General features: G+C 30.4%; 5 protein-coding genes and 1 non-coding gene across 6 annotated transcripts; 3 read left to right on the top strand and 3 right to left on the bottom strand.

Moving 5' to 3' along the window:
- Window positions 1-11,837: 11,837 nt before the first annotated feature.
- Window positions 11,838-13,816, bottom strand: LOC124919558 (pentatricopeptide repeat-containing protein At5g48910). Its single transcript, XM_047459821.1, has one exon. It carries the CDS (start codon window positions 13,768-13,770, stop codon window positions 11,884-11,886), a length of 1,887 nt encoding a protein of 628 aa, XP_047315777.1. The 5' UTR covers window positions 13,771-13,816; the 3' UTR covers window positions 11,838-11,883.
- A 7,485-nt stretch (window positions 13,817-21,301) lies between these two features.
- On the bottom strand, window positions 21,302-27,125 carry LOC124920481 (DNA polymerase kappa). Its single transcript, XM_047461349.1, has 14 exons — window positions 26,998-27,125; window positions 26,570-26,742; window positions 26,265-26,438; window positions 26,039-26,162; window positions 25,874-25,974; window positions 25,687-25,773; window positions 25,515-25,610; window positions 25,279-25,399; window positions 24,699-24,827; window positions 23,643-23,734; window positions 23,321-23,432; window positions 22,534-22,820; window positions 22,171-22,460; window positions 21,302-21,537 (listed from the first exon to the last, which is right to left on the bottom strand). Exons 1-14 carry the CDS (start codon window positions 27,074-27,076, stop codon window positions 21,414-21,416), a joined length of 1,989 nt encoding a protein of 662 aa, XP_047317305.1. The 5' UTR covers window positions 27,077-27,125; the 3' UTR covers window positions 21,302-21,413.
- Window positions 27,126-28,021: 896 nt separating this feature from the next.
- On the top strand, window positions 28,022-29,964 carry LOC124940287 (protein FAR1-RELATED SEQUENCE 5-like). Its single transcript, XM_047480798.1, has 2 exons — window positions 28,022-29,808; window positions 29,958-29,964. The coding sequence occupies exons 1-2, from the start codon at window positions 28,022-28,024 to the stop codon at window positions 29,962-29,964; spliced, it is 1,794 nt and encodes a 597-aa protein (XP_047336754.1).
- An 18,292-nt stretch (window positions 29,965-48,256) lies between these two features.
- On the top strand, window positions 48,257-48,652 carry LOC124940277 (secreted RxLR effector protein 161-like). The gene has a single exon (XM_047480786.1). The coding sequence runs from the start codon at window positions 48,257-48,259 to the stop codon at window positions 48,650-48,652; it is 396 nt and encodes a 131-aa protein (XP_047336742.1).
- A 2,172-nt stretch (window positions 48,653-50,824) lies between these two features.
- On the top strand, window positions 50,825-50,896 carry TRNAP-AGG. The gene has a single exon. It is a non-coding gene; the product is annotated as a tRNA-Pro (tRNA).
- Window positions 50,897-58,873: 7,977 nt separating this feature from the next.
- Window positions 58,874-69,180, bottom strand: LOC124940269 (serine carboxypeptidase-like 40). The gene is made up of 11 exons (XM_047480773.1): window positions 68,931-69,180; window positions 68,670-68,740; window positions 66,221-66,342; window positions 61,968-62,311; window positions 61,084-61,191; window positions 60,733-61,007; window positions 59,721-59,954; window positions 59,535-59,641; window positions 59,343-59,438; window positions 59,141-59,246; window positions 58,874-59,063 (listed from the first exon to the last, which is right to left on the bottom strand). The coding sequence occupies exons 1-11, from the start codon at window positions 69,178-69,180 to the stop codon at window positions 58,917-58,919; spliced, it is 1,860 nt and encodes a 619-aa protein (XP_047336729.1). The 3' UTR covers window positions 58,874-58,916.
- Between the last annotated feature and the right edge of the window lie 2,909 nt (window positions 69,181-72,089).

Raw genomic sequence — 72,089 nt, 5'->3', positions numbered from 1 at the left:
TATCTTTTATATATTATTCCATTATTGTAACTTTTTTTATTTAATTTAATATAATTATATATTAGATTTTAAAAATATTTTTACATTATTCATTAATTTAATTTTTTTTAGATGATAGAGTAGAAGATGAAACAATTATATACAAGAGAAAAGACACAAACATATATTTTGTTTAAATATTATTTTCACCAATTTGAGATAATGTGATAAGTCACGTTTAAAAAAATGTAAAAATAAAATTTATATATATATATATATATATATATATATATAATAATAATAATAATAATAATAATAATGCTTAAAGTCATCAAGGCACCACAATAATCAATGTCATCAAATATTTTCTCTCTACTCTCTCATACACTATTTCTTAATTGAATTTCGTTTCTCTTTACTACTAGGAAGTGACCAAAACCGAAAGATTTAGCCAAATCTTTCGGTTTTACCCTTCTAATACAAAATTTTTGATATTTGACTTTTTTAATTTAATATTTTAGCTTCATTTAAGCATGATTATATTATATCTTTAAAAAGATAAACACAATCATATACTTAGAAATTAAACACAAACCCCTACACATACAAATATAAAACATAATTACTCATTCTAAGTATAATCAAACATAAACATTTATACATCTTTATATAATCAAACACAAACCTATACTTGTAACTTCAATCACAATCTCCGTACTTAAAATATTGACTCACAATTGATATGTTTGGACAATTAAACAAGATTCATGTACATAGAAACCAAAACACCAATTGAAAAATGGAAAAGATATTAGGGAAGAGAGACCAAAACCAAAAGATTTATATTAAATCTTTCGATATTAAAAGGTAAAACGAAAAGATATACATAAATCTTTAGGCTTTGGCCTTCAATAACCAAAAAAAGAAAACTATTGGAAAGTGACCAAAATCGAAAGATTTAGTCAAATCTTTCAGTTTTACCCTTCAAAACCGAAAGATTTAATACAAATCTTTCAGTATTTTTGACCTTTTCAATTAATTATTTTAACTTCATTTAAGCATGATTATATTATATTCTTAGAAACATAAACACAATCCTATACTTAGAAATTAAACATAATCCCCTACACATACAAATATAAAACATAATCACTCATTCTAAGTATAATTAAACACAAACTTTTATACATCTTTATATAATTAAACACAAACCTATACTTGTAACTTCAATCACAATCCCCATACTTGGAATATTGACTCACAATTAATATGTTTGGACAATTAAACAAGATTAATGTACATCAAAACCGAAATACCAATTGAAAAAGGGAAAGAAATTAAGGAAGAGAGATCAAAACTGAAAGATTTGTATTAAATCTTTCAGTATTAAAAGGTAAAACTAAAAGATGTACATAAATCTTTTGGCTTTGGCCTTCAATAACCAAAAAAAGTAAACTGTCGGGAAGTGACCAAAACCGAAAGATTTAGCCAAATTTTTTGTTTTACCCTTCAATACCAAAAGATTTAATACAAATCTTTCGGTATTTGACCTTTTCAATTTATTATTTTCGCTTCATTTAAGCATGATTATATCATATCCTTAAAAACATATACACAATCCTATACTTAGAAATTAAACACAAACCCTATGCATACAAATATAAAACATAATCACTCATTTTAAGTATAATCAAACACAAATATTTATATATCTTTATATCAAACACAAACCTATATTTGTAAATTCAATCAAAATTCTCATACTTTGAATATTGACTCACAATTGATATGCTTGGACAATTAAACAAGATTCATTTACATAAAAAACAAAACACCAATTGAAAAAGGGAAAGAAATTAGGTAAAAGAGAACAAAATCGAAAGATTTGTATTTAATATTTTGATATTATAAGGTAAAACTGAAAGATATACATAAATCTTTTGGTTTTGGCCTTCAATAACCAAACTGCTGGGAAGAGGGCAAAACTGAAAGATATAGTAGTTTATATCTTTTGGTATACCTCTTAAAGAAAACCCAACATTTAGCCGTTTTTGAAACAAAAAATTGGAAGGGATCAAAGCTGAAAGATATAGTAGTTTATATCTTTTGGTATATCCCTTAAAGAAAACTCAACACTTAGTCGTTTTTTGAAATTTCTTTTTGAAATGGATCAAACCCGAAATATATAATCTATATCTTTCAGTATATCCCTTAAAAAAACTCAACACTTAGCTGTTTTTTGAAAAAAATTTGGAAGGGATCAAAGCTAAAAGATATAGTCTACATCTTTTGGTATATCCCTTAAATAAAACCCAACACTTGGCCGTTTTTGGAAATTTTTTTTAAAGGAACCAAAGCCGAAAGATATAGATATAGTCTATATCTTTCGGTATTGACACTTTAAAAAAAGACTGTTTTTTAGATGGATTCAAAGTTCGGTATTGTCACCAAATACCGAAAGAAATATAGAGACTATCGGTATTTTTTCTTATTGGCGACAGTTTTCTTTCTTTCGGCACCTATATCGACAAATATATAAATCTGTTAAAAAATCTCTCTCAACCTCAAATCAATACAGAGAACACAACCATTCAAGCATCATAATGACTTTGAACACCAAAGCTGGAATTTTTTACAAACTAAAATGGTAGATTTTGAAATAAGAACTTGAGTAATTTTTTTTTTTTTTGTATGTTAGGTGTTCTCACAATGCTCTTAGGACAAGTCTGTTTAGAACCTACGAAAGACAGTATAATCTCATAAAACAAAATATGCACAACCACATTCAAAGAAAATTTAAAATTCATCTTTTTCATTTTTGATTCGTTTCACCTATTTACATTAATCTCGATTCATCATAAGAAGAATTTAGAACTAATATTCATAGCATGATTGGACCAGTAAGCAACTAAAACACATAAATGGCATTCACATCATTATCGGATTTTTTAAGAATCGTGAATTTACATGATAAATGGAAGATGTAGATTATTTTCATTATATGAATGGAAATGAGAATGGGTGAGTCCCAAGAATAAAATCGAGTTAGTGAATTTGTCCACATCGGAAAAATAGAAAAATGTAGCATTTTTCCATTAATCCAAGTGGGGTTTAATTTATTTGCATAATGCATTTTATTGCATAAAAATAAATAATATATTTGGATTAAATATTAATTGAATGAGTCAGTTAAATGGGGATTAATATCAATGTGCAAATGAGAAATTTTTAATCAAATGCAATGATAAATGCATACGTTTGAAACCTTTCACATGCAATTGATGAAAATGCAATTGATTGCATTAATTGATTTTATTCCTACGTTAAAAAAAATTAGTCATTATGTTGATTGACTAATTTATCTTTATATATCTCAATTGATCACACGTTGTGAAGAAGAGATATAACAATTGAAGAATTACATAGTTTATATCTTTCAATCACCCTAAATGAATTTTAATTGGTTTTATTTTCAACATCACAAGAAGCTAGCTACTTCTTAGTTTTTCAGAAAAACCTTCCATTGATCATTTTAATTGTGGCTTCACACAATTTTGCTTTGATCCCGGTGATAGTTCATGTACGTTGGTCAAGTTCGTTGTGTAGTGATTCTGGTGCTGAATCACTACTAGATTCGTTGTACCCTGTGAGACAGCCATCTACGATAAGCTCCAGCACAAACGGGAGACGGTGGAACTGTTTTAAGGGAAATGTGCTAAGCACATGCCTCGAATCACATCTCAATCGATGATTTCGTTCTTTGTATATCTTATTTATTTTTATTTATTTGTAACACCATTTTATATATATATTATGTTATTTCAAGACAAGAATACTAACAGATTAGACCCGTAAGCAACTAAAACACATAAATGGCATTCACATCATTATCGGATTTTTTAAGAATCGTGAATTTACATGATAAATGGAAGCGATGTGAATACTCACACGGCTAGCCAAGGAGTCCAATAGTATGCTTCCTCGATCTTAACCGAAACAGGGAGACCTAACTCTGATGTCGACAATCTAAAACTTCAAAGAAATATGAAAATGGCCGATATTTTCTCTTCTCCTCCTCCGCTCTCTTTTTTCGTCTCTCCAACTCGCAATGACTTCTCTCATCTCTTGAAACCAGCCCGGTCTCAGAGCCAAACAAACCAACATTCTCATTTTTGAATTTTCAGAAAATCTTTCGAAAGTTGATTAGACTTATCTCTTTTACATGGTCTCTATTTTGTGTAAGTGCTCGGGGGAAAATAATTATTGTCTTAGTGTTTTCTGATGCGTTTAGACCCCGTTTGGCCTGTTACTTTTTAATCTGCAGAATCAACATACATAATTAATTTAAAATATATAACTTATTTTAACCCATTTAATTAATTTGTACCATTTATTTTATTAAAATGAATCTAAATTTTAATTATAAATAGGGTGTAAAATTATTGTGTCTACATAAATATTTTTCTCTCTCTTTAATTTATTTATATATATATATATATATATATATATATATATATATTTCTCATTTTTTTTCTTAAAAATCTATTTATATAATATTTTCAAAATCTTACATACAAAATATATATATATATATATATTTTTTTTTTATAAATTTAATTTAACAATCTGGTCTAAAAGTTAAATTGTTCATATTTTATACTTGAAAAAATGGTTTGAATTCTTAATAATGCAAATTTGAGAATGAAGTATTATAAAAACTAAAATGTGAATGATAATGATATATGTGGGTGCGAATTTGAGGGATGGAGAATGATGATTTGATTTGAATGGATGTTAATAATGCATCATTAAAGGTATTATGATATATGTGGATGTAAATTTGAGAAATAAAAGATATATATATATATATATATATATATATATATATATATATATATATATATATATATATATATATATATATATATATATATATAAAAGAGTGTTAAGACCTAACTCAATCTCACAATATATACCCAATTTGAAAGCGCCCGTAGAGTTGGATATGGGTTTGGGTAAAAGAAATTAATTTATTTAAAAAATAAAATTTAATATCTTAGTGAAATATTAATTTAAATGAAATAATATTTTTAATTATTATATTTTATTTATGTATATATTAATAAATTTAATAATATTTGTTCGTTCAAATAACTCCAACCAACCAAGTATTTAATCAATTTAATAATGTCTTTAAAACTATTTATCTATATAATATTGATTTAAAAAAAAACATCTGACAAATCGAATGTGTTAGGTAATCACAAAAAAATATTTTTGTAACCAAAAAAATTTTTTATCGGTGTCCGCATTAAAGTTTGAGGTTCGAGAATTTCAACATCGGTTTGCGTGTTAACGTGTTAAGAATATTTTATTAAAATAAAATATTATTGATAATTCCTTACATGTTTTGAAATTAAATGAAAATAATTTTTTTTTTAAATTTGAATAATCCGAGGATTTGCGTTTAATCAAATGTCAGTATGATTTTTTAGAAATTCGTAATTAAATTAATTTAAAGAAGATTATTTATTTAAAAACAGATCATCAATTGATTTTTGAAAGTCAATAAAAAAATGGCATACGTGTACAAATGTATTAGCCAGAGTTTTTTTTAGTTTATAGTTTGGTGATACTCGAGAAATGACTTTGGTGTTTCATCTTTCGTACTCGTTTTGAAAACAATCTCTACTTTATAAATTTGAATTTTGAAAATCAGTTGTGTAACGTTTTTATTTTAACTGATTATTCTTCTAATCCTACGCATGCAAGGGTTTTAGCGTTTATTTAAAATATTATACAATAATATTGAAATGTTGGTACTTGATAACAACTAGGGAGAAAAATATCTGAAGAATATCAGTCATTTAAGAGCATTAAGGTTTAAACATAAATCTCAAACTAGGCATCAAAATATATTTGTTTGTGAAATATCCCAAAAATATTTTTAAATCATTCTCTAATTTTTGAGATTTTTAAAAAATGATTTGATGTTCTAAATTTACAAAAATAATTTTGGATTTTGGAAATGGGAACCAACCAAGCCTTTGGACCGGTGTCCTAGGTCTTGGGTTTGTTTTATTGGTCGAGGGATAAGAGCCCTCAATCCTAGGTTAGGAGCATCTCGGACGAGGCTTAGACTCCTTAGTCGGACCTCTTGGTCTTGGCTGAAAAACCTCGGTTTGGGTGCTAATAACTCTCGGTCCTAGGCTAGAATTCTCGATCGGGTGTCAGAATTCTCGGTCCTAGGTGTAGGAATTCTCGAACGGGTGTGAGACTCCACGGTCCTAGGTCTGACATCTCGGTTAGATGTAAAAATTCTCGGTCGGACCGCTCGGTCCTAGATGAAGAACATCGGTTGGACCTCTCGGTCATGGCTGAAAAGCCTCGGTCGAACCTCTCTTTCCTATGACAAATTTCTCAGTCAAACCTCTCGATCCTCAAGAACATCAAAATTGTAGTTTTTACAATTTTCATGGAGGCTTAGATTCTTCGATTCAAGGGCCTGGGTAGGTTCACAAAGCTCCCAAGATTATTTAGAACGCCACCCCCAAGATATCAATCGACAATGGTGATGATCAATTTATTTAAAATAGTTTGTAGCCAAAACTAGGTTTTGGTTTTAAAGTTTAAGGAGTTAGCCAATAACTTATATATACTTCATATACTTGATTGATAAAAAAACAAAAACAAGAAAATTGGTTGTTTGAACCAAATTAAGTTCTCAAAATTTTTTAATTATTTTAAAATTTTAGTTTTTTAATCAAACTGGTCGGGATTGATCAAACATGATCCAAATAGTTGTTCAACATCATAAGAAACATGTTGAGATTCTTTCTAGACAGTTATTCTTGAGAATTAACACAAGAACATCAAACCCGATTTTTAGATTTTTAAAATTCAAATTTGAGTTTTTTTGTTTAAGATTGATTGATTTATTCTAACATAAATAGAAAACTTGGAAATGATCCTAGAATCTATTTCCAATCCTAAAATCCAACAACTAGACAACATACAAAACTAAAATATAAATATTTCAATCTTAAACTAAAAGTATAAATTAAAGAATGATTGAAAGCATACCAAAGATTGGAGAACACTCCTTAGAACTTAGGGAAACTTTTGGGATGTTTGGATCTAAGCTTTAGAGCATTATACGAAGATTTTGAAAATCATAAGTTTTGAGCTTCGATGGCGGATTTTTAATTTCTTCTGATTTGAGGCTTGAGATGTTATCTCTTGGGTTTGGATTTGACCAGGGAGGCTACTTATAGCCTTCCTAAGTCGGTGGAAGTTTTAAGTGGATCGAATCATCCAAAAGTCATTAATTGCGTTTTGGTTGTTCTTCATCCCACTTGTCGGAGTAGTGATTATGCCTATGGGGATAGGAGAAATGATCATCGTGGTAAGGTGACCATTTTTGCCTTTTGAATCAAAGATATTGATTAATGAGAAAGTTCCATCTTTAAAAAATCAAAGATGGATATGTTCTTATCCTCCGGCGATCACGTTGAAGAAGACGATTAGGGTGTGAAACAATGTCGTTTCGGGAGAGAATGTAGACGCGATGTATCTCTTTGTGTTCTATCGCGTTCTGGCTAACAGAATTTTGCGTAAATCAGTTTGCTGCTTCATGGCGCACAGTCATTTGCTTGCAGCGGACTACGCAGGCATGTCTTGGGTGCTAGATGAAAATCTAACGCTCATCGCTCATCTGTTGTACTTGGTTTTGGCTATAGCTTTCCTTCAGGTTTCGGCTACACTCTTATTTTAAAACCTTAAGGGTTTGTTTGAAATTAATTTTTTTACCCTTTTGGGTTTAGTTTAGATCTTTGTAAATATACAAAATATTAAAATAAATATGATAAATATTTTTTCAATTTTTTTTTTTGTATATTTTAGGATTAAATAAACAATTTTTTGGGGATGAGATAGGTACCTCTCATTTCATCCTAAATTATTTATTTTAATCCTTTAATTTTTTTAAAATTATTTTAAGATAAAATGAATATAACATTTATCTCAAATAATTTTATTTTTTAGTTTGGTCATTTTCTTTATTTAATTAGATTTTAATAATTATAATAATTAATTAAATTAATTGTTTTAATTAGGTGTTAGTCTTGAGAATTATTTTAATTTTTTATTTGAAAATAAATAAAAAATTATTATTTTAATTTTATAAATTAGGTAGGTAGAATTTTAATGTTTAGCGTTTTATTTTGTAATGATTATACTAAATAATAAATAATTACATAAAATATAAGAAATAAATATTTAAATAAATTTTATTTTTAAAAATATTTCTATCTGGTTCAATTATAAGGTTTATACATAAATTATTTATATGTTTTCATCAACTCCCGTGTTTTCAAACAAATTGTTTTAGTCTTAAATATGGTGTCTTATTTTATCTTATTTTTAGTTTGACTAAAGATAGAGAATGATGGACTTTTGTTTGGAAATGTTTAAAGTTGGGATATAAATATTATTAGATTTGTTATTGTGTGTTAAAAATATTATTTTATTTAAATTAATACCTAATAAAATATTTATAACAAAAATAATTTTTAAGTAAATTAAAAAGAAAAATCATTCAAAACCCAACTTCATATAGTAGGTAGCTGGGTTTCCAAAGAAGTCCTTATGTTTAGATAAGTGTATCTAATTTTGTCACTTGAGATCAAAAGTTTAATTTTTTTTTTATTTGAAAATTTAGTACTACTGACTATAATTATTATCTTCATTTTAATTTAAACTGTTTTAAATAAAAATAAAATGTTTACTATAAAATTATTAAACATAAAAAAATAATTTTATTATTATTAAATAATAATAATAATAAAGTTATTTTTAAAAGTTAAAAAAATTCGATCAAAGAATATGTTTTACTATAAAAAAAAATAATATTTAATTCAATTATATTTTTAATATATAAACACAATTCATTATATTTTTAGTTTTATGAAAAAAATCTTTATAACATATTAATTTTTAAATATGTTCGATTTAATTAATTAGATTGTCATTTCAAAATCCATGACAACCACTGTCATTTTCGAATTCTTTGAAATAGTGACATAAATCCATTCTCTCCTAACTATTTCTTTACTTGTTTGGTATTCATTATTTTAATTAAATATAATTATTCGATAAAATCAATAACCCACAAACAACTTTATTAAGACATGTATTAATTAATGTATTATAAAAAAAAATTAACATTTAACATTTAAAATATTAAATATCTTGATCATTTTGACTCGCAAACTATTTTTCTTATTTTTTAAATAATATTATAATTCTACATCATTCAAGTCCTTAATTGTCGGCTAATGGATTTTGTTGGATTTCATTGAATTCCCATATTCTAACCGCGTGAAGAATTAAATAATGTCAATTTAAACACGTGTCATAAGAAGCTTCTTAATTTGGGCGTGAAGAATAATATTTGTATTTTATATTTAATTCAGTTTATTCACTCAAATATTTAAATTACTCATATCTTACCATCTTTATTATAAAATTTAAAATACTAAGTATAAAATGATTCAAGTTATTTATACAAATTTACAATTTCACAAAAATTCAAATAATTAAAAATTAGGATTCATATCTAATACTTAATTATTATAATATATAATAAATTTAGAAGAAAATGTGTAGACTCACATGTAGAACACTGAAACTCATATTGGTAATGAGTTGGAGTTTTTATGCTTATTGTTAATCTAAATATGTGTAAATGTGAATAATTCTATTAAAGTAAATAGTTCACACATCTTTGAAAAATATAAATAATAATACAGAGTTATTATTTTAAAAAATATATATATATATACTAAATTTATTTGGCCCAATTATTTTTTAAGGTTTAAACTTAATTTTTTTTTATTAAATAAGTTCGAACTTTAAATAAGACTTTAGATATCATAATTTTAGTCATTTTAGATATTTTACAAATGAATAAACTCGCATTCTTACTTTAACATAGTAGCTCCATTTTTTTAAAAATTAATTTACATAATAAAAAATAATTTTGATTTCTAGTTTGGTTTTTGAATTATAAACATTTACTCAAAAAAAATGTATTATAATTCGAATTGATTTAAAATTTAATTAAAAATTGAACATAAAACTCGAATTTAGTTTATTCGAATTCGGTGAGATAGTCTTATTCCTCGAGGTTGTGGGTTCAAACACGTCACACAATATGGACCCAACCTTTAAAAAAAACATTATTCATACATAAATATCTCAAATTATATCAATTCCACTAAAAAGGTATCAATATGAGTTGCTATTAACTTTGTAAGATTAAATTAAAAATCAACTTCAATTTCAAACAGGCCTAAATAAAGCAGTCAAAAGATTGACTTTTATGTTTTATAATCCATATCCAAATACTATAATTTCAAGAGAAGTAATTGTGAACTTTCTTACCTTCTTCTTCTTCTTCCAATGTTCAAAATAAAGCTATAAAAAGACACACCCATATTGTAATAATGAACAAACAACCATTTGACAAAAACAAATCACAAACAGATCAAAAGAGAGAGAGAGAGAGAGATGGAAGGTTTGATTCCTTATCTTATTCATGCCTTGAAGAAGCCTAAACCGAAGCACATTTATGACTTCTCCGAAGGATCCAATCGCAGCTACCACTTGCTGATGGCGCCGCCGGCCGATTCCTCCCATGGCTCCTCCCACCGCCGCACTCGATCAGATTTCTTAAATTCCGCCACCGCCGATCACTTCGCCGTCGAGTTTCGCCGCTCAGGAAGCCTTAACAGAGGATCAATCGCTGATGTTGGTTTCAGGCAAGACCAGATCCAAACACCGACCCGCCCTAGTAATAATAATAATAAATTGAGGCGGTGAAAAAAAATATAAATATGTTGTAATAAGGGTGAATTGTTTTATTTAATTTAATTTTATTTATTATGTTGATTGCATGATCTAATTGGGTAGATCTTATTAACTAATTCATTTTTTCGTTTGCTTGTTATAAGCAATTCTTTATGTAATTAATAAAGATTGCATTTTTTTATTTTATGTAAATGAATTATCATATTAAAATAAACACATATATATTCAAAATGTTAAATATTTGGCAGTAGAATCTCCATAATTTAATAATAATAATAAAAAAAGTTCTGATTTTTATGATGAAGGTGTAATGGAACTTGGAATTTATTCTTTTGGATGTGTAACTAAATTGTAATATATTTTTGTAAACATTGTGATAGAGTTTAGTTTTTTTTATATTTGTATTGTTGACTAAAATAAAAATTTACTAATTTATAAATTACTTTTAGTATGAATAAGGCCGTGTTCTTATTTAGGTTTTCAAATAATCCAATAAAATCAATTATCACATCCCTTTCTCATCTATTAAATCAATCAATTCATTAATCAAAATACTCTTTATTTTAAATTATTATTATTTATTTTATTTATATATATAAATACCCTTTTAAGTCTTTTTATTAAAAAAATATCATTATTTTCTCAAAATTATCATCCATCCATAATTATTATTTTTTTCCTCTAGATTATTTAAATAACCTGAAACGAACCAACCTAAAAAAAGATGAACATATTTTTTAAATTAATTTAATTTAGGGTAGTTTAAGTGATTAAAGCATTTGCATAAAAAAACACTAAAATCTTTGATTGAGTTTTCAAAATTCACAACAAATTTGGGCAAAAAAAAAGGAAAAAAATGTTAACACAATCATACTAACCAAATAAAAATAAAATAAAATACTTTTACTTCTAAGTAAATTTTCAATAGAAAAAAAAAAATTGATAGTATTCAAATATTTGGACAAAAAATAATAAAGGCAACAAACATAGAATTTAAATTGGAGACACTTTGAAACAAAAAACAAATATACAAATTTACCAATAATCCATACAAGAACACACTCCATTCTCAAAATGATGAAACCTCTTCCTATCTCTCACAATTATTTTCCGATTATAAATCCTCGAAAAAAGCTTGATCGATGCATGACAATCGTCGCAAATTCTCAAGTTCTTAACCACTCGAATTATCGTTTGCGGGGACATCGCGATTAATCCATACGCAATCGCCATCTTCTCACTGTGATAATTCAAACCACTACCCTTCTCTTCCTCGTCCACATTCAACAACACTTGCGTCGTATCAGGGGTGTAACCGAGTAAACTCAATTCCCTCGACATCTCACCCAACATTAACCGAATCTCTTTGTCCATCGCGTTCGCTTCATCTTCCACGAAAAATTCGTGAATTTCGCCATCAATCTCGATCCAACTACACCCGGGATCTTTCCTCACTTCCATTTTCTTCATCATCAACCTAACTTTGGAAACTTCATCCCAATTTCCTAAAGAAGCATACATATTAGACAACGCAACGTAAGATCCACTATCGTTCGGGACCATTTCCATTAATCGCTCAGCGATTCGTTTACCCATCTCGATATTCTTGTGCATTTTACAACCGGCGAGAAGGGTTTTAAAAATCACGTCGTCGGGTTGAATAGACATATTCGAGATGATTCCTTCCGCTTCTTCCAAAAGTCCCGCGCGACTTAAGAGATCAACGAAACAACCATAGTGTTCGATCCTAGGTTTTAGTCCGGTTTGATTAATCATACGATCAAAAACCAATCTTCCGGTTTGGACTAACCCCGCGTGGCTGCATGCAGTTAATAAGCCAATGTAGGTCACGTCATTCGGCTCCACTCCTTCACTTTCCATCCTTCGAAAGTGATCGAGTGCATCTTCGGCTCGACCATGAATGGCAAGAGCATTGATTATGGCATTCCAAGTTATCACGTTTCTTCTTGGAAGGCTCTCGAAGATTTCAATAGCCCTTTCCACATTTCCACATTTCGAATACATGTCAACTAGCGCAGAACCGAGGATTTCGTCGATTTGGATGTTGTTCCTATCGGCGTACAAGTGCATCCACTTTCCTAATTCAATCGCGCCGAGCCTCGAAACTGCAGGAAGAACGCTGACCAAAGTAACGTAATTCACCTTTATTTTTTCAGTCTGCATATCCCTGAATAAATCAACGGCTTCCTTAAACAACCCATTTTGTGAATAACCAGAGATCATGGAGTTCCAAGATACAACACTTCTCTGAGGCATTTCGTCGAACAGCTTACGTGCGGAGTCTAGATTGCCAAGTCTGATGAACCCATCAAGCATTACATTCCATAAAACAACATTTCCTTTAATCAATTCCACACTTGAATCAAACAGAAGTGAAGCGTGGTTCATTTCTCCACAGACAACGTACATCCTCATAAGATTACTAAGAACAAACTCATCATGTTCTAAATCCAACTTCTTTACCATTCCATGAATCTGGTTTCCTTCTCTGACGCCACGTAATTGAGCACACGCCTTGAGAACAGACGGGTATGTAAAGCGATTGGGTTGAACGAAATCACTCTGAAGCATTTCCACGAACAGATACAAGGCGTGCAGAGATTCATCTTCGTTTCCGCCTTCGGAAAAAGCTCTGATGATTGTGTTCCAAGAGAAGCAATTGGGTGTGTCCATTTGTTGGAAAATGAGGTTGGCGTAGGCAATATCGCGATCGGCAAGGGCACAGAAGCGGAGAATTTCGGCGGCTGCTAATTGGTCGTGAATGAGTCCGGTTTTGATCATTCTGGCATGGAAAGGCTTTATGTCTCTTGAGGTTTTGCATTGCTTGAGCTCCGGGAAGAACGTGGAAGGGTGTGGTGAAGTGGGAGTGACGATGATTTTCGGTACTGTTGCAGGATTCATAGGCAACGCGAGTGGAGAGAAAGAGCTCCGTAGCGCTGAATTATGGATAAGAAATATTTCCTTTGATTAAATAATTTTACACTACATTACAAATGAAATTGTGGTTCAATTATGATCTTAAAAATTTTCAAAGATAATTAAATAAAAGAAGAATACATAATTTTTTAGACAATTAAATATGATTTAATAGGATTAGTTAAATATGAGTTATTAAACCATTTATGTTTAACTGATTTAATAAGCTTTTTTATATATATATATATATATATATATATAATTTTAATTTTACTCAATTCAAATAAAAATACGAGATTGGATTAAATTACATTATTTCTATTATTAGCACGGCGATTTAATGAACTCAACTAAGAGATTTTTATAACATTCTTAATTTTTTTACAAGTTCTTATCATAATGTTAAAGAATTAAGGTTTTTTTTAATTAAAAATTGTGTTTCATATAGTAGAATAACATATCATTTCAAGTATATAACATTTCACTTTAATTAACATACTTTTAACTATGTGAGAACAGAAAACCACATGGTTAAAAGTCATGCGCTCTACCGGCTGAGCTAAGACGGGTTGAAATTTAATACTAAAAAAAAATAACTTGAATTTGAATTGCCGTACAATATCAAATCATTACGAACTTACAAGATCTTCACGAACCTACATCAAATCTTCATGAATTTACAAGATCCAATTTGACAATAAGGAACCTCAATATTATTATTAAAAAGTAATTTGACAATAAAGAAACTATAGGATAACTCCTTTCTCCTCAAAACAATTTTAAAACTAAAAATCTAATTTTTGATCAAAAACTGTTTTGAACGATTTGATCATCATCCATGTTGATTTATACCTTGAGATGATGATCAACATGTTTCTCGAAACTTTGTTAAGCTACCCAAGTTATTGGATCAAAGAATCCAAGTTAAAATCAAAATTATAAAACATACAACTTTTGTGTTCTTGAGGACCGAGAGGTCCGACCGATGATTTTTACATCCGACCGAGAATTCAAACATAAGACCAAGACCTCCCACTCTAGGACCAAGGAATCTCAACCTCGACCAAGAATTCCTAGACCTAGGACCGATAAACTTAGCCCATAATTAACCTAGGACCGGTGGCTTATACACCCGACCGACAATCTCAACCAAGGACCAAGAGTCCTTAGCACCTTGACTGAGGCTTCTTAGCCGAACCGATGGGTCCGACCGAGGGTCCTAGACCCCAAATGATGAAAACGAACCCAAGGCTTAGGACACCAGTCCTAAGACCTATTTGGTTCTACTTTTCAAAACCCAAAATTATTTTTGTAATTTTGAAACTCTAAACCATTTTCTAAAAATCATAAATGATTAGAAAATGATTTCAAAATATTTTTGAGATATTTTCACAAAAGTATTTTGACTAAGACCTGTTTAGTGTTTATTTCTAAGCCCTAACACCCTTAAAATGACTAATGTTATTCAGATATACTCCTTCCTATTTATCATCAGCAATATGTACTAGCATTTAAATATTGTTGTTTTAATATTTTAAATAACGTTAAACCTAGAATCATGACTAAGACTGGAAGAATAATCAATAAAAATAAAATATTATACAACCGATTTTCAAAAGTCAACTTTATAAGTAGAGACGGTTTTTAAAACAGGTACAAAGGATGAAGCGCAAAAACCCTTTTCCGAGTATCACCAAACTATGAATTGAAAGAAACTTTGACCAATACATTTGTACATTTATGCCATTTTTATTGATTTTCAAATATCAATTGGCGACTCTGTTTCAAAATAAATAATCGTTTAAATTAATTATGTTTAATTAATTAAACAACAGATTTCTAAAAATCAAATTGTAATTTGATTATAGTAAATCCCCGGATTACTTAAAATGGAGCCCCAAATTAATTATTTAATTAATTTTAAAAACTGTCAGTGATTATTTAAAAATAATGTTTTATTTTAAAAGAAAATTCCTGACACGCAAACCAATGTTGAAATTCTCGAACCTTGAGCTTTTCACTGAAAACAAAATAAAGGGTTTTTCTAGGAGTTACAACTTTCTGGCGACTTTGTTGGGGATTATATAATTAACTCAAAAACATAAACTTGGCTTTTGATATGTTTGTATCACGTTTTTAACTTAATAGGATTGCCTTGAAAGGTACAACACCTAAGAGACGTGTATGTTTTACACTATTAAATGCATTTACATGTAAAGGGTACATCACCCTCTTCTTACTTGCAAAGAAGTACACGACTTAATTCGATACTTCTACACCTATGTAAAAAGATTTTCAATGAGCAATGACAACTTGTTATAAAATGAGTGATGTTGCGAGAGGAAAAACTAAAATGCACAGGATCGACCCCACCCTTTGGCGATGAGCCGTCCAATGGGACGTAGACATTGTGGAGGTGGACCGAGAACTCTCGGTCCTCGGTACTATAGGACTCGATCTTCGAGGACCGAGTGTTCTTTATTTGGTAACTGCAGGTTTGTAAGTTTTGATACAAATCATGAAAACATGATCTGTAAGTTGTAAACAACTCATATATCCCAAACGAAATATCCCATATCTGGCAGAGCTTTCTATTCTCTTCATTCTTTCTATTCCTCTCCATAATTGAATGAGTGCATTTCTATCTGAAGTTATATCTCCCCAAATATCTTCAGCAGTTTTACTTCTTCCATTGTGAGTTCTTGAATTTCTTTCTTTTTAGATATTGCATATTACTACTCCAAAGTAGTATTTCAGCATACTTACATAGAAGGATCTTCCTTTTTCTTTATTCTTCATCCACTCTTAGATTTCTTCCCATGTTCATGTAAAGTTCATGATGTTCATGTTTGCAGCATACCTCCTCCAGATTTGTATTACAAAAGATCATTCCCTAAATAAATGTTTTATAATTCCCTCAACTCCCGAGCATATGACATAGTTGATATCAGAAATGTTTATGTATTTTCGAACTATGTCTTTTGTTGTCAACATTTTCCTATATACCATTCAGATAATAAATTGTTGATGAAAAATAATCTTTGGAGACCATATCACATTATTCTAATCTACATCATGTCCTCTTATTCTAACCATTTCCCATGTCTTTCCTGTAATAAACTTCTCGTTACTTTATGTTTTCTAGCATTTCATCATTTCTTTCATTAAGTTGCTTCTGCCTCATTAGGTTTATGATTTTATCACCTCATGGAATACGCCTCAGAAGTGAATCACATTTACCTTCATTGACATCTCTAAATGAGTACTTGATGTATTCTCTTATAACTCTATTTCTTTTCATTTCTTCTTTGAATATAATGGAAATATTATCCAGACAAGGATCATGCAGAATAGTACCCCTCTTCCATTTTCAATTGTGGTTTGCACCATTTGAAAGACATATTTTCTTATTTTTAGGATCTTCTACAATGACCATGTCATTCTTTCATTGATACTTTGTGTCTAGATACTCTGCTCTTCTTTCATAAATTTTGTATGCACCCATTTGACCCATAGGGAGTCCGCTTTCTGCTCCAACTCCCATAAGCTCTTAATGGTGAGAGTTTTGTTCCATTCAACACAACTTTTTATTCCTAGTTCTCCTTCTTCTGTGGGAGTACAAACATCCTCCCATTTGACTTTTTTGCCTCATCTGCCTTGTGTTCCCCAGATTTAATCTCTCATGATTCTATCGAGTTCAGATGTAATTCTAGATTTTCTAATAAAATTTGGGTTTTTTTCTATTAAGGTTGAATTTATGAAATCTCTTTCAACAAAAAACTTAGAAATCGTGTAGGGAATGATATCAAGTAAAGAAAACACGAAATTGAGCCCTAAATAAGATCAACCTTAGAAAAATCTAATTTCAAATCTTAAATTGAATTATAGTAGGTCTGGAAGCTTACTAGTGATTGGTGAACACTCCAATGATGTATAGGAATTTTTTCCAAGCCCTGAATCGAAGCCCAGATCGCCGGAACAGTTTCTTCAAAAAAACCAATCTCCAGAATTCTTCGCAGATCTTCAATCAGACTGTAATGTTCGGATTTTATTTGATGGAATGGAAGAAGAACACCTAAAGACTATTTATATTAAGCTAGGTTGGTTAATTATATCGAATTTAACTTCAATTTTTCTTTTGAAGTCTTTCTTCAACGTTTTTATTTTGTCTTTAGCAGCCTAGGTCTATAGTAGGATTTGACTATTGATCATAGGGGAATTGAAGGAGGGGTAGAGACGTGCACGTTGGTGAAAGAATGGAGGGATAAGGTTGAGAAATGGAGAAGATAAGATTTATGAAAGGTTGCCAGCATCGATCGCGGGCCTCCAGCGTTTGAGAAGAAGAACAAAATGACGTCGTTTTGTTTTAAATGAACACTCTGTCGCGTTCCATTGACGTCCCGTCAGTCGTTGGAGCGTTTAGGCTAACGGGGTTAGCGTCCCGTTAGTTGATCCGATTGTGTACCTGGAAGTGCACGCGTGCTTCTACTACAGTAGAGTGCGTGGCTTCTTCATGGGTGCTGGATGAAAATCCAGAGCTGATCCGATGACTAGAATTCCTGATGTAAAATTTAAATATAACTTTTACCACACAGGATTATTAGTTTATATTTTTAATATAAAAAAATGGGGCAAAAGATTAAGTATGTAGCCCGCAAACACACTTAATTATTTAACCAGGTGCATAACTTGCCGCCTGACGGGCTCGAACCTAGAAATTTAGGGTTACTATCCACCTCTTATTGTCGCTAAGCTAGAAGAGGGGATTATATTTTTAATATAAAAGTTATTTGAAATCGATTTTCTAACCCTTTCTTGCGTTTTTCTTCACCAAATTAATACACAAAAATATTTTTGACAACATAATAAAAATTATGTTAATTTATTTTATTTTTGGGTATTTTGGGGTATTTTTTATTTAATTGTTTTAAGTAATAAATTATACATAATTTATGTTTAAAATCATAATTAATTTATTTCAACTCTTTTTGGGTTTAATTTGGTAAAATAAATACAATATTTTAATCCAAAATTATTTTTATTTTTTATTTAACATTTCTAATTAGGGTTTAATTATCACAATAATTAACCCTAATTTAGTCATTTTGAGTTATTTTGAATTTAAAAAATTTTATGCTTACTATGCCCTTCTCGAACCGAGTTCGGATAAAACAAACTTCGTCTTTGGAAAGTGTGGGTTAGAGTTTGAACATCTAAAATTTTTATACCAACTTATAATAAGGTGGAAGGATAGAACCTAGATGACCACAAATACTGGGGACGAATCGTAATCATGATTCATAGGTTGGATTGCCACATGATCATTCATCGATTGAATCTTGTTGGAGATAGACTATCACAATAGTCTTATGTCGGAGAGTAGTCTTATCGACTGAGATAAGACTTCATTTATGATAACTACTAACAAATAGGATCCTCTTGGGAATAGATAGGAATTTCCTAGGGAATAATGATGATAATCATACTATGTTTATCAAGAGATGGAATTTGCCACTAGAGATTGGTCATAATAATGAATTCCATGGATTTATATCATGAGATAAGGCTTACTATGGAGAATGGTGACAACAATCACTCTAAGGGGATAGGTTATGACAATGACCTATGTTGATGCCTATTAGACCGAGGCTTCTTAGCTTGGACCGATGGGACCGACCGAGGGTCTCGGACCCGACCGATGAAAACGAACCCAAGGCCTAGGACACTAGTCTTAAGGCCTGTTTGGTTCTACTTTTAAAAACCCAAAATTATTTTTGTAATTTTAGAACCTAAACCATTTTCTAAAAATTCCAAGTGAATAGAAAATGATTTCAAAATCATTTTGGGATATTTCTAAAAAAAAATAGCTTGACTAAGGCTTGTTTGGTATTTATTTCTAAACCATAACACCCTAAAATGACTGAGTTTTTCAGATATACTTCTCCCTAGTTATCAGCAACAACATGTACCATCATTTAAATATTGTTATTTCAATATTTTAAATAACGTTAAAACATAAACCATGACTAGGATCGAAAAAATAATCGGTAAAAATAAAACGTTATACAATCGATTTTCAAAAGCCAACTTTATAAGTAGAAACCATTTTTAAAACGGGTACAGAAGATGAAGCACGAAAGCTCTTTTCCGAGTATCACCAAACTACGAACTAAAATAAACTCTAGTTAATACGTTTGTACACATATGTCACTTTTATTGATTTTCAAATATCAATTGGCGACTCTATTTCAAAACAAATAATTTTTTTATTAATTATGTTTAATTAATTTAAACAACAACAGAATTCTAAAAATCAAATTGTAATTTGATTATCATAAATTCCCAAATTATTTAAAATAGAATCTCAAATTAATTAATTTTTAATTAATATTAAAAGTTGTCAGAAATTATTTCAAAATTTTTTAAAAATAATGTTTTATTTTAAAAAAAAATTATTGACACGCAAACCGAGATTAAAATTCTCAAATCTCAAATTTTTCACAAAAACCAAAATAAAGGATTTTTCCGAAAGTTACACCCATAAATTGTTATAGTTGATTAAAATAAAGTATCTAATAATTAAAAAATTGTCATTTAATAAAATTTATTATTCTATATATAATTTTAGTTTGAAAAAATAGATAAATAAAATTTTTAAAAAAATAAAATTTGTGGTTGGAATTACCTAAATTACTCAATTATTATATTTAAAAACACTTTTTATTAATTTTCTTAATCTGGATATTTATAAATAATCAAGATCCTTATAGATAAAAATAAAACGTTTTGTTTTGTTATAGTTTTATATCGATTTTTAATTTGTTTAATATATTTTTAACTCAATCAATATATTTTATTACTTTTAACACTCAAGTTTTTTTTGTAACGCTAAATTTCACAAATCCTTAGGAATGCGAAAACACACTCAATCAATTTAACTAGATATGCCTCCTAAGTTATTTTTTTGTAACGCTGAATTTCACAATTCCTTAAGAATGCAGAAACACTCAATCAATTTAACTAGACATGCCTCCTACGAACTCAAGCAGGTTACTCTTTTTGTCAATAAGCTAGAATAGGGAATACCCAAGTTTGATCATGTGAAGTTTGATCATGTGGCTAGGTGGAAGTAATAGGAACAAGGAACCACTAGGTTGGCGCTACTTTAATGTTCCCCAAAACTAATTTTAACCCAAACCCAACACCAAACTTGTCCAAATCCAAAATTAACCCAAACCAAAATATTCAATCCTAATTTTTATTTTTGAGTTAGGTAAATTCAAACTTTGCTCTGACCCGCCCAGAACAACAATTGACCAGATACAATATGTGGATTTGTCCTTGAAAAAAAGATACAATTAAGTTCAAATATACATTGTTACTATACCAATCTGTTGTAGAAAGAAAAGCAACTTATTGAAAAAATAACAAATAGACATGAATCTGGATCTGCATATGCTTTTAATTTGATTTCATTATCAACTGTGGCAGCAACAATAAGGGTGCCAATTAGTTATTGAGGGTTTAAAATTATTATTAACTCAACACAGTTAGAGATACATATAAAGTGATTTAAAATTTTATATACAGTTTCTATGCCTGTATTATAACAACCAAATGAGTACTTGCTACAAGTTTTTATTACTTCTTGGAAAGAACATATCAATTGGTAAATGTTTGCCTCCTGCAGGAGATGATTTCTGCTTCTTATTTCTGCTTTGGCTTGTAATTCGCTCCTCTTTCTGGGTAAACCTGATATGGTTTAGTTTGGTTAAACTCAACAGGTAGATGCTGTTCAATACAAAGCTAAGAGCAATACAAATTTAACAGTGGTGATCAAATGATTTGAGTTCAGAATTATGTTTAGGGCTGTTTCATCAAGGGTTATTTGAATAGCATTCAGTTATTTACAAATAACCTTGTTTAGTATAAGAATATTTGAGTTATTTGGATTTGATCAAAATATCCATATTTTTTTGAAAACCAAGTTTATTCACACAAAAAGTTATCAAGACCCCATAATCATGGACCTTAACTTCAATCAAGGGGTTCATAGTGAAAACCAACCTCAGATATTTAGTCTTTTCGACAAACTCTTTCCACTTGAGTTATTTTAGGTGGGTTCAAAATGTCCTTATTATTTAATATTTTAAATATTGTAAAAAATAAAATAAAATAATTTGATATTTTGGTTGATAATGCGATTATAAATTGGATAGTGGGTTATTTAGACATAATGTCAATTAACCCACATTAAACAAGGCACTAATTAACCAACCACATCTCATCTCATGCGCACTAATTAACCAACCACATCTCATCTCATTGCATGATTGGCCTAACCCGTTGTCGGTTTTAGAAATACAAGGCATAAAAATACAGTACCTTTCTTTAAGAGGATGGATTTCCACATGGTTGGTTGACTCCTCTTCTTGCAATTTCTCGGCAAGATGAAAATCTGAATGTTCTTGCCTTTCCTCCACAAAACTAGGTGGTAGTTCAACTCCACATAGTGAGCATTTATAGTCATCAACCCACACAAATATACTATTAATTGAAGTATTGTCACCCTTTTCCATCTTTCTTGACCGAGAGAAGAAATCGTCACCCATCACTTTAGTAAAATCAACCTTGCTTTCTTGCTTAACAATGTCCCTTATTTGAGAATCATTAACCTGCCAGAAATAACCATATATATGAGAAGCCGAACAAACCAGAAGATAAATTAAGATCAGAGATGATATATACCAGGAATCTTTCTGTAGGCTTAGTAAATATTTCATCTTTAGATTCATTGGTAGGAAGAAATTCATCACTTTCAAGATCTTTGTCACATATCTCATGGTTGTCAATGGGAACACAAGTTTCCTCATGATCGATGAAACGTTGATCACTAATATCGGATCCCATGGACATGTTTCTATCTATTTCATTTTGACAAGTCTCTGCCGATAGAATAAAACTGGAAAGTGTTTTCTGAGTAGGATCAGATGGAATGATGTCCTTGCCAAGATTCAACTGAGATACTCGTAAGCCTGCCAAATAAACAAAAATCCAGATAAAAGACTTTAGGAGGGAAAATTGGTTTCTTCATTTCATCTATGCGTTTATTTAGTTACATTAGAAGACAAAAAAATGTAAATAGACAACTTACAAATTCAGCCTAAAATAATTTGAGAAATGATAGGGAGATGAAATTTGGAAAAAGGAATGAGAGAAGAAATGACGTGCAATTGACTGAAAAAATAACAATTTCTCTCTCCTCAACCTTTATTTTTTTTCCAGCCAATGATCACGTCATTCCCTTTCCTAATTTCCCTTCCCCTATCCCTCCTCAAATAATTTATACCTTTAAAACCTTAATTTATTCTTATAAATCTGTTTTGAACTATTCTAGTCTTCAAACATAATATCATACAAATATGTTTTTGGATCCATAACTTTTTGTATCACAGTGTTTCCAACAGGGGAAGTTCAAAATCTCATAATTAATTCATGTCCATAATCAATGAGGAATCAAATGTGATACACTTACCAATCAATCTCAAAGATACAGGCAGTTCAGCCTTTAGTAGCTTCGAGGCATGCTTCAAGATTTCCTCATTTGAGCATATATATTTCTGTAATGTCACGGCTCGAGTACGAACCTGAAGAACACCGTCACAAATATGTTAGCATAAAACAAATGCAAACACTGCAAAGGAACCAACAATTATTGGTGAAATAAAGCATTTGGAAAATACAAATACATCTCAGGTATACTAAAGGACAAGTTCAGAACCGCATAACCCCATAGCATTTTACAACATAAAAATGTCTCAAATGTTAAAGTGGATATGCAAGAATACAGAGAATACCTCAAATGATGCCGTTTTGAGTTTCAGTGTTAACGTTCGCCCATAAAGGCCTTCCTTTTTCATGTCAGCAGAAAGCATTTCTGCAAGATCCACTGAAAATGCAAAATGTAAAATATGTTTTAAGGCAGGTAGTACTTGATTCACTCAAACAAAATTTCAACTTCCAGCCATGTATCTATTACTCGAAGAAAAGAAAATTACTCAGGCCATGCAAAACCACATTTGTTGTACTATGACGAAGAAATTAATAGAATGAAGAAAATAGTTGGGATTCAGTAAGAAAATGTCCACCTAACATGTGAAATAAAAGCTTAAAGTATTTCCAATATAACTCAATTGTTATGGATATCTCAGCATGATAAATAATACAACACAAACATTTCAAAGTGCTTTAACTGTAGAAAATAGCTGATAATTTTTTAAAATTTTATGCAAAAATTGTCATCATGAAAGACTTATTCTTTAGAAAAAAATTGAAACATTACAGTTATTGTCACTTTATTCTTGAGTTTGATTTTCCACAAAATGAAATCATGGTCATGTCAGCCTATTATGAGTGGATTGTCCATGCACCATTTGTCCCTTAATCACATGTTGATTGTCTCAAACAAATAAGCCTTTTTGTAGTTTGAATATACCTAGAAAAATGTATGCGCTAGTCTGAGGTAGAGATTTAGAACACTAAATAGATTTATTATGTATTAGCCAAGTCCAAAATAGTCCGGTTAAATTCTTACATCAATATATTGTTCTCTCAACTATTTAAAAAGTGATGTCTTCATTAGATATATAATGTTCTCCTCGATCTAAATAGACAATATGGAGATATAATTTATTATGCAAACAATAAATAATTGACCAAGTAGTTGAAAGAAAGCTAATGGCATGTGGTACATAACTTGCTTACTTTCCAGGTAATATGCCATAATGTCGCAAACAGATCCTTTATTTTACTCAAACGCCAAAATAATATCAAAGTTTTAGACTATGTTGTATTCCAGTTGTTTTTTATTATAAAATTCCATTGCAGCTAGAAGTCAGTTTTTGGACATTTACCTAATTTCTGGTAAAGCAATGTCTCATCATGCGTGGCAGAAAATGTTCTCTCATTGCTGATACTTTTACGCAGCCTAGCTTGAGGAGTATCTGTTCCCCCAAGGCCAAGGCCGACAGAGAGGAAAAAATCTGCAACAAAAGACATGATGTTAGTTGATAAAATTTATATAAATACTGAACAGAAGAAAAGAATCAAACATAGAAGTACAATGAGTGTGGATCAAATGTCAGTATAATGGGTAGAGTATAGAAAAAAGCTACACTTTATATGCTAACAGAGCTGGTTATCAAATAAATATGTTTTTCTCTGTAGTCTTAGCCAAGAAAAAGAAATAAGTAAATGGCCCCATGTGGAAACACTTTAATTTTTATATTTGGATCCAAATATAGAAACATTTGGAAACGAAGCAGATTCAGAATTTTTTGTTTATGTATCTGGATCCGTAATAAAAAACACAAAGAAATTCAAAAGGCATTTCCAAATGGTATGCAGAGGTCTAGTAAGAAGGAAAGTCGTCATGTTCCCTCCATTTCAATAAACTGAAAAGAGGCATAGCAGAAAAATAGATCGCATTCTGACCTGCTGATGAATGAGAAAATAGCGCACAAAGGAAAGCGCTTTTCTTTAGCATCTCGGCACACGTTGTGATTCCAAAAACATCCCTTAATAGATGTTCGGTTACCTTACCAATTCCGCCAATCTATACACGAACTCTTCAGTTTATCTTGTTACACTCAAGTTTAAATTATTAAATAAATGCCACAAGCTTGATCAATGTTGTAAAAACCAAATAGAGTTTTAAGAGTCCATAATACCTTTCTGATCGGAAGTGATGATATAAATGTTATCACTGCTATGCGGTCATTTCTTAGTACAAACTGCCCGTTTGGTTTATTTATATCTGAACAAACCTGACAATGCAAGTTGAAGAAGAATTCAATCAAAAACATAAAAGGACAAAAGAAAAACAGAATTGAGGAATAAGACCTTAGCAAGCAAGCGATTGGGTGCTACTCCTGCACTACATGTGAGGCCTGTCTCATCATGAATACACTTTCTTAATTCTTCAGCTATCTTCAAAGAAGAAAATGGAAGGAAGAGATTAAATCTAGAGACGCTAAAGAAATAAATATAATGTTTTCAAGAAAGACCAATTAGTATATGTTAGAAGCACCTCCTCACAATTAAGATTCCTTTCTTTGCATACACTTGTTATATCTAGGAATGCCTCGTCCAAACTTGTAGCCATGAAGTTGGGATCATATCTCTGGAAAACTATTAAAGAAATAAAGGAATCAAAATTCAGCATAGCAAAAAAAAATGAATCAAGAGTTCAAACCTTTTCTAGTCAAATCACTGTAATAAGTATACTTCTTAAAATCTGTGGGAACAAATATGAGGTCTGGACATAATTTGCAAGCAATAAAACCAGGCATTGCAGCACGAACACCAAATCTTCTTGCCTAGAAAATATATAATCACATTTAATCAGTGTAAATGTCAGATACAATTACAATTAGTTTGATTCTTTAACTGGAAGTTGCATATAGATTACTAACTCAAACCTCATAGTTAGCAGTAGATAACATAGACATGCTGCCGACAGCCATTGGTTTTCCCTTTAGAGAAGGATCGCTAAGTGTCTCTACTGCGGCATAGAAAGCATCCATGTCGACGTGCAACCAAATCCTTGATAAATCACGTGATGCTTCCATCTCTTCTATCCTTTTGTCAGCAACCTAGATAGACATGCATTTATAAACAGTAAATCAGATAGGATTCATTTACCAGGAATGAAACAAGGATCATGTGAAACTGGATGCTAATTCTGAGTTTATAAGTAAGCAATGTGAAACTATAGTGTAAGTACCCTCTGATAATGCGACAAGTCTGAAGCAGTAAGCTTGGAAGACTGAACACGCATATCCTCAATCTTCTGCTTGATATAGGCATCCTTACGCTCCTCGTTTTCAAAATACTTCGATCCTTTGCTCATTTCATATACAACTCTCTGTACTTTCTCCTTGTCCACACCCTCCATTCCTAGAAATCAATTGTCAGCCAAAGAAGATTTTAACTAGCGTAATTCAAGAGATACATTTGTCTTATAAACGAGATCATTCTTAGAACACGATTGAATGATATTGACTATTTCTATTGGAATAAGCAACAATACCGACGGTTACTACTTGCGTATATACTTGTATGTAAACATGATATAGGGAAAGAGTGAGGAGTTGAACATAACAGAGAAAGAGAGTGAATCAATTCGAAAATCCTAGACGATCGAAGGAATACCTGCTTTGGCGGTGGTGTAGACGGTGTGATACGACTCCCATGGCCGAGATGAGTCGCCGGAGCTCTCAATCTTCGTCATCTGCAACTGATTACATTAGTTGGGGGAAGGAAAAACTCAAAGAAGGGCTTGAGACAGCGACTGGGAGCGCGATGCCTACGTGGTGTGCTAAGTGGGTTGACAGGTGGAATATTCTTTTTTTATTAATTATTTGGGCCGTGATAGGGAGGCCGATGCTGGGCCTCCGACCATACAGCGAATCCTACGTGGCTGCCATGTGTGCTTTGCCAGCGTGTAAAAAAAAACCCACATATATTCGCTTTATGATCTGAGAAAGAAATATAACCGCACAGAACTACTTTCTCTCTTTTCTCTATCCTCTCCAAGACAACCTTTCTTGTAAACCCTAGAATAGATTCAGTTCTTCTGGAGAATCTTATCGACGGCGGCCGGGATATAACTCGATATAAATACATTTCGACGGTGGCTGCTCCGGAGAACCATATCGACGGTGGTCGGGTAACTCCATATGACTACTATGTTTTGATACTGTGTTTTTTTATCGTTATCTTTAATCGTTATCCTCACTTTATCTTCAGATCAATACAACTTTATATTGACATTGTTCGGGTAATCCATATGACTACTATGTTTTGATATTGTGTTTTTTCATCGTTATCTTTAATCGTTATCCTCCCTTTATCTTCAGATCAATACAACTTTATATTGACATTGTTATATTGAGCTCAATACATCATTATATTGATCTCAATACACGAATATATTGAACTCAATACACGGATATATTGAGCTAAATACACGGTTATATTGAGCTCAATACACATATATATTGATCTAAATACACTATTATATTGAGCTCAATACACCTTTATATTGAGCTCAATACACAAATATATACACCTTTATATTGAGCTCATTCCACCTTTATATTTATCTAAATACAGAGATATATTATTGTTAATTCAAATCTTCTAATTTAATTACAATTTGTTATTGTTCAGCTGCATGGATCCTCTAATTCAATCTGCTCCAGTCATTGAAATACCGACTGTTGGGATGATATTTCCATCTAAAACGGATATTCGTTTGTATTACAAGGCCTATTCCCTTGGTACTGGTTTCGGTATAAGTAAGCTCGGAACAAAAAATGGACCGGATGGCAAACAAAAGTGGTTCTCGCTAGCTTGTGCAAAAAATGGTGTTTTTACATCAAGGGGAAAAAATATTTTACATCCCAGACCCTCTATCAAGACGAATTGTAAAGCAAGGATTAATGTTGCTGTTAGAAACGATGGGGAAGTCGAGATCACCAGCGTCTGCCTGGAGCACAACCATGCCATGAGCCCGGGGAAATCAAGACATCTTAGATCCCACAAGGTTCTTGATCTGGAGGTAAAGAGAAGATTGGAATTAAATGATGAAGCAGGAATTACACTCGCAAAAAGTTTCCAATCTTTTGTAGTTGAAGCCGGTGGTTATGATAATCTGAAATTTGACGAGAGATCTTGCAGAAACTTTATTTCAGAATCTCGGAAGTTGAGGTTAGGAAATGGTGATGCGGAAGCACTTTCTCAATACTTCACTCTAATGCAAAGCAAATCCCCAAATTTCTATTATGTATATGATCTAGACGAAGATTCTCGGATAAGGAATGTATTTTGGGCTGATGGAAGATGCAGGGCTGCTTATCAATGCTTCTCCGATGTCATCACCTTCGACACAACTTATCTGACAAATCGCTACGACATGCCTTTTGCTCCATTTGTAGGGGTGAATCATCACGGACAATCCATTCTACTAGGGTGTGGCCTACTATCCAACGAGGATTCTTCCTCATTCATTTGGCTTTTTAATGCATGGTTGACATGCATGCATGGATGTGCTCCGAAGGCAATAATAACTGACCAATGTCGATCAATGGCCATTGCTATTGAGAGGGTGTTTCCAAACACCAAGCATAGATTATGCCTTTGGCATATCATGAAGAAACTCCCAGCTAAATTTGGTGCTCACACTCAATACAAATCTCTAAAACAAACGATGAAGAATATTGTCTATAACTCAATCACAATTGAGCAGTGCGATTATGAATGGATGAGAATGGTAGACGATTTTCAATTAGAAGATAGCGATTGGTTAAACTCTTTGTACAAAGAACGAAGTAAGTGGATACCTGTCTACGTAAAACACCACTTTTGGGCAGGCATGTCAACCTCACAAAGAAGTGAAAGCATGAATGCTTTTTTTGACGACTTTGTTCATTCAAAAACCTCCCTCAAACAGTTTGTTGAGAAATATGACAAGGCGTTGAAGAGAAACATCGAGAAAGAAATGAAACTGGATTTTCAGTCATATAATTCAAGCTTGTCAGTTGTTTGTGGTTATCCCTTGGAACGACAATTTAATAGTTTGTACACTAACGACATTTTGAGGATATTCCATAACGAAGTGGCCGGGATGTTGTATTGCGAAATCCAAAATATTCAACAGGAAGGTCCAACTCATGTTTTTGATGTATTAGAGAACATTCTGGGAAGTGCAGGAGAAACCTTGAGGGACGTTTGGTTGAAAGTACACTACACCGCGATGGGGAATTTTGTACAATGTCAATGTAAGATGTTTGAGTTTAGGGGAATTTTGTGCAGACATATTCTTATGGTGTATAGAAGAATGAAAGTGGATCAAGTGCCTGAGAGATATGTCTTGGACCGTTGGCGCAAAGATTTGAAACGAGGTTATCAAAGCATCACCAATATTTATGATTCTGATGTGTCTGAAAGTCAAAGAAAAAGGTATAACAGTCTAACTCCAATGATGCATTTGTTCCAACAACTTGCATCACAATCTGAAGATAAGACCTCAGTTGCGTCTAGACTTTTGGAAGACATGATTCAAAAGTTGATGTTGGATTTTGATAATGCATCTACAAGTTCCACACCAGCAACTAGTCCTCCAACAGAGAAAGTGATTCACTCTCCGGTTAGAGTGAGGGCTCGAGGTAGGCCACCAACGAAACGAAAATTATCTGTCGTAGAAAAAGTAATTAACAGGTCCAAACATTCAACAAAGGTTAGTTTTACCTCTTTGACTCGTTATATTGTGTTAGTTGATTTGTTATATTGAGCTCATTTACTCGTTATATAGAGCTCACTGCCTAGTTATATTGATGTAATATATTTAACTAATTGCCTTGTTAAATTTTGTTATAGAAAAAAATGCGGGATGAACCAACAGATGCGCAACAATTCAATGACCCAGCTACTATACCACAAACAATAGTCTCCACTCAATTCTCTTTTACCACATTATTGTAGTTATATTGAGCTTATTTCAGCGTTATATTGAGATCATTGACTCATTATATTGTACTTGTTGCTTCGTTATATTGAGATTATTGACTCGTTATATTGTACTTATTGCTTCGTTATATTGAGCTCATTTACTCGTTATATTGTACTTGTTGCTTCGTTATATTGAGCTGATTGCCTCATTATATAGATCTCAAATAAATGATTTGACTATGATACCAAAAACAATAAACTATAAGCATAATTCAACATTATATTAAGTTTTTTTTAGCTTTACTAAGCATAAATATTTTAATTCCTGAATCCACTGTTGGATTGCCAATTTGAGGTCGGGATTTTGGAACATCGTCATCATGGCAGGCTGGATGGCAGATTTAATAAATGTAGACGTGTGGACTGCGGTATTCAAGTTTAATGATGCAGTTGCGATCGCAGTTACAGAGGTTGATAATTGGACTGCTGCCTCTGAGAATACGTCCCATGCACTAGGAGCAGAAACTGAAGGAGCAACAATAGTAGGAGCATAAACTGAAGGAGCAACAACGTTCTCCTGTGCTGGAAGTGGAATCCTATCTAACACCCTCCCTTTGCCATACCCACCAAGTCTCTCCTCGGTACGTAACCTTTCAAAAATCATCCTGTCATCCCAACAGGATATGATCGGGAAAATCCTCACGTTCCTTCTTTGGGTGAAATCTGCTACCCTATCCATGTAACATAACTGAAAAAAGAAGGAATGTTAGTTGTATACTAATTAGCAATGTTTATGAAATTAATTAATGAATCGTTCTTACCATAAGGAAGGTTGCTGGTCCGTGGAAAAATGAGTCTCGTTTCTTCTTCCATTTGATCATACTCTCAACAAGTCCATTTAATGTGAATCGACACCAATTTAGGTCCTTAATACTGTCAACATGAACTAGTGATTTCAAGATTTTAGACCTGCATATTGAAAACAGGATTCAATTAGACTAATATGATAAAACCATATTACGCTCCATATAACACTCCATATAACTACCTATAACGCTCCATATAACTCTACAATATGCATTATATAACTATACAATACGAACCATATAACTATACAATAATATCCATATAACGCTAAATATAACTACAAAATACAAGAAGCTGGAGATTTTTACCTGCAAGTTGGACTTTCAGTGGCCCACAAGAAGCTGGAGACGACGTACACAACAAAGTCACGTTTGAAGTCGTCATCGGCAGTTGTGTTTGCTAGAATTACCTCTGGCATAGAGGAAATGATGGGAGCACCGCTGGTTTCACTCCCTACCCATCTCATCCTCCAAGCCCTAAGTATGGCGAGGTACTCAGGTCCGTCACTATTTTTACCAATGGACTCAGTTACGTCGATCTCTCCTCTAGGGATGTTTAGTATGCATTGTACATCATCCTCGTCAATAACCATATTTTGATGGTTGCTCAGACTCAGGGAACACGTCAGTTTATCGAAGTGTTCAAACAAATACATTGCAATTGAGGATGGCAATTTGGAGACACGTAAGGAAAGGAGAGAGCCGAAGCCGATGTCCTTGACAGCTTGCTTCTGGAGGTCCGACAGTCCATTCACGAGTTTACATAGGCCATGAGGAGAAGTGCGGATGTTTGGAATCGTTGTTTTCGGCAATCTTCTTTTTTTTGACAATTTCGAACTGAAAAAATGACAAAGGTGAACGCTCCATATAACTATTTATTACGATCCATATATCTACCTATTATGCTCCATATAACTACATATTATACTCCATACAACCACTTATAACGCTTCATATAACTATATTTTACGCTCAATATAACTAGTTATTACGAAATATAACACGCAAAAGATAACTTACCTTCTAAAATCTTGGTTGTCAACATCGTTGGTCTTCCTCTTTCGTGTCTTCGGGATGGTCTTCCTCTTTCGTGCATTCGGAGTCGTTACAATGTCGGAATTAGGGGGGACGGTAGATGGGATGTTGATATCGGTAGCAGAATCCATTGATCTTAGAGAATAGATAGCAAGAAGCGATTGGATATTGGAGAATACGTACGGCGATAATATAAGAGGAGGCGAGGGGCTTCCACAGCGAGATGGATAACAAGTGGCGGCAAGAAGAGATTGATGGAAATGGTTGAGCGCTTCCACGGCGAGACAGAAAATACCTCACGGCTCGACTAGGGTTTCCATAGGAGGGAGCGAGAAGAGATAGTAATGAGAGAGAATCAATGGTTAGACTGACGGCTCGACTAGGGTTTACACAGGAGGGAGCAGAAGAGAGAGTAATGAGAGAGAAGGGCAGGCGAAAAGTCACAGATTAAAGCTATTTAATTTTTTTTTAATTCAAAAAATCCAGCGTGGCAATGCCACGTAGATTCGCTCTACGATCGGAGCCCCACCCTCGGCCCCTAAATCATTATTCTAATTATTTTATCTCTCTTCTTATTAATTAATTTCTCTCTCCTTTTATTAAATAATTTTTCTCTCTATCTCTACAAATTAATTTATCTCATTTACCCATATTCTCACGATTATTATTTTACTCATTTATTTGATATTTACTATCTCTCGTTTAACGGTTAAAATAAATCAATAATTTACAACAAATTCTCACATTAAATATTTTAATAATACGTTTAAATAAATTCTAAACCCTAAACTAAACCCTAAACTCCAAATCCTAAACTCTAAAACCTAAATACTAAATTCTAAACCCTAAACCCTAATTAATATCAATGATTAGTTGAATTATGAATTTATCTCTTTTATTTTTATTTTATTTTTATGACTTTTCAATTCCTTTATTTATCAAATATTTTTTATGCCCTCTTTTTTCTTTTTTTTATTATTTTTTTTATATTGACTTATTAATATTTTTTTAGTTTTATTACTTATAAATAAATGTTTATATAATATTTCTATTTTCACGATTAATTATTTTCTCTCCAGTAACTAATTATTAATAATAGGAGAGAGAAAATAATTAATAAAAGGAGAGAGAATATTATACCTGTCAACCCATTTAGGCACACCACGTAGGCATCGCGCTCCCAGTCGCTGTCTGAAGTCGCGCTCTCTATCATTTTTCAATTTATTTTCACTTCATGTACTATTCTCACCCCCCATTTTAATTTCAGATATTTTTTTTAATATTCCCGTCTCTTTTGTTTTTTTTGTTTTGGAGAATACCGCGAGACACCGATAATATTTTTTTTAAATAAACAAAAATTATAAAATAAAATTATATAAACGAATTTTTTAGTATAATATATATTGTAATATATTAAAATTTTATATTATTATAAAAAATAATTTTACTACTCTTATAAAATATAGTAATAAATAAATATATTTATGATTTAATATATTTAATTATATTTATGGTGTTCGGGATAGAATCGGGGTAAAATCAGGGCGGGTGGGGGCGAGGGATACAAATAGCATTCTCGTTCCATCGCCATTCAGTTTTCGAGAAAAACCGTCCCAAACAGGACAATTCGGTTCGATTTTCACGGAGCGTTTTCAAATTGTCATCCTTAATTATAATACCTTATTTCTCGCATTGGTTATTTTTTTAATAGATGGTTGGATTTGTAGAAATTAGTATTTATAAGTTTTTAAATAGTTAAAAGAAAATAAGTTGATAAAAAGAAAAATATGATTGAATTTAATGAAAGTTTTTATTAAAATTTAAATTAAATACAACTTTTTTAAAATAAAATTTTAGATAATGATACCAAAAAAAAAATCATTTAATTTTTTTTTTTTTTTGTCAAATACAATTTTGTTTGATTTTTTATTCCACAGCAAAATTTGTATTTTCAAATAAAATAAGTTATGAAATAAGATCTCACCCTTTATATTTGTTTGAAAATGATTTTTTTAGAGTGAATTTTGGGTGTGAATTAGGGATTATAAGGGGTGTCTTATCAGTTGAAAAGTGAAGTATTCATTTTCGAATTCGGTTTTTATTTTACTATCCGATTCCGATCTTGACGAGTATTTTTATTTTTATCACCATCCCTAATTTATCAGGTATTCGGTTCGTACGAGTCCATTACCTGATTAAATATATATAAAATTAAAAAGTTAAAAAAAATAAACATAATTTTATTAAATAATAAATAATGGTAAAATAAGTGATTTAGAAATTTAAACAAAACATATGAAAAAAATTATTACTTACTTATGTTCGAAAGGTTAAAAAAATAATAATTATATTGTTATTAGAGTTGAAAAAAAAGTATAAAAACAGAAAAATAATACTTTGTATTAAAAAAGTTCTAACGTCCGCTATTAAATAAATGAGGTTGGATGCTTGTATCTCAATAAAATAATGATTGAGAAATGATTGATACTATATGAAAATATTGTACCGTAAAATATTAAAAATATTGATTTATATAATACGTCAAAAAAATGGTAATATATGGTACCAATATCAAAATTATCAGTACGGTAAATAGATGAGAGTTTCAAAATTTTAGTATATCGGTATATACCGAAAACATATTTATAAATTAAATATACATATATATATATATAATCCTTATAAATAATTAAGTTTTAATTTTCATTTTAAGAATTAAATTTACGCAATTATAAAAACTTAATTTTTGAAAATTAAATCAAATCAAAACAATTAAATTTTAACAGAAATATTTTCTGTGGACTAATTAGTTATACTTGTATTAATTTTTTTCGATTAAATAAATGTATTTATTAATTAAAACTTTACAATGATAATATAAATTGAGAAAAATACCTTAACAAACACAATTACAAAGTTATTCTTATCAATAAATCGGTACAAAAAAGAAAATTGTATTTTACGAGATTCTATTTGTTGAAAATATTGCAATATTTGCACATTTTCAATTGTTGAAAAAATATTTTTTTTCAACATAAACTACTAAACTATCCTTCATTCATCCGTCTCTCATTTGATTATGCAAATTTGTCTTCACAATCTTCATTGCAAAAAAAAAATCAACGGATGCATTTGCAACTAATAAAACTAAAGTCAACTCTATCAAACGATAAACCAATGAAAAGACTAAATGTTTTTCTGTTGCGATCAATGTTTGAAGCACAAGCATGTATTAAAGCTTTTTGAATTCCTGGAGAAGTCATCTGATTGTTTTCCGGAGTATTTTGTTTTACAACTTTAAAATTTTTTTATTTTGTTGATTGTACCACTCAATCAATTCAAGAAAATTACTTTTATTTAATAAACTACTTGACTCATCATGTCCTCGAAAAGATAATCATTGCCTCAATAGAAAGCGTGTCACATCTAACATGGTTGTTAAACGAGTGTGATAATTAATTTCTATATCACGACCATGTGCCCGTAAAATATATTTCACGATATGCCTTTGATCTTAAAAAAGATCAAATTGTATTCTAGCTTCGTTATGACAACTATTTGCAATTCCCATATGACAGTTGAATCTTTCTAATGCCTTTTTTCTAATTATTGAATTCATCTCTTATAAAGGCATCATCTACACTTTTTCTATTTAAAGGTTTGAAAAGGTAACACTAAAAACAAAATGTTGCATCTTTTGATATTCTACTAACTATGTGTATTTTTATATCAACTTACTTTAAACATATTTCCTAATTACCAAAATTGTTACCAAAATTGTTATTGAATATAAATGGTCATTTAATTGACATGGACCTCGAAGAACATATTCTCTTCGAGCTTGACCTTGAATATCAATATCAAAATTCTCAATTGATTTCCTTAATCCCGGATCATTGATAATATCACATAAATTTAATTATGCACGGGATTGATTTTCTACTTGTTCAATAACAAATGCTCGTTAGTAAGTTCATTAGATGATGAGGGAGGATCAAATTGGGAATGAAAGATAGAAGTACAAATTCATTTATAAAACCTCTCCATATCCTACGTAAAAGAGTAGGAAATAGAATATGAAATTTTAAAAAGTCATTTTGCCCAATTTGTTGTCTATTATCTACTATCAAACTATCAATCAGACCAAGTTTTGACGGTAGAGTAGTTAAACTTAAACAGAAAAAGAGCCCATTTCAAATTCTTAAGCCCTAAATCACTAATTGAAATTGATTACCACTTACCCAAAAGCCAAAACCCTAAATGGCTAAATCCCTAATCTAATGTTATTGTTCGATTATTTAAATACAAAATAATGGAAGAGAATAAGGCATTGAATTACATTCACCGTATTAGATTACGGATAGTTGAAGGCTGAAGCGGTGAATAAGATCACTAGTTGACTAACTGTTGAGTGCTAAACTTGTGAGTGGTCAGGAGTCTCTGGACTAACAAACTAAAATCTTCTGAAGAGCAAGAAAAAGATTGACGCAACTAATATAGTTTAGACTTTTTAGGCTTTTTAGTTTGAAAACTAGTTCAAGCCTTTTTTTATTAATGGGCTTAAAAGTTTTTTTTGAGTTTACCCAACAAATATATTATGCATCTGTTTGGAATGCGTGGTGCTGGAGCCCACCACAACCCACCCTTTCTGCCCGTCCCTGGTATTACCAGTATAATATCGATAACGTACTGAAATTGTGATATACTATCAATATTTGGTATGATTGGTATGTTACTTGTATCATACCGAGATTTCGGTGTACCTAAATAACGGTACAACAATAATATGATTATTTTTATACCAAAATTTTAGATAAAGTATACAGTATGAATTAAAAATTATGATATACCGTATCAATCTACCCTAAGTAAAACTATAAAAAGAAAATAAAAATATATGTGTTTTAATCTTAATATAGTTGGGTATCAGGTTTGGGTTTTACATACTCCCCATCCTAACCCCGAACCTGATTAGGTTTTTACCTCCCCATCTTGGATTTGACCCTGATTTAAATATTCGAACTCAATCATCGGGTACCCATGAATATAGAATATGTGAGTATTGTATTGATTAGTACGAAAATATGTTGGATAAATTTTATTTAAAAACATTTTTTTATCAATTATCTTAATATTGATTTTTTTTAAAAATTTACGTATAAATGAAATTCCAGAATGGGTTTTATGTGAATATTTTGAATATAGAGATGACAAGAAGTTTATGGGAAATTTGACGAAATGGCCTTAAAGATGACATAATTTAAGTTTTTGATCGGCGCATAAAATTAAATGCGTTGGTGACACCTTTTTTTGGACGATTTTGCCCCTGTCGCGAGACGTTCACAATCGTGAGATGCAACCGGCATTCGCGAGACACAATTATTATTATTTTTTTTCAAAAATAAATTAAAAAAATTTCATCTCGCGAATGCCGGTTGTGTCTCGCGATTTTGGACTTTTCACACGGCATCCGGTTGTGTCTCGCAACGAGAACATTTCCGTCCAAAAAAAAATGTCACCAATGCATTTAATTTTATGCGTTGGTCAAAAACACAAATAAGGCCATCTTTAAGGTCATTTAGTCAAATTTCCCAAATTTTATAATTATATTCTCATAATATGTTATAAATATATATATATATATATATATATATATATATATATATAAATATATATATAAATATATATATATATATATATATATATATATATTTATATATATATATATATATATATATATATATATATATATATATATATATATATATATATATATATATGAAAATGATATATAAGATTTTTCTTAATTAGGATAAATTAAAATCTTAAAATATATCTCAATTAATATTTTTATTTTTTATTAATTATAATAAATCAGATTTCTTAAAATATTTCAACTAATATATTTTAATTTTCTTAATTATCATAATCAAAATTACAAAAATATATTTTCTTCATTAAAATCCTTAAAATATTTGAACTAATAATGTATAAAAAAATAGAGAATTGATCCCAAAATCATACATGTTCTATGGAACTCTTTAAGGTTTGATAAGACTCATTTCCAAGACGAGTTGGAGCTCTATTCTTAATGAATATGTGGTTAAATACATTAGTTGGGAATACGAACATTAAAAACATGATAATATTAAAAACATGTATTCATGGTCACATGTTTAATATCACATTCTTCTTTTAAAGTTTTGGTTAACTTGCAAGTTTATTTATAAGCTTCGTTAAGGATTAATAAAACAAGTTATGAATTATCGATATTTTATATTATTATTTAAAAAAAAAATTATATAAAAATGAATAATGATGATCACATTTTTTAAAATTATTTAATAAATATTCAATTAAATTGATAAATATTATATGATAAAAAAATAGTAAAATAAATAAAAATAAAAGACATAGTAAAACAGAAAAAAAAATATACAAAAAAATTAAAATTGTATTATTTTGTTGGAAAAGTTTATATTACATAAACAAATATTTTACCTTATATTTTAGATGTATTTATAATATTTATTCACCAATATTTTAATACAATTTAAAATTAACATATAAATACAAAAAATGATAGTAAAACAAAAAAAAAATAACATAATTGAAAGATAATAGTAAAACTGATAAAAAAAATCATAGTCACATACATCAAAGTTATATTGTTTTGTTGAAAAGTTATATTGTTTTGTTGAATAAGTTAAGTATGTCAAAACTTAATTAAATACATTTGTTTAACATTTTTCCATTCTAGATATTATAGAGTTATCGTGCACATTTGTTAAAAATAATAATAAAACACACAAAAAATGAGATATTAAAAAAGATAGAATATATTTCTTTTAAGAAAAAACTGGTTCATAAAAATTTAATGCATTCTCCATGTAAAAGAAACGTCATCTATGGAAAAAGGTAAATATTTTAACCATTAAATCACTTATTATTGTTAATTAATTTATATATATATATATATATATTATCTTTATGTAGTGTTTGGTACGTAATATATTAATTATATGATATAAGGAAAAAATGAGTATAAATTGTAAAGGGTATTATGAGATATAAATTATATAAGTTATTAACGTTGGGTTGGATTATATATATTTTATTATTGTGTGTTTGGTTGGTGATATAAAAAATTAGTAAAAGTATAAAAAACTAGTTTACCCTTAAATTTATATAATTTATTTTTAATTATTATTTTAATATTTATCTTATAAGTAGTTGTATTATTAATTATATTAAAATTAATAAAAAAAATATACATAGTTGTTTTTTAAAAATAAATAATATTGTGATATGGTTAACCATAATTTTATATATAATTTAACTTATATAGTTATAAAATATTAATAATAATGATTTTATAAAATAGTATTTAAAATTAGAAGGTATAGTTATAATTAGTTTTAAAAATAAATTATATAGATATAAGTAGGGGTAGGTCGGCACGGTATACCTTAATGTTTTGTCCATACTTTATACCTTACCAAAAATTTCGGTATACGAAAAATTCATACATTTACCTTATCTTAATTTCGATATACCTTGATTTCGGTATACCTTAATTTCGGTATACAAAAAATTTATACATTTACCTTATATTGATTTCGGTATACTTTAATTTCGGTACGGTATCAGTATTATACTTTTGACATATTAACTTAAAAAGAAATCAATCTCATTAGTAAGTTAGAGATTGCATATATTAAATAATATTTCAGTATAATTATATTTTGATATTATTCAAAATTATATATTTATAATTAAATTAATATCAAATTTATTTAATTATTTTTTCTTACATCAATAAGAGCTAACGCTGTTACAAAAAACACTAAATGCCGTTACTATTAATCTTCTGTAACGTTACGGTTCGTTACAGACACGTACGTTACAGATAGTTACAGATCATTAGTAACGGCTACCCAACACCGTTATTGTTATTACTATCTATAACGACATTCATACCGTTACTGTTATATTTATCTGTAACGACAGTATAATGGAAGAGTCGTTACTGTTATTTCTATCTGTAACGACACATTAAATATCTATAACGGTTATACCTAAATGCCGTTACAGATACATCCATTCTTTTGTAACGGTTTACTCATAAAACCGTTACAGATACCTTATATAAAAAACAAAGAACAAAAGATATATCTGTAACGGTGATTTTATCTAAAAGCCGTGACTGATATATAACATCAGTAACGGTAGTATATAGCCGTTACAAATATATTTTTATCGGTAACGGTAGTATAACACCGTTACTGATATAAATATATTTGTAACAGCCGTTACTGACTTTCATTACAGAAAACATTTTTCTCCTAATGATATATTTTAATTTATATATACTATTTTAGTATTTCGATATATCTTATTAGTACCATACATTACATTTTTTTCGGTATACCTTAAAAATTGATATTTTCGATATATTACGGTACGATATCTTCGATATATTTATATTATTATATTTTAAAATATAATAAAGAAATTAAATTTTTAATAATTTTATATTTTTAATTAACATTATTAATTATGTAAAAATTATCATTTTTATATTTTTAATTAAAATTATTAATTATTATATTTAATTATGTAAAATTATAACTTTTAAATTTTTATACTTAAAAATAATATAATTTTTTCTATCATATATATATATATATATATATATTAAAAAATCAAATTAAAATATGTAATTACGTATTTATTATTTATATTAAAAAATGAAACACAGTTAAATATAAATAATTATAGTTATAGTTTATTATTATTATTATATTTTAAAATATAATAAAGAATTTAAAATTTTATAAAGGTAAAGGGTAGAATTTTTTTTTTTTTTTTAAAGTTTATACATTCTTTATAACATGTCTCAGTAGTTACTATGTTATTACCCGTTCAATGTATATTGTTTATATAAATATTAATAAATTAAACTATTCTAATTTTCTACATAAGTTATCTACCGTTTATATATATTATACCAAATCGTAGTCTTAAAGATTTGACCATTCAACTTTCTGAAAGAAAAAAACTGCACAATCAAGCCTCAATTCACACATGTACATACAAAACAATATTGTAAAGTAGCCATATTCTAAAAAAAAATATTAATAAGATTAATTATCGAACTCCTAAAATACAATAATTATCCAAATATTTGAACTAATAGGGATTTGATAAGATAATGTTTAAATTTATAGGAATTTGATAAGATAGTTATATGAGATCACAGTCCATAGAGAATTTCAAATCCTCTCACTATGGTCAAGCGTATGGAGATCCATAATTTTTTAGATGAGCAAAATCATACAATTCGATTTAGCCTCAAAATCACGAGCTTTCTCTTGGTTGTGTTTTATGTCAAGGCATGAGATTAGCCGTCGTCAACGGTCCAATCGCCCTCAATCTTCGATTTCTTTTTAGGTTTGTTTGATCATGTTTTTGCTCCTTGGATAAGTTCTCTTTCGATATTGCAACCGATGCTCTTCTCGGTCTCCGAGAGATCATTGTTTCAAATATTTTATTGACTTGACGTAAACTGTAACCTTGCTTGTTATATAACTAACCATCATATTAAAATTAAAAATTACATAAAATATATAAACCTTAAAAAACAATTCACCTGTATCTTAAAAAAAGGTATATATGTACCATTAATACATTCTTTTAGTACTTTTAAATTATCTCAGTAGATTGTCATTTCTTGAATGTGCAGCCTATGATTGGCTTATTTTCAAAGCTTGGATTCTTGCCATCTTGAAATCATTCATAAAGAAATTTATCCTATTATGCTTAAGACATGCAAAGACACCTACCGAAGAGACGCGAATTTAGCTCCCAACTTCGAGAGCGCTATCCTGGCTCCCGGTTCTGGAACTCTAACTGAAAAAGAAAGCCTAATAAAAGCCCTACACACTTTGTATCAACAATCGGACCAATGATAACCGAGTCTCCCACTCAGCCAATGTGAGATGTCAGGTTGATGCTTCTTACTGAGACAAGGCTACTTATTGTCTATACATCGCATCTAGTGAACTTAACTAATGTGTTTGTGAGTAAACAAAATGCCACAATTTTTCTTAATAATTTGAGGTGAAAAATACAAAATTAATTAGTTTAAAAAATGAGAGATAGGTATCAAATAAATCAGGAAAATACATATAATATATAAGACAAATAAAATCATAAAAGGATTATCTATTGAAATACTCTTCTTCCTATACCGTACGTTGGATTTGATGAACAACTCATTTATTATAGAATTGTGCTTCATACCAACTATTTGCTAATTTATGAGTAAACACCTAAGAATGTGTAGAAATAAACACCTTCATCATCTAATATCATATTGGGGTTAGGCATCGACAAGAGAGAAGATGACTACCGTTTTAATTCGAATCAAATTCGCACCTACATATATTACCTATTGGGTTAGGTCTTAACAAGAGATTCCCATCACTATTTCCCTTATCTCACCACATATATCACTATTATTTTCATTTTAATCTTTATAATTATTACTCTCAAATTCACATTAGTTGGGATTCGAATCTTAATCTATATAAACACTTTAACTGTTAGTCCATTTTATGATTATTGAATTCAATTTTTAATTTTATGTATGTATATAAAGAAACTTGAGTATTATGTGTTTTAAAAAATAGATTTAAAAATACCAAAAATAAAAATAAAAATAAAAAATACATGTGTCACAGTCAAAATGAAAAAATGTGCAAAAATCATAATTTCACCCCTATTTATAAAAATGAATTTAATTTTAAATAAAATTTTCTTTTGGAGGCCAATAATAAATTAACAGCCGCTACTTAAGAGTGTGTTGTGAAGAAAACAAAAAAGACATGTAATTCCATCAACATGACTAAACAACTTATCTCTTTCTCACTCTATGGTGGAAACGTTGAAGCCAGTATCATCATCATTAGTGCGATTGTATCGGTATTTTGCTACTCAAAAGAATATACACTTGTTCTTATGCACATGTTTAGAGGAGGAAGTCAAGCTAAACCGGAGAGAGAATCAATACTCTTCCACTAAAGTACCAAAGTCAGAATTTCAAATCTACCGACAAAAGTGTTCTCCTGTTTTTGTTATACTCGAGGTAAAAATATTTTCACAAAACCTAATATATCACAATATTTTTTAAATAATTCATAATATATTAAAAAATAAGAATAATTAAGTACAACTAAACAAAGCATGAAGTCATAAAAAAAATAAAGAGAGAAAAATAAATATCTTAGATCAAATATAAAAAAAAACATGACATATACTATCGAAATTGAGATTTACGAATTTTGAAATATAATATATTAAATACTAAGAAAATTATCATCGAAACATGAATAATGTAAAACGATTCAAATAGACACAAATTAAAATTATAAAAACATGATAAGAGAATGAATTTCAATCTAAGTTGGCATAATGCAGTCCTCCGATTTAGCCTTACAAATTATAGAGATCTTAGGGCTAGTGAGAAAAAAAAAAATTTCAAATTATGACGTTAGAGACATATTTTTTAAATTAAACTGAATAAATTATATATATAGCTTAATGGTAAGTAACTAGATTTAATTAGGAATGAGTGAATCATATACTCTATAATTAGAAAGATAAATTATATATGATTGAGTAAATTATTTTTTTAGGAATAAATAAATTAGGATATTATTTATGAATAAAAATATTATATAATATATTAGTATTGTCTTGTTTGATTTTTTTTTATTAAATTAAATTTAGGTGGTTTAATAAAATATATTAGTTATATATATATATATATATATATATATTAAATCTAGGTGTTTTAATAGAATAAATATATATTGTTGGGTATTGGTTGACCCAACATTGTTGTCTAATCTTTAGTAACCCACTTATTGGACTTGACCTAATAATATAAATAGATACTACTCTCTTGGTGGGAGGAAGATGTCAAATTCCTTTGTGGTGTTTGGATGCTAGAGAGAGGGTTGCTTCCTTTGTGTGAGATAGTGGTGGAACAAAATCGATAAACAAAAGAACTGAGTCAAACTTCAATCGCATTCACACCCAATAGTGGTATTAGAGCTAGGGTTTAGGGTTTGTAATTGAAGTTTTTGAGATTGGATTGGAGGATATAAGTTATCTTCACCAATAAGCGTAGATCTGCCTTCTGTTTCTTTTTTAATACTCTTGCTTTTATTCTCTACTTCTGCTGCTACTTGAGGAAGAAGAAAGCCACCACCACATTTGGAGAAGAAGTCGTTGTTGTCCTGTTCAACCATTGTCGGTGTCGCGTTTGTCGCGACTGCTGAGAATTAAAGCCACTGTTGTGCCGCTGTTGAGAAGACGAAGTAGTAAATCCCCGAGCGTGGTGGGTAAGTCGAAACTTTATTTGAGTTTCGCAAGGTATCATAGCTTGAACCCTCTTATTAATTTCTTCTAATTGATTGTTGATTGCTTTTAATTTGTTTGATAGCATGTTTGGTGTTAATCAATATGGTATGGTTCCTTTTGTCGGAAAAACTGATTTTAGTATTTGGAAACAAAAAATGAAATGTGTTTTGATTCAAAAAAAAAAATGCTTTAAAGTTATTAGGTTTATGCTGTTGCTAATACCGTTGAGAAAAATAGTGAAATGAATGAAAATGCTTGTGCCTCTATATACTTGAATTTATCTGATTCTGTGATGAGAAAAATTGGTAATTTAGAGTGTGCGAAAACCTTATGGATAAATTGTCTGAACTTTATACTGAAACTTCTCTGCCTAATAAAATGTTCTTACTTGAAAAGTTTTTCAAAATTAGATTGGATATGTCCAAGGACATTGAAGATAATTTGGATGTTTTCACTAAACTTATTTCTGATATTAAGTTGTGTGGTGATAAGAACATTGATGAGTATGCCCCCATTGTCTTATTGAATTATATTCCTGATATTTTTAATGATGTGAAGTCTGCCATTAAGTTTGGCAGAGACAATGTCACTCTTGATATTGTTGTCAATGGTATTAAGAGTAAAGAGTTAGATTTGAGACACTTTGAGAGGGTAAACAGTCTGGTGGGGAAGTTATGCATGTGAGGGGTAGATCTTAGGGTAAGTCGAATGTCCAAAAGAATGTTAGTAATGATAGTTCTGATAAGAAATCTCATCCTGGTAGTAAAAAGCAGATCTAAGTCTAGGTTTAGTGCTAGAAAGTGTTATAATTGTCATGAGTCTGGTCATTTTATCAAGGACTGTCTTAAGCCTAAGAGAAATTAACGTGTTGAAAATGCTAATGTGGCTGTTTGTGAGGGCACTATGGGTGATATTTGTATGATTAATAATCTGTGATTATGCTAGCTTGAACTCTGTGTTATTTGATTCTTTGTGCAAATCTGATTGGCTAGTTGACTCTGGTTGTACTTTCCATGTGACTCCATTTAGATATTTGTTTTCGAACTATAAAGAGATTGAACATGGTTTTGTGTCTATGACAAATTCGAAAAATTGCATTGTATTAGGAATATATGATGTATGTCTAAGGTTCTCTTGTGGTTCTGTGTTTACTTTGAAGAATGTGAGACATGTTCCTGATTTGCGTTATAATTTGTTGTCTTGTGCATCTCTTGAGAATGATGGTTTGGAGGGAAAGTGGGGGAAATGTGTTATGAAAATTTTACGTGGGTCTCTTGTTATCTTTACTACTAAAAAGATGAAAAATCTGTATGTGTGTCATGCTGCGACTTCTTGTGAGTCTATAAACTCTATGATTGGTGATAAATATGTCTTTGGCATAATAGATTATGTCACATGAGTAAAAAAAGTCTAGAAATTTTGCATAAAGTTGGTCACTTTGGTAGTGATAAATTGTCCCCCATCCCCTTCTGTGAATCATGTGTGCTAGGAAAACAACATAAGGTGAGTTTTCCCATCACCTCACACCCAAATGTGTCTAAGTTTATTAATATCCTTGAATATTTTCGTGCTGATGTGTGGGGCCCTTCTAGTATTGCTACACATGGGGAAACCAATATTTTCTGTCCATCATTGATGATTATTCTAAGAAAGTTTGGGTGTTACTTTTGAAACATAAGTCTGATATTTTTGAAAAGTTTAAGGAGTGGAAGATTTTGATTGAGAATCAAACAGGTAATAGAATCAAAACTCTTAGGATAGATAATGGTCTTCAATTATGTAATAAACAGATGCATGATTTATGTGTTACCTTGGGTATTAAAAGACATAGGTCTGTGCCGTACACACCACAACAGAATGGTGTTGCTGAGAGTATGAATAAGACACTTCTAGAGAGGGTGAAAGCTATGTTAGCGTCATCTGGTTTGTCTAAGAAGTTTTGGGTGATTATGTACATACTATTACTTATTTAATAAATAGGTCCCCTAGTTTTCCCTTAGGAGGGAAATGTACTGAATCTATCTTCTCAGGTAAACCTCTTGATTTGAGCAACTTGAAAGTTTTTGGTTGTGTTGGCTATGTACATCATAAGGTTGACAAGTTGGAGCATAGGTCCAAGAAATGTGTGTTCATAGGCTACCTTGAAGGGGTAAAAGGTTATAGACTTTGGGATAGGAGTGAACATGGGCTTAGGATTGTGATAAGTAGAGATGATGTCTTTAATGAGAATGATTTTCCTTGCTTGTCTATGTCCCCCACTCCTTTTAATGATGCTCCTAATAAGGTGGAGCATGTGCCTGTAGTTTTTTTATCAACCTGCTGAACATGATGTGAATGTTCTAATGAGGTGGAGCATGATAATGCGCATGATATTGATGATTTGCATGATTCAAATGTTTTGTCTGATTCATATGATTTTCTTGATGATTTGAATGATTCAAATGTGTTGTCTGATTCACATGATTTATATGATGATTTGCATGACTATCAACTTGCTAGGGATAGAAGTAGAAGAACTGTAGAATGCCTACTAGATTTAGGGATGATAATTTGAATGATTGTAATATGTCTGAAATTGTTTTTAACTTGTTTGAATCTCTAGACTATAATGAGCCTAGCTCTTACAAAGAAGCTTTGAGGTCTAAGTTTACTACTAAATAGATTGTTGCTATGAATAATGAGATGAATTCCCTGATAATCAATTATACTTGGAAACTTGTTCCTAAACTTCATAATTGCTCCTTAGTGGATTGTAAGTGGTTGTATAAGGTGAAGCAAGAGTCTAAAAAAGTTAGATTCAAAGATAGGTTAGTAGCCAAGGGATTTACTCAAAAGGAGGGAATAAATTATGTTGAAATTTTCGCTCCTATTGTCAAATTCATTACTGTTAGAATAATGCTTGTTTTAGTTACTCACTTTGATTGGGAATTGAAGCAAATGGATGTTACTACTGCTTTCTTACATGGCGAACTTGATAAGAATATTTATATGCATTAACTTGAGGGGTTTGTTGACCCCAAGGTGATGCATATAAATATTCTTATCAAGTTCACCATGTAAGAAAGCAATAGTAACATCCATTTGCTTCAATTCCCAATCAAAGTGAGCAACTAAAGCAAGCATAATTCTAACAGTAGTGAATTTGACAACAGGAGCGGAAATTTCAGCATAATCTATTCCCTTTTTTTGAGTAAATCCCTTGGCTACTAACCTAGCCTTGAATCTAGGTTTGAGGGGTTTGTTGACCTTAAGTTGCCTGATCATGTTTGTTTGTTAAAAAAAGCCTTGTATGGTTTAAAACAATCTCCTAGGCAATGGAATATCAAGTTTAATAAGTGCATGCAATCTTTGATATTTAAAAGAAGTTTTTTTTATCATTGTCTTTACTTCAAGAATATAGACTCTGTGCCTGTATTTTTCTTTTATTGTATGTGGATGACATGTTGATTGTTAGCCCATGTCTGAAGTCTGTTATGCATTTGTAAAAATTGCTTTGTGAAAATTTTGACATGAAAGATTTAGGTGACGCTAAGAAGATTTTGGGCATGAATATCATTAGAGATTGAACAAAATTTTCTTTTGTGTTGAATCAAAGTGCATATGTTGCTAAAATTTTGAGTAAATTTTCTATGTCTGATGTTAAATCTGTGAATGTGCCTCTTGCTTCCCACTTTGTGTTAAGTAAGGATCAGTCTCCTAAGACTGAAACTGAAATAACTGAAATGAAGAATGTGCCTTATTCTAATGCTATAGGATCTGTCATGTATCTCATGATTAGTACTAGATCTGATATTACATATACAGTTAGTTGCTTGAGTAGATTTATGTCTAACTTTGGTATGCCTCATTGGAATGCTTTGAAATGGCTTTTGAGATATCTAAAAACCATTGTTGATGTTGACTTGACTTTCTTTAAGTGTTCTCTAGGTACTAAGTTGGTTGGTTATGTGGATTCCAATTATGCTAATGATAGGGATAATAGAAAGTCTACTACTTTCTGTTTACTTTGTGTGGCTCTTGCATAAGTTGGAAGCCTCAACTTCAACCCATTGTTGCTTTATCTACTACAGAATCTGAGTATATAGCTGCCACTGAAGCCTTTAAGGAAGCAATTTGGCTTAGGACTGTTTTGTCTGAAATTGGTTTTCTTGACAAAAATATGGTTGTGTTTTCTGATAGTCAATCTGTTATTCAACTGTGTAAAAATCCTATTTTCATGATAGAACTAAACACATTGATATTAGGTTTTATTACATTCGGGTTATTGTTGAAAAGGGCATTGTTAAGTTAGAGAAAATTCCTTTAAAATTTAATCATGCTGATATGGGTACTACATGTTTACCTACTGAAAACTTTATTTCATGTCAACGGATTTTAAACTTTGACTTAGGGAAAACTCTTTGAGGTTCCTCCTTTGTGGACATGGCATGCTTTGTGACTTTGCCTTCAATCTTTGTGATTTTCCCATGCTTTGTGCTCTTGCGTTTGATCTTTGTGATTTTCGCATGCTTTGTGCTCTTGTATTTGATCTTTGTGATTTTCGCATGCTTTGTGCTCTTGCCCCTTGTCTTTGTGACACGAGTTTACCTTGGGTATTCTCTTTATTGCCTCGATGGTAATAAATTGACGATGATGTGTCTTGTGATTCCATGATTGTATTTTGTACTATTTTGGGCCAAATGTGGAGATTGTTGGGTATTGGTTGATCCAACATTGTAGTCCAATCTCTAGTAACCCACTTATTGGACTTGTCTTAATAATATAAATAGATACTACTCTCTTAGTGGAAGGAAGAGATCAAATTTCTTTGTGGTGTTTGGATGCTAAAGAGAGGATTGCCTCGTTTGTGTGAGAATAGTGCAACGGAATCGATAAACAAGAGGATTGAGCCAAACTTGAATCGCATTCACAACCTAACCTATATTAGTTATATAATATAATTAGTTAGATCTAGGTTGTTTATTCTATTAGTTAATTAGTTGTGGGGCCTCCGGGCTAGTATATGAAAATTAAAAAATTACGAAGTTATATAATTATATATTATATAAGTATTAGTATTAGGGAGATAACTGTAGTCCGGTATACCCAATGAGTGCCTCCGCTCGTGGTTCCACCTATCTGTCTCCCTCTCCTCTTCAATTCCAATCTAATCCGTCATGAGGTAAACAAACACCTGTTGTAATATTACTACTTCAACGCTTATCACAGAAAATTTAACCGGAGATAACACATAATTTTTTAGTTATTTTAAACGCGAGATGAAATATCTATTTCTTACGATTTACTTAATGTCTTCGTCTCATATATTTTTTTACCAAAGTTAATTAATATATTGACCAACAAATTATTCATACTCATTTAACCTCACTTAAAAATCCAAAGCAAAAGTAATTATTTAACATTAATTAATAAAAACACATAAATTAATATTATGAATGTAAAAATAATGTGTTATTTAATTTATAAAACAAAATTTATGTCTTCGAGATGAATAACTTCATTTTCATTTTAGAGGTAAATACTTTTATTGTTTTTGAAATGATTAAACATTTTTCATTAATTTATGTGTGCAAAATTCCAAAATAATGTGGGAAAATAGTTGCAACTTTAAGGTAGTTTTTCTCCTACTCTATTAAATATTATATTAATCATTCATCTTTGTTCACTCAAGCACATCTATTGATCTTTGAATCAATTCATTTATAAATATCTTTAATCATATAAACATTATTCATTAAATAGTATTATAAAGTCACTTAAAATAAAACTCACCATCATATCTTAAATGATAATTACTATTATCTAAGAAATTAAAAAAAAATTAAATTATATTTAAGAAAACTCCAATTTGAAAAATATCGTGATTATAAGGAATCATAGTCATGCCAATTTCTAAAATAAACTAAGTCACTAAATAAACTATCATAGTCATGCCAATTTCTATAATAAACTAAGTCACTAAATAAACTTAGTCACAAAATAAAAAAGTCACCTAAACCCATGAATTTATGTTGCTTTCATTTATTATTTAATTAGACAAATTAAATAACCTTTATCTTATCTGTTTATTAAAAATCATGAAATTCTGTTGAATTCATTTTTTTATCCAAATATTATAGGCTTACCTTATATAAGTTTAAAACACCTCAATTTACTTTTCATTAATATAAATATAAATATTTTTAAAATAAATATATGGGCATTTGGTCTAGTGGTATGATTCTCGCTTAGGGTGCGAGAGGTCCCGAGTTCAATTCTCGGAATGCCCCTCTTGTTTTTTTTCCCTTAAAGTTAGACATAAATTGTTTTTTTCCCCTTAAAGTTAGACATAAATGGTCCAACACTTCTTTTCTTTCAAACAAATGTTCAAAGGCATAAATGAAACTTTTATCACCCCTCGTACCAAAATCTAAATTGAGTCTAACAATTTACACATATTACTCTTTGTAACTTTTCATACAAAGTAATTTAAAAAACCCATTACAAATAGACTTAAACCACTTCTAAACTCAATCATCAAACCCCAACTTGATTTCTAAAACCGGATTTCACATTCTTCCTCTCAAATCAAACATCTCGGAATATAAGCAAACAAACTGATGGGCCTTGAATTCCTCTCTAAACAACAACATTTGATCATAAGCAAAACAAACAACTTTGTCCTTATCTCGGATTATCAAGTTTCATCAACAAATGATCAAACACAATCCACCCATTTTCTACATCCAAAGATGTGATTCAAATCCTCCAACCGTTTGCAGACATTCTTAATAAACTGTAATACAAACATTTTTACACTGCACGAGTTTCAAGAAGACATATCCAACCCGCACACCTTCTTGCGAAATGGAGTAATGCCACTAAATTGAGGTGGTTCGGCCACTAAATTTGAGTTCGGTTTAATAGTTTCATTAACACGGTCAGTTCGTTCGATTTATAATTGATTTGATTTGATTGACATCCTTATTCCCAAATCAAAACTAGGCTATATGGATAAGATATTATGTTTTTATTTTTTATTTTGGACAGGATTGAGTTAGATTGAAGTACTTATTACTCAAATAAAATTATAATAAAGAATATAATAGAGAATAATGTCAATTTTGTATAGTGGTTACTAGGGTAGACATTAAACTTTTACACACGAATTTAGGCTTATTGCATATAATTTAAAATAAATAATTGATTTAGAAACGATGTGATATTAATCAAATTCCATACTAGTTAAAAATTTGGACATTTTAGAGAAAAAAAGAGAAAGAAGAGAGAGTAGAGAGCAATAATTAGAGAGGAAAAGAAATCTTTGAATAATTTTGTCATTATTGAGCATTCGAAGCTTCTCAATTTTTAGGTAATCTACCAAGGTTTTAAGTCATTCCTAATCTTCTCAAAATTCTCCATAGCCGATTATAAGTCTCGATTATTGATATAATATAAATTCTCCACTCGATTTGATTTTGAAAGATTTGAGTTCTTAATCATTCAAACTCTACCATATTGCTTGAATATTGCTTGAATATGTTCTAAATGTGATTTAGAAAATATTTACCAAGTTAAAATTCTTGGATTCTACTTCAATAATTTTTCCCAATTTCAAAATCAAATTCAAGAAATTGGATCATCACTTTTGGGCTCCTACCCGAGGGTGATAAGCCAGAAACGATCCTTATACGATTTGTAATGTATTCAAATCATTTAAATTAAACTATAATCTTTATTTTTTTAAATTGACATTTGTTTAAAAAATTGAGAACAATCGGGCTTCTTGAAAAATAGAACAGTCAAATTCTTTCGATTTTGTGTTCTGGTTGTTGGGTTGTATTTTAATGTCCAGGAAAACATTTGGTAAGACTAGAATTCGAATTCTAGCCAAGAAATACTAATTCATATTTTCCCGATTAAAATTTTGAAACTCTGGTGGGCCACCGACAATGTCCTACCCGGTTGAATGAGACTTTAGATCTGCGGGAAAAATCTAAATTCCAAAAAGAAGCTTTCTATGAAATCTTCTTTTGATTTGGAGAAGTAAATTATGTTTATGTTTTTGGGGCATGAATTCGATGTCGACCAAAGAAAAAGTTTATGTTCACGACCCGACTGAAGAGTGGAGACGATGTCTCTTTCGCGATAGAGGATCAGAGATCCTAAATCGCTTGACGATCGAGAGACCGACTGAGACTAGCCCACTACGCGACCAAAGAAAGAAGGATAAAAAGAAATATCTTAGGGATTCAAATCCTTAACCTCTGCCCCTATTGCCCTCTAGTTCAGCCCAACGTCTTCAACCCGTAGGCCGACCCACGACCAGTGATCCAAACTCAAAATTTAGGAAATTATCATATTTTAACAATTTCTGCCCCCTCACAAAATATGTATGCAATCTCAATTTTAATTTTCTCTACACTAAAAAAAAAAAAAAAAAAAAATCAATAAGGGCCAAAGCCGTTACTAAAAGCCTAAAAGACCGTTACTGAAAAATTTCAGTAACAATCCTATAAGTCGTTACCATTCATTACTGAAACAACTAGGGGCGGAGCTAGGATTTGAAACATACCCGGGCTAATTTTTTATTAAAAGAATTTATCCGGGCTAGTTTTATAGTTTGCTGTCACCAATGCCTTTTAGCGACGGGAAATAACCAATAACGACGGTAATTTACCGTCGTTGTTGATAGAATACATGAAAGCTGTTTAAGGCAACACAGACTACAGCACGGGCCGGCTTGTACTTGGCTCCGCCCTTGGAAACAACCATTACTAATATAAAAAAATATCAGTAACGACATTAGAGAGCCATTATTGATATGAGTATCGGTAACGGTTATAGCTGTTACTAATATGAATATCAGTAATGACTTTACTAAGGCAATGTCGTTATTAATATTAATATCAGTAACGACTCTCCAAAGGAAATGTTGTTACTGATATTATCAGAATTGACTCTCTAAAGGTAATGTCATTACTGATAACATCTGCTCTCTCATGGATAATATCATGGTCATCTGCTCTTTCATCTCAATCATCTTAATACGTATTTACTTCGCTGTTGTCTCTCAGCCTCACACTCTTCCCATGACTGCTGTCTCTCATGGTACATTTGCATGTACACTTGGCCTTTGAGGATTTGTTGGGGGGCCTGTCCAATATCGATGTATCCAATTGAATAATATATGGATACCTTGAAAAAGTACCTTCAGAACAAAAACATTCCTGAAGGGTCAATCAGTGAGAGTTACCTTTTGCACGAGAGTATGAGTTATGTGGTCGATATTTAGAAAATCACGAGTCAATAGAGACATTGATACAATCAATTTCAACACTTTCTATATTTTTGGCAATAGAAGATTTGTTGATTGCAACACTTTACACTTACGAATCGGGTGATTAAGAGCGTGCTCACGTATACATTTTGAAAAATTGTTTCGAAGTTGAACAATATTACAAATAAGAGTTCATAAGCTGATTAGTGACTAATTGTGAATTTTTTAATTAACTAATTACAATTAAATTTTATTATATATAGTGAATTCACGCAAGAGTTGACCAATACATGGAGACTAAATCTTTCTAATCTTGAACGTGATAAACTTTACATAAGTTTTTTTAAGACGAAAGTGGGGCAATTGAATGATGAATCAGATCAAACTTTGTGTTTAAAGATTCTTAGGAGTGACCCGACAATTTATGCTAAGAAGTATAACTCCTGTAAAATAAAGGTGCAAGTTCAACACCGAGAAGCATGACGAAGGGTTAACCACACAAAATAGTGGTGTATTAGAAAATGACAACAATGGGGATGAAACGATAAATTACTACACTCACAGATATCATAAAAGTTCAATATTTTGGTGGTAACCGAGTAATTCTTTTTAAGTGTAGATGGTTTGATGTACATTCCAAGGGTCGTTTTATAAAGTAGATAAATATGGGTTTGTAAGTGTTAATGTAAACATGACTTTGAGAATTCGAATTCATGATTCGTTTGTAATGGCAAGTCAAGCACAACAGATTTTTTAAGCTACAAATATGACATCTAGACATGTATGGAAAATTGTCACAAAGATAAATCTCCGTTATCCGAATATCTAGAAAAGTTTTATTTGTGTCAAATAGGATGACCTCTTTAAAATTTTAACTTTATTTTTCTTGCAAATATCATGGAACCTAAGGGACGGGGTACACGACAAGCCCTATCGAGACATTTAGACAAGTTCCAAGCTCATGTAGTTGATGTACAGTCTGATGATCCTATGAGCTTTATGAGATCACTTTTGGATATTGAGGGACTGAATGATCCAGATTCCACCATTCCTGAGGTATTTGTCACGCCGGAGGAGGATTCCCCCATTCCAAGACTCTAGGTAGTTAATTACAAGTTATATGTGATATTTAAATGATTATATAAATTTTAACAAATGTCGTTTCACTGTTATTTTTTAGGGTCTTCATCGAGGAGGAGAGGATGGGGAAGAACAAAAATACAGTTATCAAAAAACTACAAACTGGGCAGATGATGCGTTTTGAATTCAGGGAGGTGGATGGAAAGCCCCCTTGCGATAACAACAATTACTGTTCGAGGCATATTGGCACCATTGTCCAGAATCTCACGATGGTGCCGCATCGTCTAAGAAATTGGTATGATCTGTCACATGCCCAATTATACCATATATGGCAGTCCATCTCTGTGAGTTTGATATTTTTTAAGGTGTTATCTTATAATTTGAAGATTTCATAATCTTTAAATATATTGTTATTTTTCAGGATCTTTTCGAGTCTTCACCCCATCACATTGACAGCTACAAAGATAGGTATATGGCACATGTGAAGAAAGCATGGGATATATGGAGATATACGAACAAAAAGACTACATCCAACCACATAATGGCGACGAGTAGGTAATCAGATTAAACCCTCTTCTTGAATTTGACTACGATGATTGTAATTATATCTTTGACCATCATTACTTCATGACTAAATTTCAGGTATAATAGATATATTTAATTCATTATATGTTTAATAGACTATTAACTAACAACTATAACTATCTTATAATTGCAGAAAAAAAGTACGATCGACGTCGACAAAAGAGCAAAAGTGGTATACACCCACCACACCAGCAACAGACCATTTTCGCAAGTGGAGCGACAAATGGTAAGTTGTGGTAAGAGTATTAAATTCTCATAATATCTAACATATGGTATGTATGTTATTTGTATAGGAGAGAGGGATATTGGACACGCCCCTAACTATGCATAATTATTTTTACATATGCATACTAGGAGAGCGACCGCTAAGGATCCGACTCCCGTGCCTTCTCCGCATGTTCAATAGACCGTTGTAATTTCTAATCCTTTCTATCGTTTTAATTTGCATGTTTAAGCTTAAAATTATTAACAATGTTGTACATGATTATATAATGTGATGCGCGAGCGGCTAGAAGAAAACCCTAACATGTCGCCGTTTGAAGTGTTTAAGGCTGCTTTGAGACCATAGTGACATAGAAGGGTGACCGGGATGGGATCAAAAGTTCTTCCAACACACTTCAGAGTGGATCAAATGAGAAGTTCTTCCTCGAGCATCAACAACGCACAAGTGTCATAATGTCAAGAGACGAAAGTGTTGCGCGAGGAGAGCACAATCCCACGAGACGAGATGACGCAGATGCGCGCACATCAAGACACTCTACAGGTGCAAATGCACGCACATAAGGACGCATAAGCGCAAATGCGCGCACAACATGACGCTCTACAAGCCCAAATGCGTGACAATAAGCGGCTATACAAGAGCTTATATCTAGGATGATCCCTCCTCCCCGATCAGTATTGATTGACATATGATTTGAGATTTTTATTGAAACTTGGAATTGATTTTTATTTATGAATGATCTTTTTTTTCTAATAGTAGTAGAATAAAGAATGAAACCGATTTAATAAGAATAAAAATATGTCAAAAACCTGAGAGTAAGGATTATCAACGACGGGGTTAAGGGAACGTCGACGTTGATAATTAACAATATCAGCGACAACATTAGGGGAATGCCGACGTTGATAATTAACAATATCAACGACAACGTTAGAGGAATGCCGACATTGATAAGAGAGTCAAAAATGTGTCAAAAACCCAAGAGCAAGGACTATCAACGACAACGTTAGGGGGAATGCCGACGTTGATAATTAACAATATCAACGACGACGTTAGTGGAATGTCATCGTTATTAATTGTTATTATTAGTGACGGAATTCGCCATTCGTCGTCACTTATATTTTATTTATCAACGTCGGCCTATCGCTGTCGATAAAAGCCATTATCATTTAACGACGAAATTCTTAGCGACAATTTTGTTATCCGACGCTAATAATTATTAGTGACGACATTATGGCTTTTAGCGACGGTTTATACCGTCTTCAATGATGTATTTTTCACTAGTGTTGGATAATTAGAATTGCTAAAATAATTTATAATTCAAATAATACTCAAGATTATTTTTTTTTCAATACCTTATAATTGTGTTGGTAACATTATGTTTAATATGTCTTATCTCTTTCTTAATAGCAAATGATATTATCAAATTTAGAGGTTTTTTTTGTACAATAAAGAGTCATAGAAAATGATATTTCATCTTGAGGCTATCTAATATTTATTCTCTAATTATTCTCTAATTATTTATACGAATATTTCACTATTTTGGTCATATATAAATTATGAGTTATTACATGACATAACATTTTTCCGGTATTCTTTACCTACTCTTGGGCAAGAATATTTTTCACTATTACAGAAAATATTTATTAGAGATTTTTCGATACCGCTTGATTTCGCTTATTCGATTTGTTCTAATTCATCATTCATTGTTATGAAACTCAAATAAATTCGTTTTAAAAGTTACCATAATAAATTATATTGTTACTCCCGTCTCATTTTAATTTCTACTAATTTAACTTACTATTTAACATTTAAATTTTTATTTATTTTTTTAAATGGCAGAAACAAATTTTGTTTTTGTTTTGTATTATTTATAAATTATGTTTCTTATATATAATTTTTTTTTAATTAATGAGAATTAACTTGATTGAAAATAAAATAAAATTGACCAACAATAACTTTTCTTCTTTTTAGTATTTCAAAATTTTAAATTCTAATCATTTGGTTAATTACTAGACAGAAATAAACTATTTAATTTTACATTAAAGAAGATTTAAAAAAAATCAATTAATCATTTCAAAATTACTTTTGATATGAAATAACAATTTCTTAAAATAACAAATTACACCGAGAATCATACCACACTCGACCAAATGCCCTTGAAAAGAATAATAATTTAGCTATTAAAATTTCTATTTTTCTCAAAATCTATTTGTTATCATGGCTAATATATGGATTTTAAATATTTTATTGTTAACATAGAAATAAAACTTGCTTATAATGGTTAATTTATTTTCAAAAGTTCTTTTGACTTGAAAAAGTTGTACCCTCCTACATTTTTTTCTCTTACAATTTAAGGTAAAACAAAATACAAAATACAGTATACATTCTCTATTTTTTTAAATTATATTATATAACATTTATGTAAGTTTCAAAATAAAATTTATCATAACCATTATATATTTTAAAAAATATAGGTGCAGCATATAAGAGGTTGAAAATCAAATTTATGTTGGTGACAATGATACTTTTTCTTTTTAATATAAAAAGCTAGCATTACTTCTATAATCATGAAATCAATTTCAGTTTAAGGAGTTCTAAGCAGCAAGAATCCAATTTATAAAATTGGATCTTTTAGACATATCTCTTGCTATTTGAGATTAACCTCTAAGAAGGGTTAGGAAGTTGCTTAATAAGATAGTTGGAGCTAGGGATAACCGGATAACTTCATTCGATTAGGGTCAGAATAAACTTAATTACATGATTGTTGAGCAAATAAGATTAGACTTGTTTAAGTTAAATATTCAATATTTTGGTCAAATAATTCATATTTTGTTCATTTATGTGTGAGAATGAGGATGATGTTCAATCATCCCGAATGAGTTTTCTTTATTCTTATTGGGCTATTTGTTAGGTTTTTCGTGTATTGAATGAGTAGAGCGGTTTCAATGTATATACTACATATCGATAAAGATGACGATTTTTTTCTAATTAAACCTTATTCAAGTCATAATCACCAATTACATATCGACGAGATCACAGACAATGTTTGACCAATTGATATTTAAAATCTTATACTAATTAAATGAAGCATAAAAGACACATAAAAGTTCCCAATTTTTATTTGACCAAATGAATTATGAACAATTTAGTTTGATGGTAGAGGTTTGTTGGCCAAGAATGAAGATATGAGAGTTAAAGCTCTTGCAGGCTTAAAACTTGGCACCTCATGTCCTGCCCCTCTCACTGTAACATATGTCAAATCTCCTTCATAAACTTGTGTATAACCACCAACCTGACAAATAAAAAATAAAAAAATTATTAATTTTAATTTAATTGTTTTGTAAAATATATTTAAAAATAAGTTATCACCTCTTGGTCGAGGATCCATGGGCGCCAAAGACTCTTGATTGGGAGTTTAATGGCTTCAATTGAATACTGAGAAGAAGCAGGTGGTACCCTTCCATCTACATCACCACTTTTAAACAATATACATGTTTTTTTACTTAGAAAAAAACAAATTATAATTAAACAATAATGTAATTAAATAATTAACTAGTTAATTAATAATTACCTATAAATCCAAACACGAAGTCCATTAGCCATTAAAACTTTCAATATAGGAATGGTTGTTTTTGGACTATCTTTCCAATCGTAGAAGAGTGTATCGCTTTTGTAACAAAAATATGTGAATCAAAATATTATATATTCGAATAGAACATACACTAGATGAGATAAGATAACGAAAGAATTCATTAACAATTACCTGCAAGCAGTCCAATTGGTGATTTTGGTATGGAGGGCTTTTTGGACATGAGGCAAGTTTAGATAATTCGATACATAATTACTAGAGCAAGGATCAAACTTTCCGAGCTGCAATCATATCCAAAAAATAATAAGCAATCGAGTTTTGTTATAACTATTCAAGTCGGAAATTTAAAATTAAACTTACTTTATAAGGCTTAGGGACAACGTCGGTTAGATAAGAAGATTTGCATAAACTTGCATAAACGTTATATATATTAATAAGCGAGCCTATATCTTGTGTGAAATAATAATCCGGATTAGCACATAATGGTGCTGTCTTTGGGTCATCACACTCTTCGTTAGAGATTTCGGCATAACCTTTAAAAAAACGTACCCTTCCTTTGTTGTCTTGTTCATCATCAATCACAGCATTTCCAATCTGCCAAAACAAAAGACAATGAAAACAAGTTTAATACTGTTGTAAAATGCATCATCTGGTTAATTATACATGTGCTTTCATGAAATGATTAAAGGGTATTTTAGTCACTTAATTTCTCGTAAACAATATTATTTTCGAATAATCTAATTTACCTTTAATCAAACAAGACAATAAACATTGTATAATGTTATGATTTGTTTTTGTACTTTGAGGAAATATTGTAGGATGGACTAGACAATATAGCAACATTTTTCATAAAAAAGAAAAGAAACAAACAAAAAAAACATAAATTTTGAAGGAGGAAAACAAAAAATATCATATATATTTCATTTTATTTTTGTTATCAATCAATAACTCATTCTCATATCCTTATTTAAACAAAATTGAACCTAAAAATAGGATGGTAAACTTAATAGTTCAACTTTATTATCATCAAGAGTATATGTGTCTATCATACTAGTTAACATAATTTTATTAATTAACTTGAATAAATTTTATCTTATTTTTTTTGAAATTTGAGAAAATTTAAATTTCATCCACTAAAGATGATAATCCAAGTCATTACAAAGACTTCTGATAAATAATTAAAAAAATATTTTAGACCTATTTATCTAAATATTTATAAAAAATCAGATACTCGAAAAAAAAAATTACGGTGTCAACAACTCAACATGAATATGATAACAAATTTTCAATAGATTTTCTCTTAAAATTAAAAACAATACTTAAATAATAATATATAAAAAGAGAAATAGACAGGGATTGAAGAGAAACTAACAATGATGCCTTTGAGGTTGATTAGAGTCTTATTAGCCATCTTATTATGCTCAAGAACAGTTTGAGCAAGTTGAGGAACATAATGACCTGCATAACTTTCACCAGAGATGTAAAAATCTCTTGTTTTATATTCGGGAAATCTCTCCAACCAATTCAACAAGAAATTATAGCTTTCATCCGCAGTTAACTTATCTCCCGTGTTATTATATTCCGATTTGTTATTTGTATAAGAAAATCCCACTCCAGCAGGTGATTCCAGAAATAAAACATTCGCAACTGCATTCATAATAATAATAATATTTTTGAGAAATTTATAATGATTTTCTTCTCTTATAGATTAGAAAACACGCACCTTGATTCCAGGCAAATCGGTTGTAAAATAGAGTTTTTCCATCGCTTTTAACTCGGAAAGGTCCGAGTTCTTCCATTGCTCCATAACCTATGGAAGAACATCCTGGGCCTACGAACATTCATGTTACATTAATAATCATTTAGTTTCGGAAATCATTAAAAATATCAATATCTTGTTTATAATATGATTTGGATTTTGAAACTTATCCTACTTTAAACAATGTTGAAAATCAAAGAAATATTCAAAACTATTACATGAAAAAATATATTTTATTTGCTTAAAAATGAAATGAATTTCGAGCTTAAGTAATATTTTTTAACAATTCTAATAACACCTATACATTTTTATTTATAAGGCTTTGATATTTATTAAATATAGTTAAATACAATGTAAATAACTTTTTTTTTTCAACTGCAATCAATCAATGATTGAATAGTTTATAAAAATTAAAAATATTAAAAGTAAAAGATTATATGAGTAGTACCAAAAGTTAAGACCTTATCTTTTATTTGTAATAATTATAATTATATATCAAAATTAAATCACTTTCCTCTATAATTAACTGTCTAAAAATATTAGTCACTAAATTAAAAAAATTATGTTAGTTTATATGAGAATCTCTTAATCTAGTCAATGTTTTTTTTTTCTTTTGTGTAGAATCAATCATTTATCACAAAAGTTTGTAACTTCTTGCAACATAACACAATACAAAACAGAAAATTTTAAAAAATTATTTTGAAAAACAATTTTAAAAAAATCAACCAGAAAATCCACAAGATATAAAAAAGGGACAACATAAAAAGACTAGAAATTGTGAAATATACATAAATACATTACAATTATACAATTATGAAGAGAAAAAATAGAAACCAAATTATGATTACCTCCATTGAGCCATAGAAGAAGGGGTAGAGACTCTTTGGATGGATGATTTGCTTCCACAAAGTAATAGTAAAGAGATGTATCAAAAGTGGGGTTAACTTTGATATAGCCACCATATTGATCAAACTTCACCGGAGGTTGTCCCGGCAAATGTGTGATCTTATCATTCTCTTTTGTCCATTCATGATCATGATCAATCATTCTTTCTTCATTCTTTCTTAGAATAGGTTTGAAATCTTGTGTATCAACAACTGATCCATTCTTCTTGTATTTAGCCTTATAAAACTTAGATAGAGCATCACCTTGTGATGATCCATTTACATGGCTTAAGCTTGTAAAACAAAGGCTAAAGAAGAACACAATTATAATGTTTTTCACCATCATCATTCTTCTATCTTGAGAGAAAAAGAGGGATGGGTTTATGATTGTAAAAAAGATGGAGATGGGTTTATTATATAATTAGGATTTTTTTAATCTTCATATTTGTTTGGTAAAAAAAATTCATTTATGGTTTTAAAGTTTGTATAACAATGAATTTATTGAAAATATTTTTTTAGGTAAATTTGTAAATGTAATCATTCTTTTTTGTCAAAAATGTTATTTACCTTATAATTTGTAATCTATAGTCTTTAAGAAATATATATTTAATATAAATATGTGATTTGATTAGGTAGATAATCTGATAGGTGATATTATTGAGATTTATTAACATAATTGATGAAAACGTTCTCCATTAATAACTTCTATAAATGATTGATATTTAGCACTTAGAAGACAACATATAAATTATGTACATTATTGAAATATTGAAAAAAAATACATAATTAATGGAAATGATTTATATTATTGTTGCCAAGGAAAATATTTATTTTATTTTTAAACTTTGCTATAAGAGGGAAATGATTAACTAAGAGAAAAATTAGAAATTTAAGATTTTCTAACGTTATTAAATTATTGATGATATCCATCATATTTAAACCTCAAATATGTTTGATTGAGTACAACATTAATGGGATAATACAATTTATTTTAACATATTTTTATATGTGTTTAATAAAAATAATTATAAATTTATAACTTTATACACAACATAATAATTATACATATAAATTTATTATGTCCCCTTACATATAATACATTTTCTTATACCTTCTAATTAAATTTAATATTCTAATTACATTTAATATATATACCCTTTGTTTTTTCAATTATACACACTTTATTAATATATATATATATATATATATATATATATATATATATAATATTTTCATATTTATTATTATATTTATTTAAAATAATATTTATTATAAAGAGTTAATAAATTTTATAATAATAATAAAGAGTGATAATGTTATATTAATAAACCATTGTTCTAATTTTTCTGTTACTATTATTATTATTACCATTTTATTAATATTTATCATTTTTATTATATTATAAGCTTAATAATAAATAATAGTATTTCTTCATTTCAGTATATTATTATAAATTTTTTTTATACAATCTAAATTAATTAAATTAATTTATATTTTAAAAAAATAATTGAAAATATATATTATAATATTAAATCAAATCCATTAATATTATAAATTTTAATATATTACAAAAAAAAAATTAAATACTATAGAATAATAACAAATAATAGTCACAAAAAATTAAATAACAACACTCAAATAATACAAATAAATAATTAATGTTTTTATAACATAATTTTTTAATAAAATGAATAAAAATATTATTTTGTTAGGATATGTGTTGACCATAGAGAGGTGGCTCTCTGGTTTGACTATAGTTAACCATTTTTAATTTTCAAAAGTTAAAACCTGTTTCTATTCTTCACAAACTCTTGAATAGTTCAAGTGCGGAACAATTTGTTGGATTTGAAGCGTCAGACAGATGAATGCAAACAGAAGAAAGTAAAGAACACAAGGAGTTTTATGGATGTTCGAAGATAAAACTCCTACGTCATCCATTTTCCTCAACAGGAAGGATATTCACTAGAAGACTTTGATTTGTATACCCTTTCTTCTTTATGGACACGTGTCCTATCTCCGTTGGATGTACTATCCATGATGTACGGGGTAGTACACAAGGATCTTGGTAGTTCATTTGCTGTACTATCCATGATGTACGGGGTAGTACACAGGGATCTTGGTAGTTCATTTCTTGAGCTCGCGCGCGTTGACATTGAGACATCTGCTCACTTCCCTTTGACTTTGAGCTGTGCGATGAGATTCGAACCCAGGTCACCCGCGTGACAAGCGATAATACTTACCACTATATCACTTAAGATATTGATATCTAAATATATCTCTTTATGTCTCCTAAACCCGTCATCTCTCTCATACTATATCTCATTGTAACAGAAACAACAATGGGAAACCTTTTGGCTTAAGAAAACGAGGATAAATTTGAGACAACTGTTTACTATATCATTAAGTGAATGACTAGATGTGAACTTATCTACACTCTAGATAAGAAAGTATGTTGGGCATTAGCATGAGTCACCAAAAGGTTAAGACACTATATGCAAAGCCCATCATATCAACTTAGTATCTAGATTGGATCATATTCACTTCTTATTCCAAAGAACACTCTTATCGTCAATGCTGACCAAATAGATGATGATGATAATCCATAAAAGGAAGAGTTGTTGCAGGATTCCTAGCTGACCAACTCATCATTGTTAAGTCAAAAGACGAACTTGAGTTCCCTGATGATGGAATCATGAGCGTCACGTCAAACACATGGAAATTAATGTTTGACGGAGCTTCAAGCAAATAAGGATATGTAATTGGAATTTTGTTGGTTGACTCTAAAGGGACATACAACCCAATATCTATAAAACTCGAATACCCCATACCAATAAGAAGGATGAATATGAGGCATGCCTCTCGATCTCAAATCGGTATAAAAAAAGGGGCAGTCAAATTAGAAGTAATCAACGACACTAATCTGATTATATCCCAAGCCAACTACACCTAGCAAGTAAAAAGGGAAAATTTGAAACTCTATCATGCTCATCTAACTAAACTCATGAACAAATTTGATCAAGTATAATTTTTAATACTCGAAGCAACCGAAATCGCTTTGCGGATGCCTTGGCTACTCTTGCAACCATGACTCAAATCCTAATGAAATTAAAGTTAATTCACTTAAGATTCGACAAAAGCAAAGACGTGCTTTTAAAAAGGAAACATTAATTTCATGTGAAAGTTCTATTAAACCAAGGTATAATACTCTTCATAAATACATAGAATATGGAGAATATCCGTCCCATTTACGAGCAAAGGAACGACGCATGTTACACCAGTATTCCATGAATTATGATTGGATAGCAAACAAACTCTATAGACGATCTTTCAATAGTCAAAATATGCTCTATGTAGATGATCTAGAATAAAAAAGGACCATAGAATAAGTACATGTAGGAGCATGTGGCCCACACATGAATGAAATGGCTTTAGCAAAAAAATACTCCATCTAGGATATTATTGGCATAACCTAGAATAATAGTGTGTGAGATATTTAAAAAGTTGGCATCAATGTTAAATATATGGTAACTTAAATATACCCCGACATCGATGCTCTATAATATGACCTCTCATTGGCCATTTTCTACATAGGACATTGATGTCATTAGAAAAATCTATCCACATGCTTCAAATAGACACGAATTCAAACTTAATTGACTACTTCACTAAATAGGTCGAAGCGACTTCTTACAAAATTTTAAAGTCATCTCATGTGGCAAATTTATCCGCACCAGCATTATCGCTAGGTACGGAGTCCCTCACGCTCTGATTTCAGATAATGACCGATACTTCTAAGGAAAAATGTTTCAATTGCTTGATGAATTCAAGATCGAGCATCATAAGTCATCTCCCTATGGTGCGGTCGAAATGGTAAACAATAACGTGACTAGGATCATAAAAAAGATGACCAGCAAATATAAGGACTGACACGAAAAATTTCCATATGCCTTATGGGGATATCGTACGGCCGCTCGAACCTCGACAGACAAAATTCCCTACTCATTATTTTACGACATGGATGCAGTACAACCAATTAAAATTGAGATTTCAACTCTAATAATACTCTTAAAAAGCCATGTTATCGAGAAAGATTGGATTAAATCTCGATATGATCAACTGACATTAATCGAAGATAATAGGTTAAATGCTTTGTACAAAAGCAAGCCTACCAAAAACGAATGTCAGATATCTTCAACAATAAGGTAAAACTCAGGAACCTTAAAGAAGGCAACCTAGTTCCCAAACGAACTCGGGAACTCTTAGACCCAAGAGCTTGTGTCGTCCCCAATGGGAAGGACCTTTTATGATCAAGAAAATACTCTTTCAAGGATAACTTCACCTATAAACAATAGAAGGCAGAGAATTTATTGATCCAAGCAATATCGTTGCGCTTAAAAGATATTTGGTATAATATCAAGATATGTGCAAAATGGTTTTGAGCTCAACTTTAAAAGAAGCTTATTTAAACAGAAACAGATATAAGTTTTGTAAAACTTTTATCATTGATCAAAGCACTAAAGTCCGAACTACAAAAGACTTGATTCTTCTCAATATAAAAATAAAAGGAGGAGAGAAGATATATAGGCAACCTAAATTTTTGTAGGCCCTATCTTAAGTAAATAAAAAAATTCTCAGTCCTCTCACAAAAGAGGAGGAGAAAAAGTTTTGAGAAAGGAAGAAAAAATGGATGCCTTCTATGAACCGATACTCTGGATTTTAGGAAAGAAGTAGGAGAAGAGTAAAGATCATCAATTCCTTCCAAAACTGATAATCTCATAACAAACCCAACGATTCATAATAACTCTGTAACGCCTCCAATTCTCTTGGCTTTCCATTTTAAAAATTTTAATTAGTCTTTTAATTCCCGAATTTGTTTTAGAAAATATTTTTGGATATTTTAAATAAATTGGGAATTGACTTTTTATATTATAGGAAAATATTTTGCATAAGTAAATGCGTTTTAGAGATTCTGTTTTAATTCGGGGTTTGGTTACACTCGGGAAAGGGCTCTCGCGCTTACTCCTCTATACCCATCAGAACTGCGGTCCCTACTTTAAAATTTTGACCAATTTAAAAATTTTATTGCTTGACACATTTAATTTGTAGATGAATTAAATAATGATCATTGAATATATTGAAATTTCATAATTTAAATCATATTTGGAGGTAGGATTTGATCGATTTTTTACACGTTTGTTTTTTTTCTTTTTCCTTCATTTTTTTCTTCCTCCTTCCTTTTTTTCTCATTTTTCTTTTTTCTTTTTTCTCTCTTTTTTTTTTTCACTCTTCTTCTCCTGTTTCTTCCTTTTCCCCAGTACCTTTTCCTCCTCCTCTCCTCTATTCTTTTCCCTTCTTCTCCCTTCTTTATATGGATTTTTTTAATTTTTTTTATCTTTTATCTTTTTACCTGTAAAACAAATATAAATTAAATTAGTGTCAAACATATGTCACATTTCATCTATTTATTTTTTAATTTTAATTTTAATTTTATATTTGTTTCATTTTTTATTTTATTTTAAAATAGCTCAGAATTATTTTATTTTTATTTAAATTGAAAATGTACAATTTAGGTGTCTATAAAATGCACCCCTTGGACCGAGTTTGAAAAACGTTTTTATTTTGAAAACGAATGTCCAAGTTTGACTAATAGACACTTCACTACAATTCCCAATTTATCCGGACTTATTTTATTTTAAAAATGGTTAGAAGGATAAAGATCAAATTTGACAAGCCTCGCTAGAGGCTTGTGTATCATGATTTTAAAAGATCTTTATCTTTCTTGCTTAAATTAAGGGGTAACCTTTTACTCTTTCAGGGTTTTTGGTATCCGTTCACTTCTTTTTTTTTGAAATGAACATCAAGTGATAATTTCAATATCTCAACCTCGATGAGTTGTTTTGGTAACTCTAGGGTGTCTTTGGTAGAATTGATACATTTATGTTCTTACCGTAGCAATCATGAATTAGGTCCGAATGAGCAACATGTGGTGATTTCAATATCTCAACCTACAAAAGTACTTGTCTCTTTTCTATTTTTTCCATTTTTCTTCAAAGCCTTGAGCCTTAAAACATCTTTTTTTTGGACAAGATGAAATAACCTTTCTCAATTTATGGCTTTCAGTTCATCTTTAAAGTTTTTTGCTTTTTCACAAAATTTTCCTCGAGAATTAACTTTTTTCATATTCGACAAACACAAGAATGAATTCAATATGATGTCTTGTAAGCGAATTTTTATTTTGTTTTTCTAATAAGAGGGGTCAACACCTCGTTCTTTCTTACAAAAACATAAGAGTTTTATAAATACTCTACTGAACTTGAGAACAAACTGCATACATATCTCCATTATGAAAGAATCAAGTCAAGTCGGTACGTAGTTCCGTTTTGTGGAACATTAAACAATTTTACAAAGAAAGTGATAAATACTTTAATTTATATTTGTTAAACAAGGCGGGATGTTTGATTTTCCCTTTTTAAGAGGGGAGCATTTCATCGATTGTTGTTCCCCTTACTCGTGTTTTGCTAGTGGGTTCTTATTCACCTAAGGTATCTCAATGAACTATTTATCGATCAGGTCTTGGATCTTGTCCTTTAGGGTGAAATAGTTATTAGTGGCATGTCTGTTGCACTTGAGGTACTTACAAAAGAAGTTTGTCCACCTACCCATTACTGGTTCATCAGCTCTTAGAGCTTCTAACTCGATTACCTTTTCTTCGAGCAATCTTTCAAATTCTTGTTCCACTGTTATTCCCAAATTATCATATACCTGAAATGGTTTGTCGTATGTTTGAATATTTTTGCCATGAGGTTGAGGGTTTTGTCGTACGTCTTATTGGTTTTTCACGCCCTAGGTTTTTGACGTATTGGACTAGGTTTTTTGTTATTCATCTCTGCAACGTAAATATCATATACGAAATGGATATTGGTTTACCTTTCCTTGTCATGTTTGTTCTGGGTTTTAGAAGTTGGATTTTCTTTGTCCATAGCCTAGTCCATTTCAATTTCAACATCATTAGGCTTTCCAAGGTTTTATACATATTACCGCCCATTCCAACATTATATGCCCAATTGATACTTTCTTTGACTATTTGAATTTGTTTCGTCTCACACGGGAGTGCATCCATATCTGAAGCGACGTCTTTCCATCTTGTGATGAACGTTGAGAATTTCTCATCATGCATTTGCTTAACGTCTTTCAGCTTTCTTTCATATTCTCTAATGTGATGTACATAGAAAACTTATCGATGAATGTTTCAACAGTTTTATCAAAATTTTAGATCCTAGCTATATCCCGTTGGCCATACCAATGAAGAGCCGAATCGGCGAGGTATCTTGGAAGCATTTGACGCATGGTTTCTCTTCCGAGTTGTAGGTGACCAAGGGTACCTACGTAAATTTTGATGTACACTTGAGGGTCCATTTTCTCGTCGAATTTATCGAGTGACTGCATTTTTAAGTCATGGAGAATTGGAGCGTTATCGATGGCTATTAGTCTGGACTTCCATATGTCGTGGGCTCTTGTTCCTTTGAAAGTTAGTGCTTCAAGTTGTGCCATTTTTACATCGTATATTTTCGTGTAATCATTGACCCGAGCATTTAGGATTGGGCCAACGAAAGTATCTACATATTGTGAATTTGATTGACACCTTTCAGTATCGAAATCTTCGTACATAGACATTAGGTCGTGAGGTATTAGAGGTTTAGGTATGGCTTGTGTAGGAGGGATTGACGAAATAGGTTTAGAAATAAAGACTCGTTTTCCAAGGCTATTTTTGACCTTTGAAGTTAATGCTACTATCTTTGCGGTCATTTGGGCAATCATGGTTTTCATTTCAGCCATTTCAGAAGATGACCCTGTTTCCTTTTGTACGAAACATCCATCTTTAGCCATTTATGACTTCTAGTTTTTGGATCACATTCTCGGAGAGTCATTTTAGAGTCTTGGAGATTATAGACGTTTAATGTATTATGTAACATGCACGTAATAGTTGTACAAACATATGTTCTTAAATGAGTGAACACTTATTTTCCCATTCTTCTTCTTTTGATAGGAGAAATTGCACCTATTTTTAAGAATTAGTATTTTATTTGTCGTTTGTTTTTCTTAAATGAAGATGTACTTAGAGGTGTCACTTTGACTATAATGGATACACATATTTATAAATATAATAGTCAAGTAAGGGTTGTAGTGACGATATTTAGTTGTTTGGGCACGATAAAAACTAGCTTAGAAAGAGTATTCGTGTTTTTTGTGCTAATAGGAACCATAAAAGAGTATCATTCACTGATAGTGGAGGGGATAAACCACCACCATAAACCAGGGAATATCAAATCAATTGGGAATTTTCCCCCACCTCCATAATGCCTACGTCCTATCGGACGGCTCATTGCCGAAAGGGGGGCTCGATCCCATGCATTCTAGTTTTTCCTCTCGCAACATCACTCATATAGAACAAATCGTCATTCCATTTGACGAATCATTGCACGTATTTCAATAGATGTGTAAAGTATATTGTATAATACATATGTTACACATCTTCAAATAAATAGGGTGTTTGTTCCCTTATCATATAAAGGCTCAGTAAATTTAATTAGATAAGTGTAAAATAATTTTTAAAAAAAAGATTTTTGAATGGCCACAAATTTGTTTCAAGCTTAGCCTCAAATGTCCCCACTAGAGTCACCAAATCAGCTGTAACGCTTTGAAATCTCCCGGCTCTCCATTTATAAAATTTTAATTAGTCTTTTAATTCCCGGATTTGTTTTAGAAAATACTTTTAGATATTTTAAATAAATCGGAAATTAAATTTTTAGATTGTAGTTTCTCCACTTAATTTTTCTAAAAGTAGGAAAATGTTTTGCGTAATTAAACGCGTTTTAGAGATTTTGTTTTGGTTCGGGGCTTGGTTACATTCGGGAAAGGGTTCTCGCGCTTATTCCTCAATGCCCGTCAGAACGACGGTCTCCATTTAAATTTTTGGTCAATTTTAAAATTTTATTGTTTTACACATTTAGTTTGTAGATTATTTAAACAATGATCATTGGAGATATTACAATTTTATAATTTAAATCATACTTAGAGGTAGGGTTTGATCGATTTTTTTACTTATGTGCTTTTCTCTTTCTTCTTTCTTCTTCTCTCTTTTTCTCCTTTTTCTTCATTTTCTTTTTTTTTCAGACATTTATATATATATATATATATATATATATATATATATATATATATAATATTATTATTATATTATTATTATATTATTATTATATATAATTTTTTTACCTGTAAAACAAATATAAATTAAATTAGTGTCAAATATATATCACATTTAGCATTTTTTTTTCTAATCTTAATTTTATATTTGTTTTGTATTTTATTTTATTTTAAAATAGCCCAGAATTATTTTATTTTTATTATTATTTAAATTGAAAATGTAAAATTTAGGTGTCTACAAACTCCGATAGAAGGATATTGATCATAAGCTCTCTTTCGTTTTAAACGATTATCCAAAAGAGTAACTCTCTAAAGAAGATTTTTAAGAAAAAGAACCGAAATAAACCAAATCAAAAAGTAAGGTCGAAAGCCATAAATTGAGAAAGAACACCTCATCACTTCTATATAAGAGAAAAGAGAGGGTTAAAAACTCAATGCTTTGAAAAAAACCACAAAACAAAAATTCCAAAAAGAAAAAAATGAATAAACAAAGAAAATCCACAAAAAGCGAGAAAAATATTTTTGTGTTGGTTTAGGTCTTGAAATCACGATTCGTTGCTCACTCAGATTCTAGTCTTAATTGTTGCAGTAAGAGCATAATGTATCAATTCTTCCAGATACACCCAAAAAACCAAAAAACGACTCAAAGAGGTTGAGGTATTGAAATTACAATTTGTTGATCACTCAGACTCCAGTCTTGGTTTTTACGGCAAGAGCAAGGATGTATCGATTTTACTAAAAATACCCATAGTCAACGAAACGAAAGAGAAGAAAAAACAACATATATGGCAAAAAAAAATCCAAAACTGAAAGTTTTGAAGCCTCTGTAAAAGATATTTCAAGATGAGTGAATTTTTAAAGAAATGTGGCTTAAAGTTAAGT

The sequence above is a fragment of the Impatiens glandulifera genome, chromosome 1 (assembly GCF_907164915.1).
Source record: "Impatiens glandulifera chromosome 1, dImpGla2.1, whole genome shotgun sequence".
Lineage (NCBI taxonomy): Eukaryota > Viridiplantae > Streptophyta > Magnoliopsida > Ericales > Balsaminaceae > Impatiens > Impatiens glandulifera.
Note: the sequence above shows the minus strand (reverse complement) of the source record. Positions and strands in the feature narration are given on the sequence as shown.

Bases quoted from the DNA above. Each gene is read 5' to 3' on its own strand.
- LOC124919558 (XM_047459821.1), bottom strand. From the start codon at position 13,770: ATGAATCCTGCAACAGTACCGAAAATCATCGTCACTCCCACTTCACCA.
- LOC124940277 (XM_047480786.1), top strand. From the start codon at position 48,257: ATGTCTGATGTTAAATCTGTGAATGTGCCTCTTGCTTCCCACTTTGTG.
- LOC124920481 (XM_047461349.1), bottom strand. From the start codon at position 27,076: ATGACGAAGATTGAGAGCTCCGGCGACTCATCTCGGCCATGGGAGTCG. The intron at 26,163-26,264 runs GTTTGAGTTAGT...TATATTTTCTAG, and splicing joins TATCTACTGCTAACTATGAG to GCAAGAAGATTTGGTGTTCG. The intron at 25,975-26,038 runs GTTTGAACTCTT...TTTCTTTAATAG, and splicing joins CAGTGATTTGACTAGAAAAG to TTTTCCAGAGATATGATCCC.
- LOC124940287 (XM_047480798.1), top strand. From the start codon at position 28,022: ATGGATCCTCTAATTCAATCTGCTCCAGTCATTGAAATACCGACTGTT.
- LOC124940269 (XM_047480773.1), bottom strand. From the start codon at position 69,180: ATGCATGATGAGAAATTCTCAACGTTCATCACAAGATGGAAAGACGTC. The intron at 66,343-68,669 runs GTAATGGGTAGG...TATTGTTTATAG, and splicing joins CTCTAAGAGCTGATGAACCA to GTGAAGTTATCCTTGAAAGA. The intron at 59,064-59,140 runs GTGATAACTTAT...TTTATTTGTCAG, and splicing joins CATGGATCCTCGACCAAGAG to GTTGGTGGTTATACACAAGT.